This window comes from Gossypium hirsutum, chromosome A03 (genome assembly GCF_007990345.1).
Source record: "Gossypium hirsutum isolate 1008001.06 chromosome A03, Gossypium_hirsutum_v2.1, whole genome shotgun sequence".
In the NCBI taxonomy this organism is placed as follows: Eukaryota; Viridiplantae; Streptophyta; class Magnoliopsida; order Malvales; family Malvaceae; genus Gossypium; species Gossypium hirsutum.
Window position 1 is genome coordinate 16,457,937 of NC_053426.1, and position 72,089 is coordinate 16,530,025.

The 72,089-nt window shown below is 34.4% G+C and overlaps 3 protein-coding genes and 1 non-coding gene across 11 annotated transcripts; 2 read left to right on the top strand and 2 right to left on the bottom strand.

The window, feature by feature from the left end:
- Positions 1-23,424: 23,424 nt before the first annotated feature.
- LOC121225391 (small nucleolar RNA R71) lies at positions 23,425-23,532 on the bottom strand. Its single transcript, XR_005923249.1, has one exon. It is a non-coding gene; the product is annotated as a small nucleolar RNA R71 (small nucleolar RNA).
- Positions 23,533-34,751: 11,219 nt separating this feature from the next.
- Positions 34,752-41,502, top strand: LOC107886162 (uncharacterized). 3 transcript variants are annotated; one of them, XR_001680653.2, is made up of 5 exons: positions 34,773-34,998; positions 36,528-36,702; positions 40,807-40,932; positions 41,021-41,079; positions 41,201-41,502. XR_001680653.2 is itself a non-coding variant. In XM_016810011.1 (4 exons), the coding sequence occupies exons 2-4, from the start codon at positions 36,540-36,542 to the stop codon at positions 41,077-41,079; spliced, it is 348 nt and encodes a 115-aa protein (XP_016665500.1). In that variant the 5' UTR covers positions 34,784-34,998; positions 36,528-36,539; the 3' UTR covers positions 41,080-41,187. The 3 variants fall into 3 exon arrangements, 1 of the variants encoding a protein (XP_016665500.1); XR_001680654.2 differs by lacking the exon at positions 36,528-36,702 and having other exon boundaries at positions 34,752-34,998; XM_016810011.1 differs by lacking the exon at positions 41,201-41,502 and having other exon boundaries at positions 34,784-34,998; positions 41,021-41,187.
- A 997-nt stretch (positions 41,503-42,499) lies between these two features.
- On the top strand, positions 42,500-45,472 carry LOC107886160 (probable glucan 1,3-alpha-glucosidase). Of its 6 annotated transcripts, none has more exons than XM_016810007.2 (7): positions 42,519-42,878; positions 42,981-43,028; positions 43,681-43,759; positions 43,944-44,038; positions 44,141-44,218; positions 44,492-44,762; positions 45,095-45,472. In XM_016810007.2, exons 6-7 carry the CDS (start codon positions 44,492-44,494, stop codon positions 45,391-45,393), a joined length of 570 nt encoding a protein of 189 aa, XP_016665496.1. In that variant the 5' UTR covers positions 42,519-42,878; positions 42,981-43,028; positions 43,681-43,759; positions 43,944-44,038; positions 44,141-44,218; the 3' UTR covers positions 45,394-45,472. The 6 variants fall into 6 exon arrangements, with proteins under 6 accessions (XP_016665495.1, XP_040965072.1, XP_016665496.1 ...); XM_016810004.2 differs by having other exon boundaries at positions 43,699-43,759; XM_016810006.2 differs by lacking the exon at positions 44,141-44,218 and having other exon boundaries at positions 42,500-42,878; positions 43,699-43,759.
- Positions 45,473-48,078: 2,606 nt separating this feature from the next.
- LOC107886159 (MA3 DOMAIN-CONTAINING TRANSLATION REGULATORY FACTOR 1) lies at positions 48,079-54,923 on the bottom strand. The gene is made up of 5 exons (XM_016810003.2): positions 54,547-54,923; positions 53,078-53,293; positions 52,133-52,394; positions 50,388-50,482; positions 48,079-50,255 (listed from the first exon to the last, which is right to left on the bottom strand). Exons 3-5 carry the CDS (start codon positions 52,368-52,370, stop codon positions 48,441-48,443), a joined length of 2,148 nt encoding a protein of 715 aa, XP_016665492.1. The 5' UTR covers positions 52,371-52,394; positions 53,078-53,293; positions 54,547-54,923; the 3' UTR covers positions 48,079-48,440.
- Positions 54,924-72,089: the final 17,166 nt, after the last annotated feature.

Below are 72,089 nucleotides of genomic sequence, written 5' to 3' on the forward strand. Positions count from 1 at the left end.
GTTGGTCATCTATTTTGTTATAATTGAGTGACCTGAATCCTTATTAAAATAAAATACAGTGGTAAAATAAAATAAAAGTAAAATTCATATAGAACTACACTTTTTTTTTTTTTAGAATAAGGTTTTTCAACCTTATTTCACTTCATCTAGTTGATATTGATTAAAATAAGGTATTTTAACCTTACTACACTCCTTCTATTAGAATATGGTTGTACAAGCCTATAAATAGACATAGTCAATTATCTTCTCCTCTGCCTGTGGTGTTTTCCCGAAAGGGTTTTTCACGTAAAAATCTATGTGTTCTTTAATTTTCTTTCTCTTTTCTTTGTGATACATTGTCATTATTGATGTTCTATTTTTCAAAAGTTGGTATTAGAGCTTCCAGGTTGTTCATCTTAATCACGATAATGACATCTTTGAAGTATGAAATTTCGCTGTTGGACCGCAACACCAGATTCATGTTGTGGCAAATAAAGATGCAGATAGTTCTTGCACAGAAGGACTTAGAGGAGCCCCGGTAGGGATAGATAAGATGCATTCGACATTGACGGAGGAAGAGAAGAGGCGTAAAGATTGAAAGGTGTTAACACAGTTACATCTGCGTTTGTCTAATGAAATTTTGCAGGATGTGATGAAGGAAAAGACCACTGATGCATTATGAAAGAGGTTGGAACAAATATGTATGTCGAAAACTCTAATCAGTAAGCTGCATATGAAACAACATCTTTATGCTCATCGTTTGGAGGAAGATGTCATTTATGCACGAACACTTAACAGTGTTTAAAGAAATTCTCTCAGACTTAGAGGCTATAGAGGTTCAATATGATGAGGAAGATCTAGGGTTGATTCTACTTTGTTCATTGCCCCCGTCTTATTCAACCTTTAAAGACGCAATTTTATATAGCCTCGAGTTTCTCACAGTTGATGAGGTTTATGATTCTTTGCCCTCATATGATAAGATGAAGCATCTTGTGGTTAAACCCGACTATTAAGGAGAGGGACTCACTGGTCGTGAGAGATAAGATCAGAATGTTGATGATGATCGTGGAAGGACATAGGAACAGAATCCTCACGGTAAATTTAAGGGTAGATCGAAGTATTCAAATAGAGGTAAAACTTGTAACTTTTGCAAGAAGAAAGGGCATGTTAAATCTGAGTGCTATAACCTGCAAAACAATATCAAAAGGGAGCCTATGAATCAAAAAGGAAAACAATTAGAAAAATATGGTAAAGTTGATGTTGTAGAAGACTATAGTGATGGTGAACTTCTAGTCGCTTCTGTCAACAATTCTAAAGTGAGCGATGAGTGGATCCTTCATTCGGGCTGTACCTTCCACATGAGTCCCAATCGGGATTGGTTTACAACTTACGAAACAGTGTCTGAAGGTGTTCTTTTGATGGGAAATAATGCTTCGTGTAAAATCACAGGTGTTGGAATGATTAAAGTTAAGATGTTTGACGGGGTTTTTAGAATACTTAGTGATATACGACGTGTTCCAAAATTGAAGAGAAATTTGATTTCGTTGAGTACTTTTGATTCAAAAGGGTAAAAATATACAGCTGAAATTAGGGTTTTGAAGATTTCCAAAGGTTCCCTCATTATTATGAAAGGGCAGAGAAAGACTGCCAAGTTATATGTTTTGTAGGATTCTACGGTTACTGGTGATGTAGCTGTCGCTTCCTCTTCCTTATCAGATGATGATGTTACTAGACTTTGGCATATGAGTGAAAATGGCATGGTAGAATTGAGCAAAAGAGGACTTCTTGATGAACAAGGAATTTGTAAATTGGAATTTTGTGAGCACTGCGTTTTTAAGAAGCAAAAGGGAGTTTGATTCACTAGAGGAATCCATAACACGAAGGGAACATTGTAGTATATTCATTTTAATTTATAGGGGCTATCCAAAGTGCCTTCGAGAGGTGGAGCTAATTATATGCTAATACTTATTAATGATTTTTCTAGAAAAGTTAGGACATTTTTTCTGAAGTAGAAAAGCGATGTGTTTTCTACATTTAAGTCTTGGAAAACTATGGTTGAAAAACAAATGGGAAAACAAATAAAACACCTCCGCACAGAAAATGACTTAGAGTTCTGTTCTGGTGAGTTTAATGAATAGTGTAAGTCAGAAGGGATCGTGAGACACTTGACATTTCGTCATACTCCACAGAAAAACAACGTTGCAGAATGAATGAACTGAACAATCATAGAGAAGATTCGATGTATGTTGTCGAATGTCAACTTACCAAAGTCGTTTTGGGCCGAAACAGCCTCTACTGTTGATTATTCTGATTTAAAGATTTTTGGATGTCCTGCATATGCTCATGTTGATAATGGAAAATTGGAATTGAAATATATTAAATGTGTTTTTCTTGGTTATAAAGCTGGTGTAAAAGGGTATAAGTTATGGTGTCTTAAAAATAGAAAAGTTGTGATTAGTAGAGATGTTGTTTTTGATGAAACTGTTATACTGCCTATCTTTTAAAGACTTTTCCAATAAAGAATAGAAAAAGTAGACAGAGCATCAGATTAATCCATAATCTATAACAAAGTCGAATCCTCAAGCCAGTACTAAAATTCATAATAGAGTTGCTTTTTCACCACAATATTCTATCACCAAAAACAAAACTAGAAGAGAGAGTAAACTTCTAAAGAAGTATGTTGAGGCTAATCTAGTTATCTATGCTTTAAATGTGGCTAAAGATATAGATGCAAACCAAGAGACATCTAATTATTCTGAGGCGGTTAGCTGTGAAGACTTAGAAAAGTGGATGTTTGCTATACAAGAGGAGATGAAATCACTCTACAAAAATAGAACTTGAGATCTTGTGAAACTTCCTAAAGGCAAAAAGGTTGTTCGTTGTAAATGGGTGTTTAAAAAGAAAGAAGGGACTCCAAGAGTTAAAGAACCCATATATAAAGCAATGCTTGTTGCAAAAGGTTACAATCAAATTCCAAGTGTGGACTTCATAGATGTGGTTTCCCCAGTTGTGAAACATAGTTCGATTCAAGCTTTGCTTGGTATTGTGGCCACGCATGATTTGGAGCTTAAGTAATTAGATGTAAAAATTGCATTTTTGCATGGAGAACTTGAGGAGAATGTTTACATGCAACAACCAGAGGGTTTTACATTATCAGAAAAAAGAGGACTATGTTTGCTTGCTGAAAAAGTCCCTTTACGGTTTGAAACAGTCACCAAGATAGTGGTACAAAAGGTTTGATTCCTTTATGACTTCTAGTGATTTCAAAAGAAGTAGCTTTGACAGTTATGTTTACTTTAAGAAAAATAGTGATGGTTCTTTTATGTATCTACTCCTCTATGTTGATGACATGTTGATAGCAGCGAAAGATAAATGAGAGATAAGAAAGATCAAAGCCCAACTTAGTGAAGAATTTGAGATGAAAAATTTGGGACCAGCAAAGAAAATACTTGGTATGGAGATTTTCAAAGATAGAAAAATAAGTAAATTGTACCTGAGTCAGAAGAGGTACATTAAGAAAGTTCTTTGCAGGTTCAATATGCAGAGTGCTAATGTAGCACCCCTAACCCGTATCCATCGTTGGAACAGGGTTACGGAGCATTACCGTAATAACAAATTAAAAAATAGACATTTCAAATTATTTAACATCCATGTCATATATTATTCATAAAGTCTTTTATATGGCCTCTCGAGGTCCAAAACATACATTAGAAACAAGTCGGGACTAAACCAGATACTTAGAGAATTTTTTAGCGAAATATCAAAATTTTTCCTAGGTACAGAATATACATGCCCTTGTGGTTAGGTCGTGTGAGCAAGAGACACGCCCATGTCTCAGGCTGTGTGGGCATTCGAAATGGGGCACACAGCCGTGTCCCAGCCTGTGTCTGTATCCGTGTAACTTTCTGACTTGGGTCACACAGCCAAGTCACACGCTCGTGTGCTAGGTCCTATGTAGGTGTAGAGGTCACATGGCCAAGCCACACGTTCGTATGCCAGGCCGTGTGAAAAATCCTGAGCATTCTATTTAAAATTTTAAAGATGCAGGGGACACATATACCGTATGTCACATATAGCTGAGACACACACTTGTGTCTCTGCCAGCGTGGACGAAAATAAGCCATTTTCAAGGCCACTTTTCTCACTCAATTAGTCTTCCACCTACTTAAACACTTTAACACATACACAAGTCAATCCAAAATAATTAAACCAAGACAAAAATCAAGTCTTATGCATGACATATTACTTCATAAATCCATATATTCTACTTACCTATTTTACCAAAAGTACATTCAGACATACTTATGAAATTTACTATTAATTGTCCATACTTAACACTCATATCAAACATGACATTATCTCATATATATATACATCAAAACACATTCATCACAAGCCCATACCAATGGCTAATTACAACTAAAACATTTATATGCCAACATTGGCTATTTAAACCTATACATGCCATTATAACCAAAAATTAATTTACTATTTATACCGAAATGAGCCGATGGATAGTGCGATGTATCTCTAACCAACTTCCAACCTTAATGAGCTTTTGAGCTACTATAAAACAGAGGAAATAAAATAGAGTAAGCATTTAAACTTTAGTAAGTTCGTATAACATGAAATAAACTTACCATTCATTTACATTTAAAGTAAGCATACAAAATGCATCCAAGCAATTTGGCTAATAGCCTAAACACACAATTTCATCAACATGTTAGTCATGTATTTCATGTGAATATCAATAATCAGGGATGAGCTCATCAAATATCAAATTTCCATGTGATTTCAGGTGTATACAGGTAATATCTCATTCAAAATTTACCTTAACTTATATCAGAACTTTGTCCATTAAACAATTTGAAATATAGATGGATACACGGTAATACACAAGAAGTGTATAACTCTGTAATTTGTCAATTCATATTCGGGAGTGCTCATTAAAACACATAACCGGGAAGCCCTTTCTAGAGCCATATAACAGGAAGCTCATGTGAGCCATGTAACGGGAAGCTTATCCGAGCTATATAATGGAAAGCTCATAAGAGCCATAATCGAGAAGCTCATGCGAGCCAATAACAGGTAGCTCCGAAGAGCCATTAAACAAGAAGCTCCAGATAGCCATGTATTAAGAAGTTCAAGCGAGCCTTATCGGGAAGTTCTGAAGAGCCATTAATCAAGAAGCTCACAAAGATCCTTTAATTGGGAAGCTCACGAAGAGCCATATATCAGGACGCTCATAAGAGTTGTGGTGTGTCTACAACAGATGCAGAATTACAACCAATCAGGATGCTCCGAAGAGCTATTAACAGGAAGCTCGCAAGAACCATATAATGGGAAGCTCAAGAGGGCTAATAATTGGACACTCTTTTGAGCTGTGGTGTGTCCGCAATATATGCAGGACCACAACCAATTTGAGAATCTTGTATCTATCGAATTTTATTTATTCAAACGGGACTTAACATTTATCGAACTTTTTCAGATATGTAATCAATTTCATATACATGGAAATTACACAATTCATATATATATACACAACATTCAATTTCAAACATATAAATGTACATAATTTAATTACACAAACTTACCTTGAATGTTCATGAACTTGTATGCTACTAATCCATTACTTTTTTTTTACTTCGATCTAGCTCTATATTTGGTCTATACGGATCTATACGAGTAAATTTAGCTTAATTTCAATTCAATTCAATCCACATCTTAGGCAAAATTACTATTTTCCCATATACTTTTTTTTAATTCTGATTTCGTCCCTAAGCTCGGAAAATAAAATTCATACAATTTAATCATTATTCCAAGACTATTCGAATTTCATATGTCACAATAATAGCCCTTTTTTCATAAAATTTAGAATTTTTTTCATAAATTTTGCATCTTTACAATTTAGTCCCTAAATTACAATTTCATCCCTAAATTACAATTTCATCAAAATTCACTTTACAAAGTTGTTTATCTATCAACAACGTTTTATTTTCTACCATAAAACTTCATAATTCATACATAGTCCTCTATGGAAAAACCTTAGTATCCCCAATATAGTTAGATTAAGTTATTACGATCTAAAAAACATAAAAATTCCTAAAAACGGGATTTGAATACTCACCTAATTGAGCCAAATAAGCTTGCTACCTTCAAGCTCTTCTAACTAGGGTTTCTGTGTAAAAATATTTGGGAAAGATGATGAAAAAGATAATATTTCTTTATTTAATCATTTATCATCATTTATTATTTTTACTTTCCAATTTAGTCATTTTCTTTATTTAATTTTCCATGGATGACTAAGCATCCTTATCTATTAACTCCTCTTAATGGTATATTTTCCATATAAGGACCTCAAGTTTTGAATTCTATAGCTATTTGATACTTATAACTACTAGAACTCAACTTTTGCATTTCATGCAATTTGGTCCATTTATCAAATTAGACATGTAATCGGTAAAATTTTCTTAACAAAATTTTTATACGACATTTCTATCATAATGCAGACCATGCAATAATATTAAAATAATTTTCCTTATGGACTCAGATTTGTGGTCCCGAAACCACTGTTCCGATTTCATTGAAAACTGGCTGTTACAACTAAGCTTGGTAATACTCTTTTAGAAGCCCATTTCAGACTTTCACCGGCTTTGTTTCCATAATCAGATGATGAGATTGAGTACATGTTACATGTTCCATATTCTAGTGCAGTGGGATCTCTCATGTATGCTATGGTTTGTTCACGTCCAGATTTATCATATGCAGTCAGTGCAGTTAGCAGATACATGACGAATCCAGGTAAAGAACACTGGAAAGAAGTTCAGTGGATTTTAAGATACTTACGAGGTACTACTGATGTTTGCTTACTATTTGGAAGAACTAAAGATGAAGTCATTGGGTATGCTGATGTTGATCTTGTTGGAAAATCTTGATATAAGAAGATCTCTCACAGGTTATATTTTTGCAATCGGAAGTTGTGCAATTAGTTGGAAAGCCACTTGCAAACTACAGTCACCTTGTCTACCACTGAAGCTGAGTACATGGCGATTACTGAGACTTGTAAAGAAGTCATTTGGTTGAAATGACTCTTTAGTGAACTCAAAGACCTTCAAATCAGTATAATATTTTGTTACAGTCAAAGTGTCATCTTCCTTACAAAAGATCAAATGTTTTATGAGAGAACAAAGCACATTGATGTTCGGTATCATTTTGTTCGTGATATTATTGCTCGTGGTGATATTGTTGTGAGCAAAATTAGTACTTATGAAAATCTTGCATATATGATGACTAAGTCACTTCTCATAACCAAGTTTGAACATTGCTTAGACTTGGTTAGTGTTCTGATAAGGAATGAGATGGATGAATGCGGAAGTGGATCATAAAGTTTTTCAAATTCGCAGATTTATTCTAGATTTCTAGATGAACGTAAACTGAAACGAGAAACAACGAAAACAAATTAGTTGTCACAAAGGAGAGTCAAATAAAATTAAAACAAAAGAACGATGAATCGTCTGGTAAAGAGTTCAAAAGAGAATGAATTAGGGTTTCTTTGATTGAAAGAAACTATCATTGACCCTCAAGAAAATGTCCCAACTAGATCTAGAAAAACACAAACAGATTTGTTAGAAGTGATTTTAAAGACAAAAGCAAATTATGACAACTAAATTGTGCAAGAATGCTTGAAACAATAAGAAAAGATTAAAACTCCTAATTTTGATGTATTTCTTGATAGAACAAGATAAGAAAACATCTTTCTTGAAGCAACTTTAACCTAGAACAAAAATCAATAAAATCAGCAAGCCAAAACAGCAAGAACTAACTTAAATAAGCAAGAAAATATAAATTAAGGATAGAAAAGAGAAGATGACGTCCTAAGAAGCCTTGGAAACATTAAGAATCCACAACTTCTTTTAATGGCTCTAATTTCCTCTCTAAGAAAAAATCTTAGTAAGAAAAAGCTTGAAGATGATTCCTACAACCTGAAAGATTGTTAAAAAAGCTTCTGAAAAAAACTCAAGAGCAATTCTTGAAGAAAATCTCAAAGAGAATTATTATTAACTCAAAAAAACATAAATCCATTGTATGTGTAAAAGGGTGAACGTCTATGTTACTTATAGGCCCCCAAAATAAGTTTTCTAACCGTAATAGAATAATTAACATGACAACTTATCAAATAAAAAATAATAATTCTAAATGTGAACTTTTAATAGGAATTTAGCTAAATGAATTAAATAGACTCCTTAGGCTGAATTCTTACATGAAAATCCACCTATTAAAATAAAATTGGACCTATAGTTTAAATATTTTACAATTTGGGCCACTTTGATTATTTGGTCTGATATTCAATTAAATTACTTTCCAAACTTCAAGATGAGCTTGTAGACATCTTAATGGGTCATTTTTTCAAGAACTTGGTCTTGTGATCCGTTTACTTCCGAAATTGTCTCATTCAAGCTCGTACATGAAATCCAATGAGCCTTGGTTGCAAGATTCAGTTTTTTGGACCAAGATTTCTAACATTTGAAATCTTGATTTTCTTGATTCTTGAAATTGTCCGAAACAACAAAATTGGACCAAGATTCGGTTTCTTAATTTTCTTGAAAACAAGAAAGTGAATCTTGATTTTCTTTTTTGATAGTGTGTGCATCTAGGGTATTAGTAACGAAGTCTTGGATGGTCCCGTTCAATCTTGCTTGGATTTGTTTGGCCTTCAACCTTATTATTGGGCCTTGAGGAAATTTGAGCCTATCACGTTCATGAGCCTTATTTTGGGCCTTGAGACTCTCACCATATTCATTGTTGAAAAATACCCTTTAAGGGGTTTCATGGAAGAGGTGGAGAACTTGTTCGTTGAGAGTTTATGGTGAAGAAATTATTCATTAAGATTTTGTTTCAAGGTAGAGATTGTTAGAATTGAGTGATCCGAATCCTTATTAAAATAAAATCAATGGTAAAATAAAATAAAATAAAATAAAAGTAAAATCCATATAGCACTACAGTTCTTTCATTTTATTTTAGAATAAGGTGTTCAACCTTACTACACTCCTTCTATTAGAATATGGTTTTACAAGCTTATAAATAGATATATAATCATTCGAATTCGACATAGTAAATTATCTTCTTTTCTGCCCGTATTTTTTTTCCCGATTTTCACATAAAAAAATCTGTGTATTCTTTATTTTTTTTTCTATTTTTTTGCGATAAATTATTATTATTATTATTGACATTCTATTTTTCACACATTTGAACTTGAAGATGCTGCACCAGATATTTGTGTGAGAAGAACTTCTCACACCCTTTTACAGGACAAATGTTCCTTTTGTGCAAGATCAGCTCTTGTTTTGAGCTAAAACTCATGATGCAACCTTCCATGTCACACTGATACTCCGGTTCCTCATCTCTTACTTCTGCAGTGTCTTGAGCTGCTAGAGTTTTTGAGTTTGAAGCATTCTTCACTTTCTTCTTACCCGCTTGCTTCTTCTCTTTCAGTTTTGTTTCCGACTCTTTTGGACTCTTTCTGATTCTTTTCCTAAGGTGTGTGCTGGGTTCACCTATCTCATCTTCAACATATGAATCGCACTGTCTACAACGTTGCTTCATTTTGGCGTTACGATTCTCAAGAGTCCCTTGTTTCACTTGCTGAGAGACTACTTGTTTTGTTGTCCTACATTTCCCTTGTTTCACATTCTGAGAAATTTTGTGTTTTATTTGTTGCAGTGTCTTGGCTTTCTTTTTTCTGATTCTAAGGCACTTATTTAGTTGAAGATGATTCTCATCCAATGAATCATATGAAACAGCATCTCCCTTTCAATAAGTTTCCCTTGCCTGCTTCTTGGAGTCTTCAGAAGTTGCTGCAGAGAAGTATCATCCAAGGAATCATCAGAAACTCCGTCTTCCCTCTCAAGAGGTTCGGTTCACTTACTTCGCAGAACACTCCTAAGCTGCTAAAGAGATGGGAATCAGATAAAAATGCATCTTCCCTCCGAATAAATTTGGTTTGTTGATTTGTAGTAACCTCACTGTGGTTTGATGAGAATTACCATTCAATGAATCAAATGAAGAATCTTCTCTATCAGTAAATTTGGCAATTTTGCTTCTGGGAATCCTCCAACACTGTTGTTGATGATTATCTTCAAGTGAATCATCTGAAAACGAATCACTTCTTTCCATGCACTGAATTTGCTCGCGTCTAGGAAACCTAGTAAGCTGATGTCGAGAATCATTCTCTGATGCATCATCAGATACTCCAATATCTCTCTCAAAAAGTTTCCTTGATTGCCTTTAGGTATTCTTTCTACTGTTTAAGGCAATTATCAGCTCCTGAATCATCGGAGATTGCATGTTTCTCTCAAGTGGCTTAATTTGCCTGCCCCCACAAATCCTTCTACACAGCTGATGAGAAATTTCATCGTGTTCATCATCTGATACAGCATCTTGTCTCTCCCAAAATTTGGACTGCCAGGTCTATGAATTTTCCTATACTGGTTAAGAGAACATTCGTCAAGTGAATCACCCGAAACTATGTCATCTTCTTCAATATATTTGCCTTGCTTGCCTCTGAGATTCCTCCAATGCTGCTGATGGGTAAAATTTTCATCTGCATCATCTGATCCAGTTTCTTCTCTTTCAATAAATTTTCCCTGTTTTTTTTTCTAGAGAGATTCCTCTTGGCAGAAGAGAATCATCCTCAAGCGAGTCATATGAAAATGCCCTTTTTTCCTTGATCATTCCAGGTTGCTTGCTTCAAAAACCTGTGTCGCTGCCTAAGAGAACTGCCATCCCAAGAATCATCTGCAGCTGCACCCTCTGGCTCGACACATTTCACTTTCTTGCTCGGTGCAAGCTCTGCGTTCCTTTTTCTCTTTTTATCAAACTATTTAACCACCTTGGTTATTTCGGCTTTCTGAGCATTTTGGGTTCTCTCTTGAGATTTTCATCTGAAGGTGCCTGGGCATTGAAGCTTCGTTCTTGATCTTTTTCCTCATGATGCTCTCGTGCCAAAAGTGGATGAACCTGATTCGACATCCAAACTTTACCACACCACCTTCCTGCCACTATTTTTTAAAGTTTGCCAGACCTCTCATACGGCCAAAAGCACTGTATATAACACAATTGTATGCAATCTGTTTACTGTAAAGTGTAGAGTGGCTGAGATTAGCGCTATAAAATAGGTTGATACCGAGCTTTACCGCCCAGTCCCCATTCCCGGGTATAGCATCCTCACTATCAAGAGCTGAACGGATCCTCTCCTCGTCATCAACAGTAGCATCCCCAAATAAAATGTCATTACAGGGATGGTCAATTCCTAGTTCTTCAGCTACTGACTTCGCTTCTGCTTCTATCTAAGGATAGTCTGCATTGTTTTACAGCAAATAGTTTACAAGTACAAACAAAAAAAGAACCTAGAACAGTTATTTGGTAGAACTATTCACAAGCTTTCAGAAACATGCAAATAATAAAAACTGGAAACTGAAGACGTTTGCCAGGCAGAATAAGAGATTAATTTCTACCTAGATAAACCTTTAATTCATACCTAATACCCTTCACATATATTGATTTTTCAATGAAATAAGGGTTATTGGATACAAAACCAAAAGAAAAGGGCTTAATTGGGTACAACAGAAGTATAGGGGCTTACTTGCGCAAAGTGATATTAGTTTATGAGGGGGATTTTTTAGCCTTAGAAGAAACATGTCAAGGTACATGTTGACTTTGATCCTCTGACTTCACCATCGTTCGCTTTCTATATGCATAATAATCTGGACATGGAAAAGGCTAAACACAAGTAATCCTTCTGCATGCACAACCTTTTAACCCACATTGATTATCACCCAACAAGGTTGCATACGGTAAGGGAAACATAAGATGACGAACATTATTTCGAAGAAAAGAGTATCCCTGATTATTTTTTTATATATATTTTCGAAGGAAGGATGAGACAGCTAGTTTTATGCAAAATATTTATTTGTGCATGCGTATGCCAAGGTGTAACTGGATGACAAAGGAGAAATACATGGGCTCCTCCAATTTGTCAAAGTTGTTGCTCTACTTCTAGAGCATGCTGAAGACAGAAGACATGCATTCGAGAAGAATCTTCATCGGACCTTGGACCAAATGCAATATCAGCATTCACCATTGCTACAGTGACCTTGCCAAACCTCATTCTCTATGCCATGAGTGGCCGGGTAAACAATCTAATACCATTTAGTTATCATTATATGTTGATCTATGATTCTAGGCATAGTAGTAGTTCTAATAATTCGATAAAACTAGAAGACAATAAAAAATAATTTTATAATCTCTTATTTTGTAATTAGATTATTTCTTCATCTGATACTGGAATATTCTTTTCTTGATTGTGGTTGCTTCCACGTTACTTCTTTCTTCTTCTTCTTTTTTTTAACTTTTCTTGATTGTGATGTTTTGCATGTTGCTTTATAGGTTTTTTGTTGGAGTAGATCCCAAGCTCTGGAGATTAGATCTATTTCTTCTTGAATTTGATAATAAATAAAATTATTATAACACTTGTCAACATATGTTGTCAATTATTCTTCCACTTCCGTGGTTATAGTTAAGTTTCTTCCTATAATTATTTTGAAGATAGTCTAAATTTGATATGGCTGATAAAATTTTTCATGTTCAGCTATACCAATAATACTACATATTTCAAGATGAAAATAGCAAAAGAAGTCTTTATTTACCATATATAATAACATAAATTTAATAAAAGCTAAAATTTTTTTTAATAAATGGAAAGAAAAATTTTGAACGGTTATTTTTTTATTTTAACAAATATACCCTAGTCATTCTAGTGCAACAATCAATAAAAATAACAAACCACTGATTACCATATAAAGAAACATGTCGAGTTGGCTCTCAAACATCCAAATGAATAGATATAAAAGAAGTATTACTTCTATTATTTCTGAAAGGATAAGAATTTTAGTCTATCTAGCAAACTCACAAGCTTCACAAAACAATGAATCAAATCGAGTCTTTGAAAATAAATTAGGATATAACTTTTCCATAACAAAAAATTATGGGTGTCCTAATTGCCTATGCCATTGCATTATTTCTTGATTGATAATCTTATTACCTCCAAAAAAAAGCTTGAATAGAACCACTACTACCCTCCAACATATATAAGCTATCATGCAATTTTCCTCCCTGATTGAAGGTTCTGGAATACACAATGATCAAAGAAAAACTCAATTTTGCAATTTAAGGTATTTGTGATGGGGCAATTTAATAAAAATCCTTTTATATCATTATTTACCGAAATGGGCCTATTTTTTAAATGTTTGCCAAATAATGCCATTTCCCCCAAAAGCGCGTCCATGTCAGCACAAAATTAGGGGACATGTCAACAAAACGCGTTCTTGGGGGAGCGTTTGATCCACATCAGCACAGATCACGCCCTCGTGGATGCACTTTGCTAATGTGGCAAAAACGCTCCCCCAAGGACACATTTTAGCCCATGTTTAAAATTTCAAAATAGGTCATTTTTTTAAATATTATAAAAATAGACGATTTTTTTAAAAATTTTACAAGAATAAACCTTAAAAAAGGCTCAAAGTAATAACACCTTTTTAAATAAGGTGTCACCAATTAATATGGAAACAAAACTTACAAAGCAAATCTTTATATAGACTCAAAATTTCATTTCACTTGTTTTCTTAAGCAATGTAGGATATGAGATATGTGTATATATAGACTCATAAATAGGTTTGCAGCTTGTTCTTAAACAATATGGAATTCCTTCCTCTTTTAACTAACAACATGAGACTAAATGCTACACTATATTTTATAATTTTTTTACAAAAAAAATTCTATTTTTTTTATATTTTGTTAACATTTTCTCATATTATAAAATTATCTTTTGAGATATTTATTTCTTGTTGTATTTTAGAATTGTTAACATATACAAAAGAACTATTAAAAAAAGAGAATAAATTGCACATATGAAACTTGTACATGCAATAATCTTCTATTCAACTTTAAATGTTTGAAGTTAATATCAATGCAATTCTAATTTTTAAAATAATTTTCTATTATTTAAATTTAGAAGTTATACTTTTAATTTTTTAATTTTATTTTTTATTTTATATTATGAATGTTTGATTAATAAATAAATGGTGAGTATTTGGCACTTAAATAGTATTTTTTTTGTAATTTTAAAAAAATGATATATCTTTTTTAAATATTTACTTATTTTTAATATTTTACTATACTAATTATTTTTTTAATTCTAATTTTAATTTAATTTTCATCACCTAATAAATCCTGATAAATTTATTTCAGATGTATTTTGACTAGATAGATAATCTATTTAAACATAGAATATAATTATGTTAAATAAGTTTTTTTATAAAAATATATAATATACATAAAATATAATAATTATTTTTCATATTTTTATATCTAGATCAAATTACATTAGTAGTCGCTTAACTATGATTTTTTAGCTATCGAATTATAAAAACTTACAAAATAATCACTCAACTATTAGTAATTTTTTAAATATTTTTTTAATATTTTACCATACTCATTTTATATTTTATAATTTTTTCACTTATAGAGTTTAAAATTTTTATTTATAATGTAACAAATGTTAACTTTTCGTAAAAAAATTTAAACTCTAAGTAAAAAATATAAAATATAGTGTAGCTTTTAATCTCATGTTGTTAGTTAAAAGAGGAAGGTCCCACATTGTTTTGGAACAAGCTACAAATCTATTCATGAGTCTATATATACATATATCTCATATCTCACATTACTTAAGAAAATAAGGAAAATGAGACTTTGAGTCTATATAAAGATTTGTTTTTTAAGTTTTGTTTCTATATTAATTGGTGACATCTTAAAAAAGTGGTGTTATCACATTGAGTCTTTTTTAAGGTTTATTCTTGTAAAATTTTAAAAAATTTGGTTTATTTTTATAATATTTAAAAAATGACATTTTTTTAAAATTTAAACACGGGCTAAAATGAGTCCCTGGGGAAGCATTTTTGCCACATCAGCAAAGTGCGTCCACGAGGGTGTAATTTGTGCTGACTGGACCAAACGCTCTCCTAGGGATGCATTTTGCTGACACGTCCCCTGATTTTGCGCTGACGTAGATGCGCTTTCAGGAGAAATGACCTCATCCGGTAAATATTCAAAAAATAGGCCCATTTCAGTAAATAATGATATAAAATAGTTTTTTTTAATAAATTTCCCTTTGTGATGGCACTAACAGATAAAAAGTTAACCGAAAAAATAGGAATATGTAGTATAAAGGGTAGTTTAATATTGAGTGTAAAATTTACAAAACCTTATCCTATTACAAGAATAAAAGACCGATTAGCTATTCTAGCATTATCTTTTGTTTAACTTGGGGAGTATTTAAAAAAAAATGAGGAACCTGTCATATGTCTATTCACACCAGAATCAATCATCCATGAGTCAGTATTATTGTGAGCATTAAAGACAGTACCTAACTTAACAAAATTACTTTTTTGGGTCGCGCCTATCTGACAGGCGCAACCTATTTTTTTAATATTAATTTTTTTGTTTAAAAAATATTATTTTTATTTTTTAATATTTATATTAATATATGGGTAAAAATACGGGTAAAAAATACCTGAAACGGGTCGAGCCTGTCAGGTAGGCGCGATTGACAGGTAGGTGCAACACCCCTGCAGCTGCTGTTCCTGCTAGCCCATGCTGCTACTACTGCTGTCCCTGTTTCCACCATGCATGAGTCATATCATCATGGGAAAAAAATCTAATGGGGGAACTTATAAGCATGGTCCCCAAGTTGAAGCAAGCACCACCGAATGTGAAAAAGAAAGGAGAGAAAGGAGAAGGAGAAGAAGAAGGAAGAAGAAGAAGAAGAAGAAGAAGAAGAAGAAGAAGAAGAAGAAGAAGAAGAAAGGTAATGTATTATTTTAGTAATTTATTATAAATTTGTTGTGTTTTGTGAGTTTAGTAATGTAAATTTTTAAAAAAAAATAATTGTATAGTTATTTTGTTAGTAGTATGATTAGGTTATAAATTGTTAGTGTTTTGTATTTTGTTATAGTTATTTATTTGGTTAATAATTTATGAGATTAGGTTACAAATTGTTAGTGTTTAGTGGTTTAGGGTATTGCGATTTTTTAGTAATGTAATTTTTTTTAAAAATAATTTTATAGTTATTTTGTTAGTAATTTATGATTAAGTTATAAAAATTGTTAGTGTTTAGTGGTTTAGTGTATTAGTGTATTGTGATTTTTTTAGTAATATATTTAAAAAAAATTATAGCTATTTTATTAGTAATTTATGATTAGGTTACATAAAGTGCTAGTGTTTAGTGGTTTAGTGTATTATGATTTTTTAGTAATGTATTTTTAAAAAAAAATAAATTTATAGTTATTTTGTTAGTAATTTATGATTAGGTTACATAAATTGTTACTGTTTAGTGGTTCAGTGTATTAGTGTATTGTGATTTTTTAGTAATATATTTAAAAAAATAATTTTATAACTATTTTATTAGTAATTTATGATTAGGTTATATAAATTGTTAGTGTTTAGTGGTTTAGTGTATTATGATTTTTTAGTAATGTATTTAAAAAAAATAATTTTTTAGTTATTTTGTGTTAGTAATTTATGATTATAAATTGTTAGTGTTTATGGTTTAGTGTTTTGTGATTTTTTTAATGTAATTTTTATATAATGTAATTTTATATTATTATTTATTTATTTGATAATTTTTATTGATTTATTAAAATGTTGATTAAATTTGTTGTTATATAATTTTATAGGTTATTTGAAAGAAACTAATTAGGTATGTTTATATTTTTTTCTTTTTTTAATTCGTATGTTTTTTATATTTAGATAGTTTATATGTTTTTAATTATATTATTATTGTTATCTAACATAAATTTTTTTATTGTAGGTAAATAATGGGAAATTATGAGTGTAATACCCCTACCCGTATTCATTGCCGGAATAGGGTACGAGGCATTACCGGAGTTTACGAATTAAATTTTTTTTATATTCAATAAAGTCCCTTTATAAATATCTAACATTCCCTGCAATATTAAATCGAGACCAATCCACCTCAACCAAATCAATTCAACATATTTTCAAGATAAATTCAGCATATTTATAAGATAACGTCATCACATATCTAAAACCAGGTTTGTTAACCATACTAATGACTAACTTTACATTCATTTCACGTTAACATTTACTTTGTTAGCTTATACATGCCATTGATTTCCAAAATAAAGTTTCTTTATATACCGAAATCCTGAGGTTGATAGTGTGATATGTCTCCGACCAAATCTGACCTCCGAGCTCTTAACACTACAAAACAGGGAAAAAGGAAACGGGGTAAGCACTTCGTGCTTAGTAAGCTCATGTAACAAGAATTATACTTACCTAATATTTTCAATACAATACAATAAACATCCATATATCCATTCAATGCATTATTACCCTAATATGCACAAACTCAACATTCAAGTTAGTACAATAATTTCCATGTACCAATAATATATACCATGATTGATGAGCTCATCAATATCATAATTTCAATTTCCTTGTTATTTTTTTGTATTTATCCCGTTGAATTTATTGGAATTTCGATGGATTTTCAGAGGTACACTTTTAGTGTACAATTCCGGGTCCGTCAATTCATATTCATGTGCGCACATTTCCATTTCAGAGAGCACACTCCCGCGAACCTCAACCTTGCAGCGGGATTACCAGTCCAGGCTAAATCCCCTGCAATATAAACTCATAGAGTATTGTCGGGATTACCAGTCCAGGCTAAATCCCTTGCAACGACAATTACTCTAATGAGCTTGGATCTGAATTACCAGTCCAGGCTAAATTCAGACCCTAATTCGGATTACTCATCCGGGCTAAATCCATTTTACACATATTCTTCGGGAGGGCTATATCAAGATAGGATCACCCGTCTTGGCTAGATCCTTTTTACCGTCAATTCCTTTTCAGAGATCCATCGAATTTTCCTTTCATTCAACCGGGATTTCTTCCCATTTTATCAAATATATCAATGTTTCATTAATTTTCATACAATGAACACTCAAATCATATTCACATCAATAACATACAATCTCAAGCATTTAAGAATATAATTCAAGTTACACGAACTTACCTTGATACTTGTTTGTAAACAATAAAAATCTACTAATCCCGAACTTTTTCCTTTCCTCGATCTAGCTTCGTATTTGAATCTTTCGGATCTAAATAAATAAATTTAATTATCAATTTAATACATTTCATGTTCATATGCAACATTCTCTATAATTCAACTATTATTTATAGTTCATTCAAAGCTGTCTACTTGAGTCATAGTCACTAAATTATTTATAACTTGAGGTACGGAACTCCAAATTAAGATCTGTTAATTTTCCCTGAAACTAGACTCATATATATTTTTACCATAAAATTTTAAGAATTTTTTGTTTCTCCAATAAGTACAGTTTATTCTTTAAAGTCACCCCTGTTCTGCTGTCGACAGTTCTGACCCTTCTTCACTAAAAATTAATTATCTTTTCATACAGAATTCAAATAATGTTCTCGTTTGTTTTTCTTAAAAATATACTCATTAAGGATTCTATACATATAAATTTAAGCCCATAATTGTTTTTATTCAATTTTTTATGATTTTTCAAAGTCAGAACAGGGGAACCCGAATTCATTCTGACATTGTCTCACAAAATTCATTATATCTCAAAATTTATAAATCCATTGCTTACACTATTTCTTTTATGAGAAACTAGACTCAATAATATTTAATGCCATATTTTTTTCATATTTTAATTCGATTTATACAATTTATGGTGATTTTTCAAAGTTAGTCTACTGCTGCTGTCCAAACTGTTTTTGTGCAAGCTGTTTATTACCATTTTTCCCCTAAGGTTTTAATAAATGATAATTTCGTCCCTACTCAATTAGCCTCTCAATTGAGCTGATTTTTCTCAATTAACATTTTATTCTATCACCTTAAACTAGTTTACAACCTTTAGGAATCAGAATTTCAGCAATAGACTTTAATTCCAAGCATTTTCACAATTAGGTCCTAAAAATCAATTTCTATTGAAATTACCTAATAAAATCATATCATAAACAAATTAAAGCTTTAATTTCATTCTATTTCATCATAAAATTACAGCACTCAACCATGATGACTTTCAATTTCATCCATGAAATCAAAAACTAATGAATTTAATAGTAGGACCTAGTTGTAAAAGTCTTAGAAACACCAAAAATTACAAGAAAAAGGCAAGGATTAACTCACTTGGTGCAAAAATTATGAAATACAAGCTTAGAGAACCCTCCTATGGCGTTTTTAGCTGCTGGAATTGAAGAGAAATGAAGAGAAATCTAGATATTTCCTATTTAGTCCTAGTTTTATTTAGTTAATTTTGCAATATTCCAATTTTACCCTTAATTTATCAATTTTTCTGCTGATTTCATACCCTTGCCGTCCAGCCCAAATAACTCTTGGTTCAAATTTCCTTTTAAATCCTTTCTCATTAGACTTTTAAGCTATTTAATCATTCTAGCAACTTTTACACCTATTACAATTTAGTCCTTTTCATTTAATTGACTACCCAAACATTAAAATTTCCTAACGAAATTTTAATACCACATTAATAGCATTTCATAAATATTTATAAAATTATTTTTGACTCGATTTTACGAGATAGAGGTCTCGATACTTTGTTTTTACCCAATTTCTTCGATAATTTCTTTTTCTATCTAATCACTAAATCGGTAAAATTTTTCTATCAATATTTTCATACAATTTTCATATCATATCAATTTTCATGCAAAAATATTGAAATAAATTTCTCTTTAAATCGGATTTGTGGTTACGAAAATACTGTTCCGATAATTTTGAATTTAGGCCATTACAATGAGATATTTACCGTGTTTGTTTCTAAAATTTAAAATAATTTATTGTATTTTTTGAAATAAATTAAATGAATTCAATTTTTTTTAATTGCAGATTTGCAACAAATGGGTTCTTTGATTGATAATAAAAATCACATATCAAGTACCATTAATGAGATGGTAATAAAATTTTTATTTAATAGTCATGTTATTTGTTGAATTAAATTATATTGCATTAACTATTTCGCTAATATAATAATGTCAAGGCACGTACCGCGTATTGAGGAGCCGTGTTAATAGTGTAGGGTTTTAGCCAGATGAACGTCTAATACCGTTCTTGGAGTTAGCCGGGTTTAGATCAGCGGCATTGATCCGGACTTTTGATCTGTGATATGACTTGATTTCCGTTTTAGTCGAGCGATGGCGTCTGGAGACCCACACATTTCATTTGCCATGCGGGGAGTGCACCATCACTCCAGAGGATGTTGCACTACAGCTCGGGCTCCCCATCGACGGGAACGCGGTCACGGGCGTAAGTTCGATCTCCAGGTCGGCTACCATTTACTATGAATTACTTGGACACTCGCCAAGTGATGGGAAATTTGCTAGTTTGAGGTTTTAATGGCTAAAGGCCAATTTTGAGTATTTGCCGAGTACTGTCAATGAATGAAAGGTGATGCAGGTCGTTCGAGCTTACATTATGCACTTTATAGGGGGTGTACTTATGCCGGATTCAAACGGTAGTACGGTCCACTTGATGTACTTACCCTTATTATCTAATTTGCATAACACCCATTTATACAGTTGGGGGTCCGCAGTGTTAGCAACGTTGTATCGCGAACTTTGTTGGATGACAGATCCTTCTGCGATGGACATAGGCGGATACCTCATACTGTTGCAATCGTGGGCACTTTACCAGATGCCATTCTTGGCATCCATTAGTCACCAATCATATATATTTCCACTCGTTAATAGGTGATAGTTGGCTTTTTTTCAAATTATGTTGTTCTAACAATTTGTTTTCGTAGATGGAGCACAAATTCGGGTATCGGGAGGTCATACACCATTCCGATATACCGTCTGATGATCGAGAATCATTCTGGAGAAGGGGCAAGTTTTTCCAATATCAATTTTATTTTATTATTTTATTTCACTCAACCCGCGTTAATATAAAAATGTAATTAACTGTGCAGTTCATTTGGATGTCGTATTCTGTTTTAGAAATTATGGCGGTTATTCCCTTGTTTGCCCACGTCCACTCAAACTTATGGTGCATTAGCGCACCTGTTATCAATTTTCAGATAATGGAATGGTATCATGGCAATCGAGTTTTTCGGCAGTTCGGTTGCATAAAAATTATCCCGACACTGCCAGTACGATTAGGCAATATCCATGGGATGAATAGGAGGGGGAAGCATAGGCTTGATTAGGGAGATGTGCATGAAGAATATATTACGGTGTAGAACAACCGGTTTGGGAGGGTACCTTAGATGGATCGTGGTTTGGATATTCAACCCTCGTTAGATGATAAACCGTAATTTATACATATTTTTACCCCATGTTTAACGCATTTTATGGATGATTTTCCATTAGAATTGGTGAATTCGATGCTCCTAATGCTTTAATTTCATGTTTTACACTTAGGAGAGCATATGAGAGAGAAAGGAACGAGAAACGGGCCAAAAACGGAAAAAATGGGCCAAAGTACAAAATCACCTCACACGGGTAGACCACACGGTCGTGTCAATTTGGCAAGCACGAGCACGGCCTGAAGTAATTGCACATGGGCGTGTCACACGGGCATGTCCCTGCCGAGCCCAAGTTGAGTCCAATTCGAAAAAGACTAATTTTGAGGGCTTTTAGCCATCCCAAAGCCTATAAATACACCTTAGAGAAGGAAGAAAGGAGAGGAGAATAGGGGGTAAGGAATTACTCCAAGAAAGCCGATTGATTCATCTCAGAAGCCGAATTTATCATCAAGACTAAAGATCTTTCCTCAATTCCCTTTCAGGAGTTTTGGGTTTTCTTTATGTTTTGTATTCTTTATTATTCTGAGATGTTTTCTTATTTAGTTATGAACTAAATCCCCTAAATACCTAAGGGGAATGAAACCTAAGACGAATCTTGTTATTATTTTCTGAATTGTATGATAAATATTTGACTTGTTCTTAATTATGTGTTCTTAATTCTTCTTTTAATATCCCAGGATACCGATTCAAGATAAGCTCTTATTCAAAGGAGGAATAGACCCTGTTTAAGAGTACATTTGTCATAATTAAACGGAGTTGATTGCGCACCTAGACATAGGGTGACAAGATTTTGCCGGATTAGGGTGAAACTTAATAAGGGGATCCATAGATCGAGTTAATGCAACCCTAGAGTGTTAATTAGAGAAAAGTCTCAGTTATTCAATCTAAGGATTAGACGTTATTAGTCTTGAATAGGGATAGTAAAATAACTTAGGGATATCTACGGAACAAGTTAAATGAATAAATCGTCTGATTCGGAACCAGAATAATAAGTACAGTCTAGGTGGATTTTTCCTTAGGTATTGTCTTCATTCAATCAATTTTTCCAAAAGCAATTCCCCAATTTCATTCTCTGTGCGTTCTTAATTTAGATAATTAGTTAGTTAAAACAAAAACCTCTTTATTCTTAGGCTAGATAATAAAAAGATAGTCATTACTAGTACTTTTAGTTCCTTTGGGCTCGACAATCCGGTATTGCTAAAACTATACTACTGTTCGATAGGTACACTTGCCTACATTGCGATAATAGTTAGTTCAAGAACGAGTAATTATAAATATTTAAAACCTATCACGAAACCACGCGATCAAGTTTTTGGCGCCGTTGCCGGGGAACTGAAATATTAGGAACATTCAATTTTTATTACTTTAGCCATTTATTTTTGGTGCACTTTAATTTATTATTATTTATTAATTTACTTTTCTTTCTCTTGGCAGGTTTTTATAGTTTATGACTAGAAGAAATCAGTCAGGACCATTACTTTTTTACGAAGAAATCGATTGTACAGTTCGCAGAAATCAAAGAGAAATAAGGCGAAGCTTAAGATACACAGAGAACGAGCAAGAAGACGATACTCAACCCCCAACTGAAGAGATGGCTGAAAACTAAGGCAATCAGCTACCTCCTGTAATTGCGGTTAATCAAAATCCTGCTCCACGCACTATGTATGATTATGCTAAACCTTCTTTAATAGGAACTGAATTGAGCATAGTTAGACCTGCTGTAGCTGCAAATACTTTTGAATTAAAACCTAACACTATTCAAATAATACAACAATTTGTTCAGTTTGATCGTTTGCAGGATGAGGATCCCAACGCTTATTTAGCCAACTTCTTAGAACTATGCGATACATTTAAAATTAATGGTGTCTCTGATGATGCCATTCGTCTTCGGTTATTCCCTCTTTCATTGAGGAACAAAGCTAAACAGTGGTTGAACTCGTTACCACGAGGGTCAATTATTACTTGGGAACAAATGACCGAAAATTTTTTACTAAAATATTTTCTGCCGGCTAAAACTGCTAAATTACGTAATGATATCTCTTCTTTTGTGCAGATGGATTTAAAAACACTCTACGATGCATGTGAGAGATACAAGGACCTTTTTGAGAAGGTGCCCTCACCATGGGTTACCGCTTTGGCTACAGGTTCAAACGTTCCATAATGGCTTGAATCCTTCAACTCGACAAATGGTTGACGCAACTGCTGGCGGAACCATCAATAATAAAACACCTAAAGATGCCTATGAGTTTATAGAGGAGATGTCACTGAATAACTATCAGTGGCAAGTCATGAGGATAAAGCCAATGAAAACAACCGGCGTTTATAACGTCGATTCGGTCACCATGCTCTTTAATCAGGTAGAACTCTTAAATAAAAAGATTGATGGTTTTATTAGTTCTTCACAGGTTCAACCAGTAATGCAGTGCGAAGCAAGTGGAGGTGGAACAAGCCATTTGGAATACCAACCTTATGGCCACAACATGGATAACGAGCAATTAAACTATGGGTAATAATCCTCGACCTCAAAACAATTCATATAGTAACATCTACAATGCAGGTTGGAGGAACCACCCCAATTTCTCATGGAGCGGTCAAGGAAATCAAAGACCACAACCACCTCCAAGCTACCAACAACCACCCTACCAACAAGAAAAGAAGCCGAACCTTGAAGAGATACTCTCAAAGTTTATTTCGGTGTCAGAAACTCGTTTCCAGAACACCGAGACAGCATTTAAAAATCAACAAGCGTCGATCCAAGGGATCGAAACTCAGATAGGCCAGCTTTCCAAACTAATTTCCGAATGACCACAAGGTAGCTTGCCAAGTAATACTGAACCCAACCCAAGGGAACAGCTCAATGCAATTAATATTCAAGATGAAGAAGGAGTTGTTGAGCCTGAACTAGAACCAAGGCAAGAAACTGTGATAAGCAAAGATTAAGGTGATGTAGATAACAATAAAAACAAAACGGTGAATGTCGAATATAAACCTCGTGTGCCATACCCCAACGCGACAAGGAAAGACCGCTCAGATGAATAATTTGGTAAATTCCTTAAACTCTTAAAAAAATTACATATTAACTTACCCTTTATTGAAGCCCTATTGCAGATGCCAAACACAATGAAATTTTTGAAGGAACTTTTAGCAAATAAGCGGAAGTTGGATGAGGCGTCGCACGTGGAGCTAAACGCAGTTTGCTCAGCTATTCTCCAAAATAGACTACCAAACAAACTAAAAGATCCAAGGAGTTTTACAATTCCTTGCTTAATTGGTAGTTTAGATGTTAATAATGCATTAGTTAATTTAGGGGCTAGTATTAACGTCATGCCCTACAAAATGCCTAAACAATTAGGTCTCGGGAAACCCAAACAAACTAGGATGAGCATTCAATTAGCAGATAAAACTATAAGGTTTCCTAGGGGTATTATTGAAGATGTACTAGTTAAAATCGATAAATTTATATTTCCTGTTGACTTTATTGTTCTAGATATAGAGGAGGATAGCAACACTCCTTTAATTCTGGGAAAACCCTTTTTGGCAACTGCTAAAACGATTATTGATGTTGGCATAGGTCCCTTTTTAGCAACTGCCAAAACAATTATTGATGTTGGCACAGGTGAACTCAAACTCCATGTGGGAGATGAAATAGTCACCCTTCAAGCTCGCAATTTTGGCAACACATCGGGAATTGAAGGTGATCGTTTAACCTATTCTCCTAGAACTGACAATATGGTACAACCTACTTTACAGGAAATGAGTTTGAAGGAAGCACACGAGTCATTCTCAAGCAATAGTAAAGGACCTGTTCATGAAGATCGAAGATTACAAATCAAGGAACTCAATGAATGGTGGACGCATAAACCAAGAACACCCGACAAACCGAATCTACGACAGAACGACCTCAATACCTTTCCAAATCAACTTAAGATTAGAGATAGAGTCTTATTAGATGCCGCAAATCCCCACATTGTCACTACCACACCGAATGAAGAAATCCCTCTTACGGTACTTAGTATCTTTCCATTCGGTACGGTCGAGGTAAGGCACCCCAAGTTCGGCACTTTTAAGGTAAACAACACCTGGTTAAAATCTTATTTTAATGAGATTGATGACAGGAATGAGGAGTATAAACACCTCAAACCACCATGATTATTCAACAGATAGGTAAAGTCAAGCTTAGACTATAAATAAGCGCTTCTCAGGAGGCAACCTGAGCATTAACTGTATTAACTTCTTTAAAAATTTAGTCTTCAACATCTAACTTACTAACGGAGCTCTCGAATACAGGTTTTCCATAAAGACACGGCCAAGCACACCGGCGTGCTTATGGTCGTGTGAAAATAGGATAAGGATTTCCCCAAACACGGGCTACGATAAAATGCCATGGCCATACGGCATGACCGTGGTCGAGCTTGCCAAAACAACAAGGGCGTGTGACATGCTCGTGCAGAAGACCCGTGGTTGAAACTGAGAAACTATCTAACACCCGTGGACGAACCTGTTAGATTGACATGGGCGTGGGAGAAGTGAACAATGCTAGACACGACCGTGCGACACAGCCGTGTGCACCCACACGCCCAAGGAACACGGGCGTGTACTAAATGTCAGACGCGCCCAAATTTGAAATTCGCGAATCACACGAGCTGAAATTGGGGAACACGAGCGTGTGCCCTAGCCGTGTGGCCCAAAATCTATAAATACCCTGCACTATTCACTTTTTTCTCGTTCAAAAACCCTAACCGTAGCCGCTGCAACTCCACACTGCCTCCCTGCCATGCCCGTGCACCACTTTCCACTTTATTTTTGACGCTCAATCTCTTTCCCTTAGCGTTTGTTTACTCATTTCACTTCTATTTTACTTATCTCTAATACTTATTATCAACATAATCTTCATATCTTTTGAACTATTTTTCATTTTTCTATCATTTAATTTGCATTCTTAGGTTAGTTATCATACATTTCGTGTTAAATCAAGTTATTAGGAACAGCCCATACCTATGACATTACTATGCTTATTCTCATGTTATTACCATGCCAATGTCTATCATTTAATTTGCATTCCTAGGTTAGTTATCATACATTCTGTGTTAAATTGAGATTAGGAAAACCTCAAACCCATTACATTTTTATTCTTATTCTCATTGTTATTGTGGTTGAGTTTGCTTCATATTAGTAGTCTTGGCTGAAATAGTTAGTTCAAATTCATGCCTTTTACTTCTTTGAATTCATTTACCTATTATTCTTCTTCTTTATATTACAGGCTTTTAATGTCGTCTTCACGAGAGAAGAAAATCGTCGTACCTACCTTAAAGAAGAGGAAGAGAGTGTCATCTTTCGCGGGTCCAACCACGGAAATTTGTCACCCTCTCCTGCAGTTCCCTCGAGGGCCCTAATAAGAGCTTTTCCAAATACTTCGGGCCCGACCCTTAATTGTTGGCCGCTGTATTGACTGAGCTGTCGTAGAACAAGTTCAGATGGCTGATGTGATTCGAGCCCTCCTAACTATCGACCATTGGGAGTTGTTCTTTGGGATCATCGAACCAACATACCTCGAGCTCATGATAGAACTATGCTCAATGTTCCATCTTCAGACAGTAATGACAAATTACGATGATCCCGACACGGTCCAGTTGTGCCTAGGCGGGTTAGTCCGCCAGCTCAATGTCCCAGAATTCGGTACGGTATTGGGTTTATATACGGAGGAGTTCAAGGAAAAGAATGAATTAGATGCTCCACATACATTTATTTCCCTCAAAGTGCTGGCACACTTTGGTCCCTGTTGTAGCCTCCTACAATCTTAGCCGCTCCAAGGAATTAGTTCTCCCACCATCCCTGAGGTACCTACAAGCCATTTTGGCTCACACGATTACAGGGAGGCGAGAGAGCACTGGCGTCGTCAACACTCACGACGCCTACTTCTTATGGTGTATGTCGCACAGGCACGTCATCGACCTTGCCTATTTTATCACCCTCGCGATTCAGCACCAGACGGAGCGGCATAGGAAGGGGATCATCTCCATTGGCCCCTATGTGACGCGATTGGCTTGACACTTTGGGCTCCTCGACACCGCGACCCAAGAATCGTCCTTGACCCTCATTGGCTAGATGTTTCCACAAGGCATCTCGAGCATGCTTAGCATGAGGATGATTGGGAGGCGCCGAGGAACTTACCCTCCTCAATATCGTCTCGTCCAATCCACCGAGGAGGATGTCCCTTCATAGCACGAGGACCCACCGACTCAGCCACTACCACCCTCTCGTCCAGTTCATGCGGCGGCTTCATATGCTGACGTCTCTGAGCGCCTCACTTGATTCGAACAGCAGTATTTTTAACGATTTGACAACATTGATACTACTCTACAGCAGATTTGTCAACACCTCCACATCTCATCGCCAGTCCCACCTCGCGAACCATCCAGCGATGAAGATGTTTAAAAATATATATTTATTATTTTATGTTTTTAATTTTTATTAAAACTACTTTTTATTTTTATTAAATTTTAGAAATTTTATTTCTAATTATTAATTTCGGTTATTTATTTTTAAGTAACTATTCTTCCTAATATCCCCTAAAAAGTTTCTGATTTTATCACAGTTATATAGAGCTTTTAAGCTCATCATCACATAGGAACTAAAACTCCACCGGGAAAGGTTCTCCACGATTGCCATGTCCTTCTCGCCCACGACCATAGCTACCACTAGAGATAATATCTTTTTGGCGCAGGACTTATGGCCTAATGAACCTCTACGACCGCCGAAGTATCCTCTTCCACTCTCGAACCGATTACTCTCCAGAACTCCAGTTTGAAGAATTCATCATACAGGAAGTTTCACTTCTCTCCCTATCTTATTTTTATACTCTAATATCTATCTTTGTACATTAAGGGTAATGTACATCTTAAGTGTGGGAGAGTATTTATTTCATTATTAGAAAAATCCCTGAATGACTGCCTTGTTCTCTTGAAAAGCTCTCATATCATATTTAGGATAAATTTTGATTGATTTATGATTTTGATTGATATATCTTGAATTAAAACATAGGCATTTATGCATTGACTGTTTAAACTTTAAGACATTAGAGAATCAAGCATGATAAGTTGATTTTTAAGAATTTAAATCTTAGGTTGTTTCCCCAAAGTTTAGGTATTACTTTGAATTGGGATTCACAAGATTTAAACATCAAAAAGCCATAATTTTTGTGAGATTTTTGAGCCTTTTGAGCATCTATTAATTCTTTCATGCTCACTTTTATTATTGCTTTGAGTGCGTCAGTAGTGAATTGTTATTCTAAAACTTGCTTGATTATTCATGTTGAGACCATACCATTTGATTTGATATTTCAAAATGATTAAGGCACTTAGCATTAACCCACTCATGCCATGAAAATCCTACCTCCACAATTAACCCTAGTGAACCCCCTTGAGCCTAACAAGCCATTTCTTGTATTACCCTTAATATTAACCTTTAACCCATTATTTTTGAAATCCCCTAAATTAATTTAAGCCCCATTTTTGTCGAGATTTGAATTGAAATAGTTGTTTAGCTATGTTTTATTCTACTCTATAATTTAATGTGTTCTTAAAAAAAATATGTATACATATTAGTAGTGATCTTTTGTTTGTAAGCTTCAGAAGTTAAATTCCTCCTTAGTCTGAAAAGAAGCTCTGTTGTACGCAAGTGATGATTAACTCTTTTTTTAGTTAGATAATTTTTCAATTCAATCTCGATTTTAACCCTCTCTTTCAGCTTGTGACCACACCCCTAACCAAACCTCATTACAACCCTCTAAGGACCTTTTGATTGATGTATTATCTTAAATTATAGTGGTGGAGATTTGATTTTCATGCAAGCTTATGGTAATGACTTTTCATTATTGACTATTGAGTGCTTTATTTATTGTCTTTAAACACCTCGAGTGATTTGAGTGAATCTGTAATGAGGATATGAAACTCTGTGATATTCTACATCAAAGGTAATTACTTAAATGAGGAGAGACACCTATGTTTGCATGATTAAATACTCAACTTGGAATGTTTGAAACTTTTATGTTCTTTTAGTTGAATTCTCAATGTATGATTACCTCTGGATTATTCTGAGATATTATCGATAGAAATTATAAGTTGAGAAGAATTTATTTTGATTATGAGTTGAGAATTTTGCTTGAGGACAAACAAATGCTTAAGTGTGGGGGTATTTGATAAACTGTAATTTATACATATTTTTACCCCAGGTTTAACGCACTTTATGGATGATTTTCCATTAGAATTGGTGAATTCGATACTCCTAATGCTTTAATTTCATGTTTTACACTTAGGAGAGCATAGGAGAGCGAAAGGAACAAGAAACGAGCCAAAAACGGAGAAAATGGGCCAAAGTACGAAATCAACACGGCTTAGACCTCCTCATACAGGCAGACCACACGGCCGTGTCAATTTGCCAGGCTCGAGCATAACCTAAAGTAATCACACACGGGCGTGTCCCTGCCAAGCCCAAGTTGAGTCCAATCCGGAAAAGGCTAATTTTGAGGGCTTTTAGCCATTCCAAAGCCTATAAATACACCCTAGAGAAGGAAGAAAGGAGAGGAGAATAGGGGGTAAGGAATTAATCCAAGAAAGCCGATTGATTTATCTCAGAAGCCGAATTCATCATCAAAACTGAAGATCTCTCCTCAATTCCCCTTCAGGAGTTTTGGGTTTTCTTTATGTTTAGTTTTCTTTATTATTCTAAGATGTTTTCCTATTTAGTTATGAACTAAATCCCCTAAATACCTAAGGGGAATGAAATCTAAGACGAATCTTGTTATTATTTTCTGAATTGTATGATAAATATTTGACTTGTTCTTAATTATGTGTTCTTAATTCTTCTTTTGATATCCCAGGATACCGATTCAAGATAAGCTCTTATTCAAAGGAGGAATAGACCCTGTTTAAGAGTACATTTGTCATAATTAAACGGAGTTGATTGCGCACCTAGACATAGGGTGTCAAGATTTTGCCGGATTAGGGTGAAACTTAATAAGGGGATCCATAGATCGAGTTAATGCAACCCTAGAGTGTTAATTAGAGAAAAGTCTCAGTTATTCAATCTAAGGATTAGACGTTATTAGTCTTGAATAGGGATAGTAAAATAACTTAGGGATATCTACGGAACAAGTTAAATGAATAAATCGTCTGATTCGGAACCAGAATAATAAGTACAATCTAGGTGGATTTTTCCTTAGGTATTGTCTTCATTCAATCAATTTTTCCAAAAGCAATTCCCCAATTTCATTCTCTGTGCGTTCTTAATTTAGATAATTAGTTAGTTAAAACAAAAACCTCTTTATTCTTAGGCTAGATAATAAAAAGACAGTCATTACTAGTACTTTTAGTTCCTTTGGGCTCGACAATCCGGTATTGCTAAAACTATACTACTGTTCGATAGGTACACTTGCCTACATTGCGATAATAGTTAGTTCAAGAACGAGTAATTATAAATATTTAAAACCTATCACGAAATCACGCGATCATTAGAGTACCTACAGTGGTACTGTGAGATAGGGAAACCATTTTTGTTTGATGGGCGGTCGATGGTAGTCCCTTCGCATACGACACGAATTGGGCAACATCTTCCAGATCCGTATCATGCATCAGAACCGGTGCCAGAGCAGGAGCTAGAACCGGAACTACACTCTAGGGGTAATTCTTATCATCCAGATTTGGGGGGTGATGACTATTTCCCAGGCTCCTTAAGCCACAGATATCATTCAGAGTTTAATATCTTCAGGCCACTACCACCTCAGTACTCCAGTCATCCCGAATCATATCTACATCAGTACTCTGTCCCGTATCCACCACCGTGCTCCACTCTTGCAGAGCTGTATCTATCGCCGTACTCTACTCCTCCCGACCCGTATCTGCCGTCGTATTCTACTCCTTCGGCTCAAGTTCATCGATGGCGTTTGAGACATATAATTTTTCGTCTATGTTTTGCATACCCCCACATACAGATGAAGAGAACGCTAATCACTGCAGTTGCCCGCAACGTGAACGACGAGCTCCACAAAAATATACCCTAGGACCACACCATCAAACCATCAGTTTTAGGGGGTTTTGTAATATAAATAACTTCATTTTTATGTAATAATATTTTTGGCATTTTATTTATCAATTTAATTTATTTTTTTTGGAAAATTAAATAGTCAACGATGACTATTTATGTAATGAGTTTTTTGCCATTTTATTACAAAGGATAGTCATCATTCCCTCGGTTGAAGAACGTAATTATAATAATAAATGAAATACATAATAAATCCGGGTTAAGTATGTATGAACACGAATAGTCATGCTTCACCTGGAGTAAGTATGTAAATTGTACGTAAACATGTACTTTGAAAGCGAATTTTGGAATCGCTTGGGTTGAAGTACATAATAGAAAAAAAGAGAATGAGTATTAAAAACAATCAATTTTAAAATACTTAAAAATTAAATAGAATGACAGAAATGCAAACCAATCAATCAATCCATTTAATGAATAACATCTCAATTTCTATCTGACCGCGATGATTGTCCAATATGATAGTTTCGAAGCGGACATTTACTCCGATTATGACTGGCTAATCTGCATACTCTACACAGCTTCCTATCAGATTTCTCTCTAATGTCCATTTCGTTACGGATTTTGGATGACTGTGGATGACCTTTCGGGTTCTTACGCAACCCTTTGTCTAGGACAAGCTCGAAGGTCGTCGGAGGAGCCTCCCAAGTAGATAGGTCAGGAAGCATGGGAAACTCATTCTCCCATACACAGAACGTGCGTTCAAGGGTATACACTTCATCGATAAGTTGATCTACATTGAGCGAGACTTTAGCACAAGCTGCCACGACATGTGCACAAAGATAATCAAGTGTCTGGAACCTCCTGCAATCGCACTGTCTATTTCGGAGATCACCTCCGTAGGACCTAGGTGGTATACCGGGTTGACGATCAATGGTCTCTGTAACGTGAAACGTTTCATTACATTATGAATATACTTCTACATTCATCGACCTCACCATCCGACGGTTTGCAACCATTGCATCCTTGACATCTTCGACAAACATGTGTCTGCCTCCATCTGGTTGACTTGTTGCTGACCTATTCTTGGCATCAAGATAGTCAACCTGTAGAATGTAGCTGAAAAGACAGATGAAATCGGAAGATGTCGTCTTTTCAACAACATAACGTTGATGCCTTCCACCAAGTTTGTGGTCATTTGACCATAACGAAAGCTCTCGTCAAAACTTTAAGCCTATTGCCACGGCTCCATAGTACCCAACAATTGTCAGAAAGATGTGTTCGTCTAACCTTCCATGTCACTCTCAAGTCAAGTCATCCTTTGCCGAAAAATGTGTGGCTCAAGCTCGTACGCTGTGTATGTATTAAGAAAATATAAGTTACAATTTCGCCACAAAATATTAGGTTATATATTAAAAAGGTAAGGTTATTCTTTACCCATTTTCAAAAATTGTCTCTTCCAGTCTGCATTCTTATAATCTCAATGGAAGTTAGCCGCGATGTGCCGTATGTAGTAAATGGATCTCTATGGCACACCGGAACGCCTAATGGCGGCAATTAATCATTTCCCTCTATTGGAGATGATGCAAATATTATCATTACTAATAACATACCTCCGCAGGTTTGTAAGGAAGAATTCCCACAACTTCATGTTCTCTTTATCTATGATGGCAAACGCAATTGGGAACACGTTCTTATTCCCGTTCTGAGCAATTGCAAGAAGTAAGATCTGTGTATATTTACCCTATAGCCATGTCCCATCTACTTGCACAAACAGCTTGTAGTGGGGAAATGTACGCACACCTGGATCAAACGTCCAGAACATCCATTGGAAAATTCTTTTTCTCAGTTGTAGTTGCTCATCTAGGCCGTAATAAGGTCGTGTCTGCAACTCAATGATAGTCCCTGGTACGTACTCTCTCATAGTGGCAATCCATCCCTACAACTCATTGTATGATGCATCGAAATCTCCGTACAATTGCTCCATTGCCATCTGTTTAGCTATCCATGCCTTTCGGTATGATACTTGATACTAGAATTGCGCCTGCATCTCGGCAACCAGTACCGAAACTTTAATGGTCGGCATGTCTTCAACCATTGGCATGATGCATGTACAGATAGTTTCGGAATCAAGTTTCCGATGATCTTCTGTCATACGTGTTGAAGTACATGTGTGAGGCCCAACAAATTTTCGTATCTCTCACATCTGCGACTTCTAGATAAACGCAGCTCATATCCTCTAATTGCAGCCTTCCGTCGACTTCCAACACTCTCCAATATATAATTCGGTTTAAACACGACGACTTTGTAGCCTACTGATATATTCATACTATACTGCTTAATGGAAAATAAGCACTCTTCCTTACTTTCGAATCTCTGGCCCATGAACAACTCCTCAGAATAAGAATATATTACCATCCAGTGAGTAAGTAGTATTTCAGGGTACTCTGGGAACTCGGCTGGATGCGCCGCATCGGGGTCTATTCGAGACATGTGTGCCCCAGGATTATTGTGTATCACAATACGACGAATCTGGTTCCCGAATAAAGACATATTAACATTTCCATTCTTATTCACGCCTTTATCGTCAATATCATCCGGGACCTCATCCACGTCGGGATCATTATCACTATCGACTTCATGATCAGAAGGATCACTACTATGGTATACATCATCACCAACCACAACAGTCTCGGGTGTAGCATTAAGATCGATGTCAATCCCATGTATAGTTGATTGACTACCAATGTATGATACCGGAACCATCATACACGGTTCTTGAGCTCTAGCTTCTTCACCCAATGCAATGGGATCTTCAGTTGCCTCAATACCAGCTAATTCAGCAAATAACTGAATCGGTGCATTTTGGTTGCTCCAAGTCCCACAATAAAGAGCAACCATTATCTCCACGTCTTCATCGTTTACAAGTTCCATTTCAGTGAATTTTATGGGATCCGTCGAAACTGAAAACTTGTAGAAAAGTTTCGAGATCCTTCTCTCACAACGTCTATAAATTTTTTCATTAATTTTTTTCCTTCATATCATCAAACGAGATATTTCTATTGAATCTCATTGCTACTTGTTTGCGACCTTCAAATATACATCCCACGTAGAGGTGTGCATGGGCTGGGCCAGGCGGCCCTCCCGAAAAATGTGAGGGTCTGGGTAAAAATATAGGCCCGAAAAATGGGCTTGGGCAAAAAAAAAAGCCTGTTTAAAAAATAGGCCGGGCCTCGAGTATGATTTTTTTGGCCCGGGCCCTGCCCGGCCTGATTTTACTATTAAATTATTTTTATTTTTATTTTTTTTAATTTTTTAAGTAACTTTACTCTTTGATATTTTTGTTTAGTTGCTGTTGCTGCTCCTCTTATTTCCATTTCCATTTCCAAAACTCAAATCCCTAGCTCACCACCACTTCCACCGTCCAGTTGTCCGTCGGCCGATCCACCTCCTAGCCTCAAGCTCAGCTCAGCAGCTTCTTCATTTTTGCTTCTTCATTTGCAGTCTCGGTAGCCGATCCAGTTATCTTTCAGCTTCTTCATTTGCTGTCTTCTTCAAGGTAAGCTTCTTTTTCTTCTTCTTCACTGCTGCCGTGTTTCTTACTGTAATTTTCTTGATGAAAATACTGAAGGAAAATAGATAAAATGAAATAAATAATGAACAGAAAATGGGACTTATCTAATCTGGAAAAGTTGATTTCCACTACAAAATGTTGCAGTAAAGTAAGAACAGAATAATGGTAACTAAAAGCAAAAATATATATACACATGCTATTCAAGTCACTGGACACACACAAAGGTAGGCAAACATGGGATTTAGTTCCTTAAGCAGACTAATCTACTTATTAACTTATTAAGCTATTGCTTTGCTTGATATTGCATTTGTTCCTTAAGTAGACTAATCTACTTTTAGCACATAAAGTGCGCCTTAGTGCCCTTGATATTTCTACAATTTTTTGAACCCCAAGAGACCATTAAGTAATATTACGTTCAAAGCAAGAAAAACTATATCTCTGTAGCTTTAGCACATTCTCCACTTCTTTCATCTCTCACATTTTAATCTTATACTTATTTCTTAATTTATCATTTTCATTTTATTTTGTTTAAAAAATTATTCTTAAACTTAAATGGTAGCTTTTTAATTCAAAAATAATCTGGTCTTTTCTATAAATTAATAACAAAGTAAATAAATAAAAATTGATATAATTCAAAGTCTAATTGGAAGACAACTATTGCACTGGGTCCAGACCATAGGCTCATATTCAATATTAGAAGTCTCCAATTCTAATCCACCTACAAAAATTAGACACAAATCAAACAGATACATAGCTTTGTCACTATAATTAAAATCAGTACGAAGACCATATGCTCAATAAAACCTTCATTGAAAGGCCTAAAAGCCATCCTAACATAAATACCAAAGAACATATAGGCTAAACCAAATGCCTATGATAAAAACACCATAGGACGTTCATATGGTTTTCATGATCCTTAAAACTCATATCATAACTAAAGGTTACAGGAAATAATTGAATAGCTCAACGGAACTTTTTTCACTCCAAAATGCTTCAAACTTATTGAATCTAAGCAAAATTTTTAGATAACTCATTCTTTGTTCTTTGACCATGAATTTTGATTTCTCGTTATTAAACTATCGAAAACAAGTTCAATAACAACAATTTTTTTTCACTTAAACTACATTAAAGCTGAAAGAGACGAAAACCTTATAACAAATTTAGTCAAAAACCAAGGAAAATTCAAAATATTATATCTAATTAAGAATATTTATATTTTTCAGAGAATATAAAATATTCGTGTTTCATACTATAATAATTTTGATTTAGTTGATTTTATGCTCTCTTTTTTTGTGTTTTATAATTTCTTGATCTGTTTTTTGGTTGAACTGAACTAATTGGTTGGGGTTTCAATGACTGTTTAATTATTACCAAACTATAGTTGATTTTGTTAGGCTTGTGGTAGATATTTAAATAAGATGAAACCATTTTGTCTCAATTATAAATTGTATCATAATTATTAGATATTTTTTAGTATGGAAATTAATAATCTTTTGGTTTATTTGGATTTCGAGACTTGAGTTTTTATGACTATGGCTAGTTCGAACAATCTTATACATATGGATGATGGCTTTAATGAGTATGAAAGTGCTGCCAAACGTCAAAAGTCTACCACTTCAAAGGTGTGGGATGAAATGACAAAGCTTGAATGCGAGAACAAAAATGAATTGAAGGCACAATGTAATCATTGTAAGACTATCTTCTCTGCTAAATCTTCTAGTGGAACCTCTCATTTAAGACGTCATCTAAATATCTGTTTGAAAAAAGTTAATAAGGACATCAGTCAATACACCATAGCCATTCAACCATCGTTAGGAGGTGTTCCATTCATAAAAAACTACAAGTTTGATGCTGATGAGTGTCGTAAAGCTATTTCTACTTTTCTTGTATGTGGTAAACATTCATTTAGGGCAGTTGAAGAACCGAGATTTAGATACATGATGAGTATTACTAGTCCTAATTTTAAGAACATAAGTAGATATACAGCTGCTAGGGATGTCCTAATGTATTATGCAAAAGAGAGAGATCATGTTAAAGAAGTGTTAGGATCGTCCCGATTAAGCAACGAACAAGTAAAAATAGTAGAAGAAATTGAGAAGATGAACACACAAATTTAACGTGGAAAAACCCCTCAAAAGAGGATAAAAAACCACGGGCAAAGATAATTTTACTATAATGGCAAAAGAATGAAGAGTACAAAAGATGGAGATAAAAACTAAACCCCGAAAACCCGAAAAACAAAGAACCCTCAAACGTAAACACAAAATTCTCTGAATGTGTTATGAGTTCTAATCTAATGGGTGTCTCTTAATTCTAAGATTGTAAAGGAGCTTATTTATAGGCTAAATTAGTAAGTCAAATAAACTATACTAATAAATGCTAAATATATTATACTAATAAATACTAAATCTTCTAGAAAGAAAATATATTTTTGTTTAACTTGACTTGCAAGCAATCTCTTAGAATTTGGGTCACACAATTCTAACAATCTCCACCTTGACACGAATTCTTTCAATGCCATCTTTGCCAAAACCCGCCACGGGCCTATCTTGAACTATGCAGGGAATTAACTGAGTCGAATCTATGCTTAGAAGCTGGAAGACTTCTAGCCTTCGACTTGTGCACTGCCAAATCAAAACTAACCCGGGTCTGATTTTTACGAATACAGTGCCCTAACTTTTCAAAACCTGCATCCGAAAGAGAACCTCTTTTCAACGAAACGGTCATACCTTTTTCCCTCCTATGACCAAGTTGCCTCCGCTTCAAATGAGTTGACTTTGACTCCGTAACGGACGAGGGACGTCCGATTTCACCGGTCACTGTAGAACCTTCCAGAATATAAAGACTGCCGGTTCTTTTACCTTTTAACAAAACGAGAGCTCCACGAGATACTTTAATGTCGCTCGACTCGATGTTGATTCTGCATCCTTTCAAGTCTAAAATACTCAAGGAGATGAGATTCTTTCGTAAATCAGGTACATACCTGACATTTGAGAGTGTCCTAATCGTCCCATCGTGTATCCTAATTTTAACAGTACCAATACCGATTATTTTACTAGATGAATCGTTTCCCATGTGCACAACTCCACCTTCAACTGAACTGTATGTGGAGAACCATTCTCTATTAGGACACATGTGGAAAGAACATCCTGAATCTAGGATCCATTCAGACGTAAGCTTGGAGTTATCGCTCGTTGACACTAACAAGAAATCATCACCGCCTTCATCGACCAAATTAGCACCAGCTACATCTTCCTCGTTACTCTCAGCAGCTCTTTTATTTCGCAGTTTATAACAATCTGCTTTGACGTGACCTAACTTTTTGCAATAGCGACACCTTTTGTCTCGTTTCTTTGATGCTACCAAAACGGAAGCTTGTCTATCTGCTTTGCTATTCAAATCAAACTCATTGTCGAGTTTGTCTCTACTCAACAAATGACCCTTCACATCTTTGAACGAGAGTTTGTCTCTGCCATAAATCAGGGTCTCCCTGAAAGACTTGTATGAAGAGGGTAAAGAGCACAATAATAGCATAGCTTGATCTTCATCGTCAATATGAACCTCAACGTTCTTTAAATCATTTAAAAGAGTAATGAATTGACTGATGTGATCTTTAAGAAGCTCACCTTCGTTCATGCGAAACGTAAATAGACTTTGTTTCAACACTAAACGGTTAGCCAGAGACTTAGTCGCATAAAGAGTTTCTAACCTTTTCCACAAGGTGAATGAGGTCTTCTCCATCAATACCTCCTGCAATACTGTATTCGCGAGGCACAACTGGATTGCAGACAAGGCCTTTTCATCAAGCTCTTCCCATTCTGTTTGATTTAGATTCTCAGGCTTTTTCCCTGTAACAACCTTTTTCAAGCCATTTTGAACTAGAATTGCCATCATTTGAACTTGCCACAGATTGAAATTTGTCTCACCATCGAACTTCTCAATTTCAAACCTTGTTGCTGCCATCTCTGACCGGGCTGATCTATGAAAGTTAAACTAGCTCTGATACCACTTGTTAGGATCGTCCCGATTAAGCAATGAACAAGTAAAAATAGTAAAAGAAATTGAGAAGATGAACACACAAATTTAACGTGGAAAACCCCCTCAAAAGAGGATAAAAAACCACGGGCAAAGATAATTTTACTATAATGGCAAAAGAATGAAGAGTACAAAAGATGGAGATAAAAACTAAACCCCGAAAACCCGAAAAACAAAGAACCCTCAAACGTAAACACAAAATTCTCTGAATGTGTTATGAGTTCTAATCTAATGGGTGTCTCTTAATTCTAAAATTGTAAAGGAGCCTATTTATAGGCTAAATTAGTAAGTCAAATAAACTATACTAATAAATGCTAAATATATTATACTAATAAATACTAAATCTTCTAGAAAGAAAATATATTTTTGTTTAACTTGACTTGCAAGCAATCTCTTAGAATTTGGGTCACACAATTCTAACAAGAAGAGTTGGCTAAAGCACCTGGTTTAATTTGTCTAACCTCTGATAATTGGAACTCGGAGCATACTAATGATGAATATATTTGCATTACTGCTCATTGGGTTGACGAAAATTGGAAGCTAAAAAAGAGAATCATAAGGTTTAGAGCTTTATTTTCTCCGTATGATTGTTTGAACATAGCGAATGAACTTGTTTTATGTTTATCTCAATGGGGTATAGACAAGAAAATTTTTAGCTTCACTTTGGATAATGCTTCTTATAATGATGTTATGGTTTCTTGTCTTAAAAATCGTTTTCGTGAAAACCGAGCTATTTTGTGTGATGGTGCTTTTTTTCAAGTTAGATGTTGTGCACATATATTGAATCTTATAGTTAAAACTGGTTTGGAACTTGCTGATGATGTTGTTGGTAAGATTTGAAATGGAATTAAGTACATAAAAAAGTTGGGAACTCGTAGGAAAATATTTTATGATGTGGCCGACAAAAGTTTTCATTTGAATGTGACCAAAAATTTGCGTCAAGATGTCTGTGTGAGATGGAATTCTACTTATTTGATGCTTGAATCTTCTCTTTACTATAAAGATGTGCTAGATTATTGGGGCCAACGGGATAAAGATTATCAAATATTTGCACTTTCTAACGAAGAGTGGAGAAATGTTGCTATCCTTTGCAAATTTTTGAAAGTCTTTTATGATGTGACTTGTGTTTTTTCTGGTTCTAATTATCTAACAACTAATCTTTATTTTAGAGGGGTTTGGAAGGTTCACAAGGTCCTACTTGATACAGTTAAAGGTCCTTATTCGTTTTTAACTCTAATGGTTAAGCAAATGCAAGAGAAATTTAATAAATATTGGGCTGAGTATTCGTTGATATTGTCATGTGCTGCAATTTTAGATCCTCGTTACAAGTTGAATTATGTGCAGTATTATTTTACTACAATCTATAGTATTCATGCTTCAGATTTTGTTGAAATCATTCTTAGCCATCTTAGACTCTTGTTTGACGAGTATGTTAAGAAATCCAAATCCACGTCTTCCTCTTTGGCTGAGAGTTCTAATGTTTCGAATAAAAATCATGTTGATTCTAGTTTGGATGAACACAATGTTAATAGTGTTGATTTTGGGGGAGATTTTGATGAGAGTGATGATTATAAACGGTATTTAAATGAATCTAGCACTAGAAGTGAAAAGTCACAGTTGGAGATTTATTTGGAAGAACCGAGCTTGAGTTGAATAGTCAAATAGATGTTTTGGATTATTGGTGTAAAAGTTTAGTTCGATATAATGAGCTTTCATTATTGGCTCGTGATCTTTTGGCTATTCCAATATCAACTGTAGCTTCCGAATCGGCTTTTAGCATGGGTAAGAAAGTTATCACACCTTTGAGGAGTTCACTTAAGCCAAAAACGGTTCAAGCCGTTGTTTGCTTGGATGATTGGATGCGAGCTAAGGGATTTTCAACAGGTAATTATTATTCTCGTTTTATTGTTGTAATTTTATAAATTTTTTTATCAATTTGATTATCTAATTATTTATTCTTATTTCATGTTAGAAATTGGTTCCAAAAATGATGAGGACGCTGAGGACGATGTTTCTTCGATTGCTTTTTAGGTTACCTTCCTTTGTAATTGTTGACAATTTAATTTAGCTTACAATTTATATTTTGTTATAAAATTAAATATGTTGATTGGTTAATGTAGAGATATTTTGGTTGGTTGATTATATTTTGTAGGTTTTTGGTGTTGTTGGTGATGTTGTTTTTTGTGCTGTTTTGTTGCTGTTTGGTGCTGTTTTGGTGCTGTTTTGCTGCTGTTTTAGTGCTGGTTTGTTGCTGCTTTTTGTCATGTTTTATTGTTCTTTTGCGGCTATTTATTATGTTATTTGTTATCGTTTTTAATATTATTTTGATATTGTAAAACTTTTGTTTTGTTATTAATTTGGTTATTATTTTAGTTCTAATTTGTTTCAATTTTAATATAACTACTTTTTATTATATTTTCAATTTATGTGTTATTTTAAGAATTGTTTGTGTCTTATTTTTTATTTGTTTTTTTTTTAATATTTGTTTTTATGTTTTTAAATGTATTTGATTTATTGTATTTTAAAAGTTTTTATTTAATAAAAAAATCCAAAAAAATATGACTGGGCCGGGCCAGGCTCGGGCCTACCATTTTTTTCTGGGCCGGGCTTGGACAATATTCTAGGCCCATATTTTGGGCCGGGCCGGGCCCGGGCCTGGAAAATAGGCCTAAAATTTTCTGTGGGCCGGGCCGGGTTCATGCACACCTCTAATCCCACGCTTGTCAAAATTTTTCCATCGAAATAAACTCATACGAAAAACTGATTCTCCATATTCAATACTAGACCTGTTAAAAAAATTTCAAAATTCTCAAAATAGTTTCGAATAGCAAAAAAGTTACATAAAATTTTTAATGCAAAATTTTTCATTCAGAAGCTAACAAAATTAATAATCTAACCAAATAACTTTTAAATAATAAAATTTTTAACAAAATTCTATATTCTATTTAAAAATAAATAAACTAAAATACTTTATCCTTCTTCTTTTTTTTCCTTTCTTTCATTTTTCTCCCTCTCTTCTTACTTCTATTCTGTTAAATTTTGTGTCTATTGCTCTGCTAAATTTTCTCTATGTTGCTCATCTGATTTTCAGGAGAATATATAAGGGAAAAATAAAGCTTGTGGGCCCCACTAGTTGCTCCTGTCAGATAGGCTCAACTAGTTGAGGCTGTCATGTAGGCGCAACCTGTATGTATATTATTCTCGAACATATACATAGGTTTTATACTGATCCGAAAAAAAATTTTAAACAAAAAAAATTTAATATTAAAAAAAATGAGTTGGGCCTGTCAGGTAGGCGCGATCCAAAAAAGTATACCATTTTCGTAATTAATCTAGCTGATAATCCATTTTTATATATATATACATATTAATACATTGGGGTAAAAAACCCTAATGGGTCGACCATGTAATTTTTAGCACTTATCTCTAGTATGTGGCTTCCCACAATAATCACAGTGCAGATTATCTTTATCAAGGTTTTCATCTTTCTTTAGCTCTTGAGAGCCACTAGGAATTTTTTCGAGAACTTGAACCCAAATTTAATGATACTTAAAGCATGTTTGATTGAGAGGCTTAAGAATAGATTCCAGCCAAATTCCGCAGGTCCACCACCAAACATTAATTTAGTTGGCTGTAATATTATTAATGCCCGAATCTATTCAAGGTATATTACGAAAAAGGGCTAAATAGTGATTCCCTTCTCTTACCATTGAATAGCTACTCATTCCCGTGCAAAGTAAAAAAAAAATTCCCTTTTTCAATTTTTGCCCTTACCTCTCCCTATAGAATGAAGAAGCACTAGAACGATCATCTTCTCCCTCGGTTCACTGGTAATTTGTTTTTTCTTCTCATCTTTATGTTTCCCTTTTTCCTTTTGATTGCAGAAAAGACCTAGGTCAATCTATTCTTTGTTTTTTCTTTTTTTTCTTCAGTCAAAAAAACTTGCAAAATTTGTCATCGGCCAACAAAAGGCAAAGAAGGTAAACCCTTCCTTCTACTTCCGATGCCTGTTTTTAATTGAATTCATTGACTTTTCTGGTTAAGTATGTTCTGAATTTTGAACAAATAAATCTTAACTTTGCTTCAACGCAAGAGAGATTACACAATGAATGCGGGTAAGGAAGCCTTTTTGTCTTAGAAAGGTTTTTCAAGGCTTCCTTCTCTGTATTTGTTAGAATGGAAGGGAGGACAATGGAGGGAAGGAAAGAAAGGGGATTTTTGTTTTTAGCTACACATGTTTTGTACAAGATATGGATAATTGAATGAAAGAAAAAGTTAATCTTAAAATCCTGAATAAAATAACTATTCTTTTGTTGAATGTTTGATTCGCATCCACTTTCCTCATATTGCCGGAAAGATTGATTTCCCAAGGAGATGGAAGCAGTACATCCAAACACTTTTGATTTCTACACTAACAATGAAAAAGATAGCACCTTTTTCTTTCCCCTCCTGCCATCCCCCTCCTTCTAAGTTGAAATCCTTTATGCACTAATTTATTAAACTTTTATGGCCTGTAATTGTTATTATAACATTTTTTATGAGAACTTTTAGAATTTTTGGAAAAAAAATGCCCTAGCATTGTTCAAATTTTCAACAGCAGTTTTCATTCATAGTTTCATTGTTTTGTTGAAGTTCTACTTATCTTAACAGGTGTTAGCTGTGGCAGTTTACAACCACTATAAAGGATATACCATTCCTTCAAGAAAAACGAGTTAGTGCTTTCTGGTCTTTTTTTTTAATCAGTTCAGTAACCAATGAGTCCTCAATTAGTGGTTTATATAATTTCTTTCAGTTTCATGTCTGATTTATGTTAACTTAATTATGAATGCTTTATAACAGATTGCTTGTCTATTTGGTTTACCTTCCTAGACTGAATACTTGCATCTCATTGCCAGGGCATCTGAATTGGGTGACAATGATAAACATGTTGCCAATGATTTTGTTGAGCTGGAAAAGAGCAATGTACTGTTAATAGGTCCCACTAGTTCAGGTACAGTCTTATATGCTGAATAACTTCTTGCTGCTTCTATTGATTATTCTCTTGTTTTTTTTTTGTTTTGTTTAAATTTTTAAACCTTAATTATGAGGACAGGAAAAACATTACTTGTAGACACTAGCACGCATTGTGAATGTACCATTTGTCATTGCTGATGCAACAAGTTTAACACAGGCAAGTTGACCCCTAGATAAAGGCACTAGCTCAAATTGTGATTTATGCATTTCACTTGCAAAACTGCATTTCCATGAAGATGGAGGTGAAGTTATTTCTGAGTATTGTTTATCTACGGTGGCTGCACTGCGAAAACCATGGAAATTCGATAGTATTTTTTTTGCAAAAAAGCAATCATACCTTGTTCTTATATGTGGATGTGTATGTGAACTTGTAAAAATTGCATATTAGCAGGCAAAATAGCACAAATGACTAAACTTTTGTTGTGGTTAGATGACAATGCCCAGAGATGCTTTACATCTTGGTGGAGTGGAACATCGGGAGTTATATAATGCCTATGGATATTACTTCCACATGGCAACAGCTGAAGGCCTTCTAAAGCATAGGGATGGTAAGGTCGGACCTTTTGTCTGGTCCAGAGCATTCTTTGCTGGAAGTCAAAGGTATGGAGCAGTTTGGACTAGTGATAATTCGGCGGATTGGGATCAGCTCAGGGTTTCAGTCCCAATGGTTTTGACGCTTGGTTCTGGAATGACATTCTCTGGTATGCATGCCATTTAAATGAAAAAAGTTAAAAACTTTTGCACCTTCTCCCTGTTGATGTTAGATAAACTTTCACAGGGGCTGATGTTGGTGGATTTTTTGGCAATCCTAAGCCTGAGTTATTAGTGCGTTGGTATCAACTTGGTGCTTATTAGCCTGAGTTATTGAATGAATATAGCATTTAGGTTTCTTTTAGTAGATGCAAAATGTAGATGCAAATTTGTTGTTGCTAAATACTTTGATGGGTGCTTCTTTCTCCAACTTAAGGATTCACCTTCTGTTTAATGTGTTTCTTCTCATTGCTTTACTTTATTCAATGTCTATTGGTGTTAGTAAATTGGTCAACTCATGAGAATGTTGTTGCTGCACTTTCTTCTGAATTTCCTTGCCAAGAAGCTGAAGACTGCAATCATCAAGACAATAAAAAGGGCTTAGAATGTCTTCTTCAGGCATGGTTTCTTGCTCAACTTGATGCTATAGCTTCAAATGCAGAGACGGAAGTTAACACGTTGATTTTGGGGAGTGAAAGTCTACTTCACTTTCAGGTGACCATATATGATTTTGGAACTTATAGACTTGTCTCATCTAATGGTTTTTCAGAGAAGAGAAATAAGACAGGATTTGTCAATTAAAATTTCATACATATTGACCATCTCAGAGGAAACACTCTAAAGTGGACAAGTCAATGCATATGAACTTTCATTTTGTTAATTTTTTGTGTTCGTAATATTTAGATGGTATAATGACATGATAGAATGTCATTACAATGTTATAATTTTTTAATGTTGTAAAATTTTATAACATATGGATTATGACATATAAACTAATGAAATCATGTAACTTTTTGCTAATATATGAATATTATGTTTGGATGTGAAATATAATTCTCAAGTTATATATTACTTTTAATATTTTATTTTTTATTCTAGAATAATTAAATTATTTGTTTTACTAATGATATTTTAGCACACTAAATATGTATTACATTTTAAAAATAATAAAATAGATTATTTTTACAGTATCATATATTATGATCTTTTTAATTCATATAATAATTATATTAAGAATTTTATTAAATTATGTTTTATTTTATTAAATTATATTTAATAAAAATTATGTTAAAATATAATTAAATTATTTATTATTTTTATTAAATTATTTTTAATAATAATTTTATTAAAATTTAATAACAATAACAATAATTATCTATCTAAAAAAAATTTTAATAAGAGTATTTTGATCATTTTAATTTTTTTCCTTATGCTATTACAACATCATTTTATTCAATCAAACACAAGAATACTATTACAGTTTTATTCTATTCTATTCAACCAAATAATTAAATTACTGATTACAATTCTATTTCATTACAATTCTATTTCATTACAGTCTTATTGTATTATAGTGAACCAGACTCTATTACAGTGAACTAGACGTACCCTATTTAACCTGGCCAAAAAGTTGTAAACCCTCTTTTTTCTACAAGCTTCTAAAACTTTACTACTGCATCTCCAGTACAGTTGGCTTGGAAATCTTGGTAATAGCTCCTGCCATAAACTGTTCAATCCAGAAAAATACCGAGAAATTGACATCTCACCTTGCTTAGTGTTGTAAACTTTATTGCTGATTTGAAAATTTTGAGCATCATTCCCAACTTGTGAGTAGGTGAGAGTAGTTGCATGCCATATTTCTTTTGCAGAGTTAAGTAATACGTATGTTCTGAAAATTTGGGGGTTGCATAGAGTTGATAAGCCAAGACATAACAAGAGAGTTATGAGACGAATCATTCACATCGGGTTTTTCCGAATCACCAATAATATACCCCTACAATCCTCTAGCTTTGGTAAACAATAAGCACGATCGTGACCATGCGAGATAATTGTGCCCATGAAGTTTTACTGGACTGACTTGTAACGAGGGGTTATCATAAATAACTTTTTTGCGTCGGTTATTTTTTTTCTCTTCAAAAAAAAAGAAACCACTAGAGCCAATAACAGCAAAGGATACCGAAGAAACACCAACAAAACCAACAGTGGTGGCCGGAGAATCAAATTCAATGGAGGTGGGCTGCATACGCCGGCACGTGGGCAAGGATGCTGAAGGCATGGGTGGCGTGAGGGCCACACGCAGGGAGTTTGGGCACTGGGTTTTGAGGCTTCGCCAGAGATTGGATTGTGACTTAATTGAAAGGGGCGGTGAAAAAAAAATAGCCAGAAAAAAGAGGTACAAAATTGGATTTTCTAGGGTTTGGAAACTTCAGAAAAAAATTAGGCTCTTAAATCTGATTTCTCAACTTCAGAAAAAAATTAGGCGGTACCGGCGGTATGATTTTGCAAATTCCACACTGGGAAGCCTCTTTTTCGATCTTGAAAATGTAAGCAATTGGATCTTGAAACTCATACAGAGTAGGCCTGTACTCTGGTGCTAAAGGCAGAGATTTCAGCCATGAAAACACTTCATGACTAGGCTCAGGTGAAAGACTGGAAGCAGCAACCATAAAAAGAACAATAAATTTTGTTGGGTAATCATTGAGAATTCATTTTATGAAGGGGGAAAAAACCCATAGAAAATAAAGTACATAGATTCTTCTAAGCTTCCATTTGCTTTGTTGCTATGTTCTGACAAGTGGGCTTTTTTGCTCTGTTTTCTTGAACAAATGGTGAAATATTATTGAAGGCAGAGAAAGGGGCAGACGGCCATGGCTGGGCTAGCAAAGCTATGGGAGAACCAATGGGAAGAATGAAAGCCTTGATAGTCAGTGAATATTGTAATGACCCACCATGTGACCACTAGCGTGGATTTTCTCCTGGTTTTGGAGTGAACCTATGAAAATCACTTTCACTTTCTTATCATTACAAGCTCACATCACCATATTATTAAAATAAAATAAACTAAAAAATTCCTCCCCAACCCGAATAGTGGAGTGATAAATGTTACTCAAATCAAATCCGAAATTGTATAGTAATAGGAATAGCAGTTGGAAGAAATTTTCAGAGGCCTCCTCGGAGTACGATGCCTAATGGTTTTGGTTCAACAGGGGCTTTCCCTTTGCTTCCCTTACTGAATTGGAATAAGCTCATTTGTTTATTCGCTTTCATAAGTGGTACTGACAACCTCATTAGATGAGAAGGTAGTGAACTGGCATACACCTGAACCTATGTTTATCCAGATGCCCCTAGCATGCATATCTGGATTTAATGCGAATAATAAACGAATTTTAAAGTAAATCCAAAATCAGATAATACAAAAATTACAAAATATCTGACCTCTCATCAAACTACAACATAACTATGTAAAAATAAAAAATCAAACTGGAATTGCTACAACAAAAGAGCATAAATATTTGAGCCTTTGGAAGTAAACAGCGTCATTCTAACCATCATATATTGCAAGTACCAGCAGGCAATACCTAATATGCCGCTGGTTGTGACATGAGCTTGAAGCTATTTCAATATAGAAGAAAATATAACCAACTTTACACAATGGCAAGCTTAGCTTGGACTGGGATCATAAGAATCTCCATCAGATGACACCATTAAAAACAAGACAACATCAGGAATCCGAACATCCCACATCTAATCCTATCAATCTGATCTGCCATGGATGACTGCTAAGAACACAGGTACTGGAACGTCAACATCATACATGAGAAACTAGAGACATGAATATGTTTTCCTTTTCAAGAGGCTGCTGCAGTGGGCAGAGCTTCTGTTGCAGATGAACCAAAGGATGGCAGAAGCCAACCCTTCTTCTGGGCATACTCCGTATAGAAACTGAACTTATCCTTTGCATTTGGAAAGTCGAGAGCTAGGTCGTCGAGTCCATCTTTGACCCTGGTGAAGCCTTTGGTCATCTGGTTGATAGTGATTAGACCTTCGTTGAAACACACCTGCAGCAGGTCTAGCATCCTATCGTTTTTCTTCTCCATGGCCATCACCAGCGCTTTCTTCACAACCTCATGGTTGAAGAATGGCATTCCGAGGTCACGGATACATTGACAAGCTTCAGCCACAACACCCCCACTTTCGTACTCCTCCAGAAGCTTCATTATCTTGTCCTTTGCATCCTCCACAGCCCAGCCAGTTCCACCTCCCCAGCACCTGAGGAGCCTCTCACCAGCATGGCGTGCAGTTATAAGTGATCGAGCCATTCGCACAGTCTCACTTCCACTGCAATTCGGTGGCAACTTGCTGGTTATCTCTTCAAGATTCAAAGGAACTATCACATCATCAATGACAGCTCTAGCCAAGAAAAGGGCAAGCTCATTGGAGGCATCCAGAATATCCAAAGCAGTATCTTCTGCAGATTCCAGAAGCATGACAAAGCCATTCACGATATCTTCAGTAGAAAAGATCTCGATATGAAGAGCAGAGAGCAAAACAGATGCCATTTCTTTCTCCCTGTTCTTCCTGTCCATGGCAAGAGTGATAAGTTTCTTTAGGAAAACTGGATTATATTCAGGCAACCCTAGATCTTCAAGACTTCGAATGAGTTCAGGAATATCATCCGATAGAAAATACTCGTGAATTATAGTTACAATCTCCTTCTTGTACTGGTTTAACTTTTTGTCTTCATTTTGAGCCTCTCCATCAGTACATGAGGATTTCATGAATGATGCGTCAAGCCACCCTTGCAAAATAGCTTTGGGGACAATCAATTGAAACAAGGTTTTTGCAGATGGAATGTCTAGGGCAAGATCATCGAGACTCTCTGCTAACCGAGCAAACCCTTTCACCATTTGACTCGAACTTATCAACCCTTCCTCAGCTGCTTCCTTCAAGAGTTTCAGCATAAGTGGTTCAGCTGTTTGAATTTCCATAGCAAGAACCAAAGCCCTCTTAACAACCTCATGATGAAAGAATGAAACGCCTAACTCCCTAATACACCTACAGGCCTCAAATGTATCACCACTCTCCACATACTCCCTCAAAAGATCAGCAATCTTTTTCTTCATTTCCTCAACTGTAACATGGGTGCTACCTCCCCACCTCCTCTCCAAGAGTTCAGCATGGTGGGGAGCTGAGAGATAGCTCTTCTCGGCAGTTTGGAGAACCTGATATCCCTTGGAAGATTCAGGAAGTGTTTTCTTTGCCCTTGTGATGAAAGCTGGAGGCAGTATCTCATCAACCACAGCACGAGATACAAACAGAGTGAGGATATCAACTGCATCTAGTATATCCACAGCAAGGTCATCAGCAGACTCAAGAAGCATCACAAAACCATCCCGAATCTGGGGTGGGCTGATGACATCAGCATAGAGTGAAGAAAGCAGAACTGATGCCATTTCCTTCTCTTTATCATGCCTGTCCATGGCCATGGAGACAAGCCTTTTAATAAAATAAGGATGATATTCACTTGAGCCAAGATCTTTGAGGTCTGATGCAGCCACTTCCACATCACTAGTGCTAAAATATTCTTCTATAATCGAAACAACAGCTTTTTTATACTCATCTAGTGGATCAGAAATAGTTGACCCAACAAGTTGATATGGTTCCTAGCAAAAGCAAGGGAAAAGAAATTAAGCATGAATAAATTTATTATAAGCCAAGTATGCCATAAGCATAAGTGGCATTCAGAAACCCTATAAACAAGAATGGTTTTCCAGGAAAAAAAAGGTTGCAAGTACCTCTCCACTGTCATAGTTAGGATCATTTCGATCTATATGTGATTCCCCGTCAGTATCAAGAAGTTTTCCCCATGTACCCTTACCACCAGCACCATCTGTTTACAATTAATAAATAAGAAAATAACTAATTAGCAAGAAAAAGGCAGATAACAGCTCTGTAATGCCCTCCATATTTAAAGACAAGCTTTTTGACAAAAAAGGATGCAAACAAGCATAGCATCATCAGCTAATTTAAAGCCCAAAACCAGAAGCAGTAAAAATAAATGATAATATGATCGCTTTTATTTTTTAATTATTCATTGAATAGGTTTACGTACAACCTATTGCCACAGATTAATAACAAGAGATCAGAAAATAGGTCCAGCCAATTCAACTGGTTCTGCCAGGAATCAGCAGGTCTGATGGTTTAACATCCTATATATACCGAGAAATTTGTTGAGCTGGAAAAAACCAGAAAGAATCAGCAAGGAACTGAAAATCAGAATCCAAAAAACCAGCAAGAACCCAAGAAATATATCAGGCTTCATCTTCATCTTCTCTTCAGTTTCTTGTGCTGTCTAAAGGCCATACTATCACAAATCACAAAATTTCAAATTTAAAAAATTTCCAATCTAGGGGGAAAGTGAAACCAAATAAAAAATATAACTATATGTTATCACATAAAAAAAAGGAGAAAAAAGGAGATAACTCTTAGATAAGGTAGTCAGAGTGAAGAGCAAAGACTGAGCAGGGCAGATGCCATGGCTTCTTACAATGGCAATCTTGGACATGTTTCATTGGCCTGATGCACCAGCAGAGGCAATGGAAGAGGAAGAAAATAAAATTTGATTTCTCAGATGGCAACAGAGATGAAGGGACAAATTTTGGAAATATAAGAAGTGGGTCATATCATGTCAAAAGCCCTTCTCTTCAGCCTCAAAACAGATGTAAATGGGTTACAATTGTATATTTTAAAATATAAAATTATTTTTAATTAAAACCGAACATATATTCATATAGTTGAACCGGAGGCAGGATCGGTTCAATCTTCGGTTCTTTAACATTATTAATAACATTATACATATACTCCAATCTGATGAACCAGGAACTAGAGAATGACCGGCTTAATCCCTGGTCCAGTTCTTTTCACATTCTTAATAACATTATACATGTACCCTGTGACTTACAAAGCAAGTACTTCAGAAACATGACTGCGGCAATTATGTTATTACAATCAATTAAATAATGCATAAAGAATTAGAATATAATGCTGTTGACCAATCTAAAACAAAAGACCAACTATAAAAGATCTCAAACCCAAAATCAATCGACCTACCACTGATCTTATATCAGTTAGAAGTTAACAGGGTTATAGTTTACAGCAAGCATTTCAGTATTATGATCCCATCATCTTATCTAAATGAAAAATAGATTATAAGTACATTAAAATTAAGAACCTGACAATTTGATTGTGCTAAGCCTCAGAAAATTACAAAGCAAAAGAAATCAGTAGAGCAAGGAGGTGATATTGGTTAAAGATAATATAATTATAATAGTAATATATGATCGAATAAAAATCGCTTTCCTTTTTAAGAACCTTTGATGTCTGGCTGACCATTTTTATTCACAGGTGGCCCAAGATGAGCAAGCCAGTTATAAAGCAAATAGAATTTGCAAGGCTAGCAAGTTACAAACCAAATATCCAAAGAGGTGAGAAGAAGAAAAATTGCATTGATTTGAACAATTCATAGAATAACAAGGCTCACCCTTCTTTACACGAATGGATTTCCCTGAGTGAGACCGACGGACATGTCTCACTGCAATACCACCAGTTGGCGCCTTGCCACCAACAGGAACCTTTAATTGTTGATCAGAAAGTAAAGAAGTCGGGGACTTTGGGGATGAGGACAATCTTGGGGATGGTAAAGCAGTCTCCACATTCTGACTTGCTATTTTAAGCATTTCCCTTTGTTCATCTGTAAGAAATCCCTCCCCTGACGCCATTTACTCTTCACCAATTCTAGATCCCTTGTAATAAGAAAAACTAAAAAGTTAACAGTAAAAAAGAAAGAAATCACTTTATCTTAAGCTACGCTGTTTTTTCACCAAAAAAAGAACTACACTGTTTTAGCCAGAACAACATTCGATTCCAAGAAACAAATAATGAAAGAAAGATCGATGAACAGTGAAAGGGTATTAAAAGCAACAAAGAAATAACAGTTAAATTCAATTAAATTTCATAGACTATAAATAAGGAAAAAAACAGAGTGTTCAATTACAACCATAACTGATACATTCATTAAGCACTCCGTTTTCCTCTCTCTTGGTTAGGCTGATTTATGGCATTGAAGCATTTGAAAGCTCACTAGCAAAACTATAAGCTATTATCTTCCTTCAAAGCATAAAGACCTAATGTCATGTTAAATTTTGATTGCTTATGAATTACCGTATCAGCATTCTAGATATACATATATTGAACCAAGAGTTTTATAATATAAAACTGGGGTCTTTTATCCAGGACTTTATCAAACTATAAAACCGGGGTTCAGCGTGTTCATTCAAACCCATTACGGACACGACGCGAGCCAACAGAAACAAAAAGAGTTGAAAAGGCTCAACACATCATAAACTCGATTGAAAAAAAATAGAGCTGAAACATCAAAAGCAATAAGAAAAAAAGAGAGAGAAAGAGAAGAGTTGAACAACATTACCTACGATTCAAGAGGGGGGCTAAGAAAACCAAGATTCAAGAGCCCTTTCCTTTGTTGATTATAGAAAGGGAAGTTCTGGTTCCGGTGAGTATTGAGTAAAAAGGGACGACCGGTGATCTGGTTCTGGTTTGGAGAAGAAGGCCGCTGGTGTAGTGGTGAGGACTCAGGAATCTGAGCTGAGGTGCTGCCGCTTCCGCCGCTGCTGGTGGTGAAAGACTGATATAAAAGAGGGGGAAATAGGGAGAATCAAAAACTTGGAAATAGAGAAAATGTTAGGGATTTAGCCATTTAGGGTTGCTGATCTTTTAGATTTTTCAATCCTTTAAAACGGTGTGTATTGACCACTGGGTAAAATTTTACATATTTTAAACTTTTGGATAAACTACGACTAAGTTCACTAACTTTTATTAAAATTACATTACAATCACTTAATTTCAAAAAATTATAAAATAATCACCAAAGTAAATTAAATCAACCTAGAGACATCATTAGAGACATCATTTCACATGAATTCTTCATTGAATATCGCGCCACTAATCCTAGTGATACTAACTTTGTTAGAAAAATACATAAAAACTAAATTATATAATAAATAATTTATTTCTTATTCACCCTCATCCCTTATTTCACTCTTCTAAAATATTTCTAAAAATCTACGGGTATAATTACTTTTATTTTTCCTGTATTTCCTTTTTTATTCTAATTATATGTACAAATTAATTAATTATATATTAGTTTTGCCCAACTCAATCAAAAAGATTACATGAAATAAAATTTATAAGGAAAAAAAAGTGAGATAATTCCATCAAATATCCCAAAATTATGACATTTATTTTAAATTCATCCCTAAATTTCAAAATGTTATAATTATATCCTAAATTATCAATGTTATATTAATTAAGTCTTTCCATTATTGAAATTGTTAATTTAACCATTAAATGGCATGTAAAATTTTATATGACCTAATTTAAAATCAAAATTTTAAATAAAAGTAGAATGTTGCTGCATAACTTTTAAAATTAAAAATTAAAAATAAAGTAAAACTAAAAAAAGAAAGAGTGAGCAATAATTTTTGCAAAAGCTTTGAAAACATCAAAATCAATATTTTTACAATATTCATTTTTCTTTAAATTATGTCACATAAAATCTAACTCTCATTTAATAGTTAAATTAACAATTTTAATAACAAAAAGACTTTAATATAACATCGTTAGTTTAAAGATGTAATTAAAATATTTTAAAGTTTAAAATAAAAGTAATAATTTAAGATATTTAGTTGAATTAACTCAATAAAAGTATTTGAAGCTTTTAAATTTTAACAATTGGCTACGATTATAAATAATCATTCTATTAAAAAATCACTTCATTATTTTATAAATTCCAACTTAATTATATAATTGTTTTTATAAAGGTATAATTTTTCATTCGTATATGAAGCAAAAATCACACTAGGGGAAAATGAGTGAAACCTTGTCTGTGGCAGAGTTTGTGGTCAGGGCCAGTCCCGCGTCTTCAAATTTTGGTATTGGTCGTGCTACTAAAAAGGGGAGAAGTTAGCCAGATTTACCACCGGATTCAGATGGCCCAACAGTTGACAGAAATGGTAGGAAAATACCAGAGCCCATTGTGTCCAAAAAGGCTCCCAATCTGCTATTGCTTCATCTGCGAATGAGAGGATTTTGAACTGCATGAAGGAGATGTGATGACGAAACTGGTGGATGGGATCTCGTCGATCACTTTCTTAAAAAGAGTCCATAAGTTCATCGAGAGGAAAATGGCACATACTATAGTTGTTAAACTTTTAGGGTAATGGATTGCTTTCAACGCCTTGTTAAACAAAGTCACAACTCTATGGAATTGTAATCATTATTTTCAACTTATGGATTTGGAGAATGACTTTTTACCTAATGTGATTCAATGATGAAGAGGATGACAACAAAGTGCTAACTAGTGGTCCATGGGTGATTCTTGGATAATATCTAATTGTTCACCTATGGTCATTGACCTTCTCGACGATTCAGACTGAAGTGGACACTCAAGTTGTTTGAGTCTAATTTCCTGGCATATCGGAAGGCTATTATTTTGAATTTCTTCTGAATGCAATTGGCCAAATAATTGGACCGGTCTTGAAGATTGACGAAACACCGATAATGCCAAGAAGGGTCGTTTCGCTCGATTGCCTATCTGTTTAGATCTCTGGAAGCTATATATACCAAAGATTAATGGGAAAGTGCAAAGGATTGAGTATGAATCATTACCCAATGTTTGTTTTGGGTGTGGACTTTATGGGCATAGCAATGATTCATGTCCCAATTTGTAGAATGCACAACCACTGGATAAGTGATCTCGTAATTCGTTACCATCGAAAGCCTATGAAATTCAATGGAAGGTTGAAGAGGAAAACTATGGGCCGTGAATATTGGTTAAACATCAGCAGCGATGAAGAGGACAAAGCACAGGTAATGAGGGAAATAATAATCAAGGCAATAATGGTGGCGATTCCAATTTCAATGTCCTTATCAATAATCAATGAGGGAATGATTTGAGGGATAATACTCAGATTGGAAAGAAATCAAGGACCGATCATTTCCAGGAGAGAAATACGGAGAAAAAGAATGAGAATCTTGCCAAGAATTCCAACTTTGGTACTTATGCAAAAAAGAACGGTGTTAAGAATAAAAGGAAAGTCATTTTAGTCTCTAGTGGGCTTAGACCAAATATAAATGCTTTAAAGCTTATAAATGGTTCTACTGGGCCATCATCTATGTATGGGCAACAACCTTCTGACGATGGTTCAAAAATGGGCCAACAAGTTTTGACTAATAACAACAGGCCCTTCAATTTTCAATAGTGTAAATTAAAAGCCCTTTGAATCGTTGAAAAAATAAAGCTATAAGGATTTTTGAAAATAGAATGTCTAAATCAGGATATGGGAAGGAAAATAAAGAGATGAATGACGGGGGGACGAGCATGAGATTGGAACCTCTGGCTAAGGTTATTAGGGCAGGTGAAATTTTGATTTCAAGACCCATAGAAAAGACATGCCCACCAAAGCCCCTAGATGATAAAAATTTAAGACCAGAATAACCTTTAGTGGATATGTCACCAATGATGGAGGGGATTTTGCATGGAATTGATCAAGATTTAGTCATTTTACATAGGGACGGTGAGGAATTCCATGCTAGTGCTCTGACCTTGTGGGAAGTCTTGATGCTGATGGGTAGTAACAATCGGGTATGGCTATACTGTTTATTTTTAATTTATTTCTGTATAGACATAGAATAATTCTTTTGGAATTGTCAAGAGACTGGTCATCCTCGTTTTCACAACTTTGTAAAGGAGTATAAAAGAGATTTCTCCCCTAATTTAATGGGTTTGTTAGAGACTCATATTAGTAACTCAAAAGCTGATGCTATTATCGAGAAATTAGGTTTTCATCATTCTTTCAGAATTGAAGCTATGGGCTTTATTAAGGTAATTTGGATTCTATGGAATGGCAATATTGAAGATGATATTTTAGATTTACATCCTTTATTGATTCATATAAGGATCTATAGTAAACAAGGACATTCAAGTTTCTTATGTTCAACTATTTATAACAATCCGCAACCAAACAAAAGACACTCCATTTGGAGTTTTCTAGAGTCACTTGCAAGTTTATTTTTGAACCTTGGATTCTAGAGGGTGATTTCAATTTAATTCTAGATAATTCGGAAAGGACTGGTGGATCTAGTAATACTAAAACCGAGTGTAAACTCTTCAGATCATTCATATTAAAAAATAAGATGTAAGATATGGGTTTCTTGGGTCCTCGATTTACCTAGAATAGAGGGTTCAAAATACTCAATAAGGTAATCTGTAATTCATACTAGGATAACTTTGCTCCTAACAATTGTGTCCGTCACCTGTACATATTGAAATCTGATCACAGGCCACTTCTGGTGTCTTTGAGGCTTAATATTCAAAACTCCCCCAACAATGCATATTGGCCTTTTTGTTTCTTAGTAAGCCAGTTATGATAAACTGTAATTTATACATATTTTTACCCCATGCTTAACGCATTTTATGGATGATTTTTCCTTAGAATTGGTGAATTCAATGCTCCTAATGCCTTAATTTCATGTTTTATACTTAGGTGAGTATAGGAGAGCGAAAGGAACGAGAAACGAGCCAAAAACAGAGAAAATGGGCTAAAGTACAAAATCAACACGGCCTGGACTTCCTCACACGGGCAGACCACACGGCCGTGTCAATTTGGCAGAATCGAAGCACGATTCACACGAGTAGACCACACACCTGTGCCTATTTAATAGGCTTGGCCATGGCCTGAAGTAATCGCACACGGGCGAGTCCCTACCGAGCCCAAGTTGAGTCCAATTCGAAAAAGGCTAATTTTGAGGGTTTTTAGGCATTCTAAAGCCTATAAATACGCCCTAAAAGAAGAGGAGAAAAGAGACAGAGAGAAGGAGGCAGGGAACTGCTCAAGGGAAGCTGATTGATCCATCTCAGAAGCCGGAGTTACCATCAAGACTAAAGATCTCCCCTCAATTTCCCTTCAAGAGTTTTAGGTTTTCTTTATGTTTTGTATTCATTATTCTTCTGAGATGTTTTCCTTTTTAGTTATGAACTAAATCCCCTAAATACTTAAGGGGAATGAAACCTAAGATGAATCTTGTTATTATTTTTTGAATTGTATGATAAATATTTAACTTGTTCTTAATTATGTGTTCTTAATTCTTATTTTGATATCACAGGATACTAATTCAAGATAAGCTCTTATTTAGAGAAGGAATAGACCCTGTCTAAGAGTACATTTGTCATAATTAAGCGGAGTTGATTGCGCGCCTAGACATAGGGTGACAAGATTTTGCCGGATTAAGGTGAAACCTAATAAGGGGATCCATAGATTGAGTTAATACAACCCTAGGGTGTTAATTAGAGAAAAGTCTCAATTATTCAATCTAGGGATTAGACGTTATTAGTCCTGAATAGGGATAATAACATAACTTAGGGATCTCTACGGGACAAGTTAAATGAATAAATCTTCTGATTCGGAGCTAGAATAACAAGTAAAGTCTAGGTGGATTTTTCCTCAGGTATTGTCTTAATTCAATCGTTTTCCAAAAGTAATCCCCCAATTCTACTTTCTGTGAATTCTTAGTTTAGATAATTAGTTAGTTAAAACAAAACCTCTTATTCTTAGGCTAGATAATAAAAAGACAGTCATTACTTGTACTTTTAGTTCCTTTGGGTTCGACAATCCGGTCTTGCTAAAACTATACTACTGTTCGATAGGTACACTTGCCTACATCGTGATAATAGTTAGTTTCAAGAACGATTCTTTATAAATATTTAAAACTTGTCACACGAAAATCGCGGTCAAGTTACTACACCCATAATTTGGAGAATTAATTTGTAACCACTAGAGTCAAGGCATTAATATTGTTTTGAATCTAGAGGAACTTTAGTCAGTAGTTCAAGATTGGAATAAGACAGTTTATGGTAACATTTTTGCTCGAAAGAAAGAGTTAATTGAGGAATTCAAACCTGTTCAAATAATCTTGGAACTTCGATCATTCTCAAGGCTTTAAACTCGTGAATTGGAGTTACACCAGGAAATAGATAATGCTTTGAAACATGAGGAAATGCTTTGGTTTCAGAAGTCACAGACAATTTGGCTTGCAAACGGAGATATAAACACTAAATATTTCCATTGTTGCACTTTAATAAGGTGACAAAGGAATAAAATTCAAGGCTTTAAAATTGGTAATTCAAGATGGTGTTATGATCAGGGTATATTGCAAAAATATGTTGTTGATTTCTTCCAGAATATTTATACTATGGACAGTTATGTTCCTTGTCGCAATAGATTTCCAAACTTATCAACTCATGATTGTGACATGATAGTAAGCTCAGCTACAAATGAAGAAATTTACAAAGTAATTTTTAGTATGGCACATTTCAAACCACTAGGAATTGATGAATTCCATGCAAAGTTCTATTAGTCTCAGTGGAGAATTGTTGGTAGCTTAGTTTGTTCTTTGGTTTGAAAGGTGATGGAAAGGTATGGACTAGATCCTAATATTAACAAACCTTTATTGGTGTTAATTCCAAATATTCAAAGAGTAGAGACTATCTTTCACTTCTGCCCTGTCGGCTTATGTACTATCTTGTATAAAACCATCACGAAGGTAATTGTTAACTGACTGAAACCACTAATGATGAATCTTGTAAAGCAGAATCAATCAACCTTCATCATTGAGAGGAACATCTCAGATAACAGTATCATTACACAAGCGACAATACATACCATGAGGATGGTTATAGGGCAAAAATGTTGAATGACGCTAAATATAGATTTGGAAAAGGCATATGATAGGATAAGATGAAATTTCTTGGAAGATGCTTTGTTTGATGCTGGATTCCCATCCTAATGGTTAATGTTATTATGAACTATGTGTCTTCATCTTCATTATAGATCTTATGGAATAGAGTTACCACTGACTCATTTTGTCCTACATGAGGTCTATGGCAAGGTGATCCATTTTCACCGTATTTGTTCGTTTTATGCATGGAAAGACTTGGTCATCTTATTGACATGGATGTTAAGTAGAAAGACCAGGAAACTCTATTGAAGTTAAGGCATGGACCAACAATTTCACATTTCTTCTTCACAGATGACCTAATTTTGTTTTGCAAGGCAGACAGGGACCAATGACCTAATTTTGTTTTGTAAGGCAGACAGGGACCAAGTCATACTTATTAATAGATTTTAAACACTTTCTGTAGGTTTTCTAGTAAGAAAATCAACAAAAACAAAACTCAGGCTTTTTTCTCTCACAACATTCTAGAGGAGTTAGCCAATGAAATTTATGGTATTCTTGGAGTTTCAAGAGTGGAGGACCTTCAGAAATACCTCGGTATGCCCATCTTTCACAAAAAGTCACATCGGAGACTGTTGGTTTTGTCATGGACAAGGTACGTAGCAAGCTTAATGGATGGGAAACAATGAATTTTTCAATGGCAAGAAGGATTACGTTGGTCAAATAAATTCTTCTAACTATTCCAATCTACTATGCAGCTATGACACATATTCCCTAATCAACTTGTAATGAAATTGAAAAGCTTGCTCAGAGCTTTATTTGAGGATCAAAAAGCGATTCAATGAAACTTGTTCTTCCGAGTTGGTCAGACTGTTGTAGACGAATAGATAATAGGAGTCTTGGAATCAAAAAACTCGCTGATCAAAATAAGGTTTTTTTTCTAAAATTGGGCTACAATATCATTACACATCCAGAAGCACTGTAGGTACAAGTTCTGAAGGGGAAATATAATGTTCAGAGGCTACTTCTAATATTTATTTCAAGGAGTAATTATTCCTTTATTTGGCGGTCTATTATAAAATTCTGGCCAAAGGTACTCAATAATGTTTATCGGTCTGTTGGTGATGGTCGGTTAGTTAATTTCTAAAATGATGTATGGATCAGACAGGTTGGCCCTCTTAAATTATTCTATGCAGGTGCTAGCCATCTAGATGAGACTTTCAGAGTTTGTGATATGATGGATGAATATGGCAATGGGGATTGGAGTCGACTACAGTAAATCTTTCAAAATCAAATACTTCTTCATGTTGCTACAACTCTTTCTCCTATTCCTAGTGTAGGGCCTGATAGAATATCTTAGAAATGGTTGAGTAGTGATTCATTTTCTGCTTTTAAAACCTATAGAAGTTTTTACTCACCTGTTAATTTGGTTTCCACTATGAATTAGAACCTAGTTTGGAAGTTGAAAGCTCCACAGCGTGTTAAGACATTCTTGTGGTTGTTTTGGCAGAACCGTTTATTGACTAGCGATAAAAAACATGTCAGCATATGGCTGATGAAATTCATTATCCTTGTTGCGGCCATATATTCGAGTTAGGTATGCGTGTTATTTGAGATTTTACTTTGGTTAAAGCTATCTGGCATATTGTTGTTCTAGTTAACTTTCATAGCATCTTTTTCTTAAAGGATATCAATGAATGGTTAGTGCTAAACTTGTCTAATAAGAGGGGGATTAGTATCATAAGGGAAGATTGACCAACTTTTTTTCTATCCTATGTTGGCTTATATGGAAAAGCGAAATAACTATGTTTTTAAGGGGAGTCATAGTTGCATTGAGGATATTATTTACACATGTGTTGCTTGGATTAGGAGTATGACAAATCCAAGAACTGAGGAACTTTTACAACACCCAAAAGTTACCCTCAAGAATTGGTCGCCACTAAAAACAATATGGGTAAAGCTAAATACAGATGGTGCTATCCCAAATTCTACTAGTAATGCATCGGTTGGGGGAGTGTTTAAAGACCACAAGTTGTAAGGTTTTGCAACGAGGCTTGGTAAGGATATGATATCAAAAATAGAAGCATAAGTTGTCTTAGAAGGTCTCCAAATAGTATGGAAAGTTGGTTTTGTACAATTAGAATTAGAATGTGATAATGTTATGCTGGGTGAATTGATCTTAGTTAGAAATGTAGCTAATAGCAGTATGTTAGAATTGAGATTAATCCTCGGCTGTTGTGTCGCAAGTGGAAAATGTGAGTTCAATATGCTCAAGGGACCTGACCTCCACCAGACGTATGAACGTCTAGACTGGAAATACTGTAACAAAAAAATATAAGATTAAGCAGCGATATTTGCAAGCATATTGGTCAAATTGTAATATAGATTAGTGTTACAACGAAACACTTCAGGAAGCATGTTGAGGATCGTACCCAAGGAGGTTGAATTAAACCTAACTTAATTCTTTACAATAATAAGTCTAAATGGTACCGATTTAAAATTATATTACAAATAATCAAATTAACATTAATTAATCAAATTAACCCAAAAATTATTTACACTAAAAATCGAACAATTTAACAATTGAAAATAATCCAATAAAATAGGCAGGAGACCAACTGACTTCAGTGATCCTAATTAACTTCAGAACTCGGGTTTTATCGATTTAGCTATTAATTAGCTGGCTATTAGCTCTTGGCTTCACTTTTTTAACCGGGATAAATTATGAAGTACTCGGTAAACTTATCTCTTGATCTCGTTTGTCCTAAATTACTTTATAGGGGCGTCACTTCCTAGTAGAGGTGTCTAAGGGCCGGGCCTAAAAATGGGCTTGAAATTTTGCCTAAGCCTGACTCGGATAAAAATATTAAAACTCAAGCCTAGCCCGACCCGTCCGTATTAATTTTTTATATAATTTTTAAAATATATATAATACATCAAAAATATTAAAAACATTAAAATAAATATTTCCCAACAAATTGAAAATACATTAAAAAAATATGTATACTTAAATAACACTAAGATAAATGTAACTTAACAAGCAAATGTGAAAAATAGTAACAAAATTAAAAAATAAAACAAGAGTTATATAATATTCAAATAATAACAACAAAATAGTAGCAACATAATTGTGAAATGGTAGCAAAATAGTTAAAAAACAATAAGAAAATAGCAAGAAAATAATAAAAAATAGCAGTTTTTTTCTGTTTTCATATTCGGGCCGAGCCGGGCTCGGCCTAAAAAAACCTTACCTAAGGCCCCAACTCGTTTTCTAAACGGGTCTTTTTTTTTCCAAGCCCATTTTTTGAGCCTATATTTTTACCAAAATCCTCCCACTTTTCAGACGAGCCTTCGGGACATGTCTACTTCCTAGGTTAATCACACATAATTTAAACTAACTATAATAGCCTGTTTTTTAGTGGCGTTGGAAATAGTGGTTTCAGGACCACAATTTTGATGAGTGAGTACAAAAATATTATTATTTAATAATTTTATTTAAGTGGATAATTAGTTAGGTACAAGTAGGTTATCCTTAAAGTCAAGTGGTTTTAGAAAATGAGGTATCGGGATCTTGTTTCTATGAATCAAGTTCGTAAATATTTAATATAAATATTAAAAAAAGTTTCTATGGAAATACATACATTAATAAATTAACATGAATGAATATAAAATATGCATAAAAATCATGTAATTAAGCATAATTTCACATACTTTCTAAATTCATGTCTAAAATTACTAATTAAGTAAAATTCACTTATTTTAATAATAATTTGTAACACCCTTAACCCCATCCCTTTATCGAAACAGGATTATAGAGTATTACCATTCATTACAGTACATTTGCACATAAACAAGTATAAATGCAATATATCCATTTAAATATAATTTTAATGGGCCCACAGTACTTTACAAGTGTAATTAAAACAAACTAGGATTCGATCCTAAAGCTTAGTAAATTTTTCGTGAAATTTTAAATTTTTCGTCCTTTAAACAGTACCACAAGCCTGTGTGGCTATTTTAACATGCCCGTACGGTATGGGACACGCCCGTGTCCTCAACCCGTGTGCAACACTGACTATTAAACACGACCATGACACACGTCCGCGTGGCCTGCCCGTGTACTAAACTGACTTTATGACACGGCCGTGGCAACCAAGGCACACGCCCATTTAACACACTATGTGAACTCAAAATGAACCTTGTATTTTAAAAATTTACCAATCCTGTAAATTTCAATCCATAACTAATACAAATACCAATATTAAACCAATCTAAACGCATTTTATATATTATCTAATACTTAACTTTAAACACTTATCATGTATCATTATCAATTATCAATTTACTTATTTCACTATTATAATCACAATCCAATATAACACACTTAAGACATCCTAGGTACATGCCATTACCGATAATTAACATGCTTTACCTTTTTGAGTTCGAGATCGGCTTATGATGCTGATTCGACGATCTATCTTTAACCTAACCTGCGCATGGAAACAAACCGTACGCTGAGTATGAACTCAATGGTATTTCTATAAACCGATACTTATGTCAATAATAAATCACATATGAATGAACTTTGAGAATTAAATCTATTACTCCTAATAGTTCAATCATTTGTTTTTGATATACAATGCTAAGATCTTGTTGATCACTTTCGATTAAATGTATATAGTTTCAATGTTTATTCATTATCCGTCGATTTTTCATATTTATTCAGTAATAACCTGTGTTCTTGTTCAGTATTATTCAGACATTCAGTAATAGTCCATTATTTAGTAACAATTAGTTTTTCAGTGCTTTTATTTACAATTCATTTGAGTAATAAAATTATTCACCTTTCATTCAATATTCTGTACTATCTCATTTCCATAACAGTCAATATTCTTTGGTAACAACCAATTGATCTTTATCGTTCAGTACCAGTTAGTCAATAGTAATAATCGGTTAATCAGTAATATTCATTTATTCAGTATCAGTCATTTATTCTGTAACAGTCAAATATTCAGTAGCAGACAGTCTTTAATACTTTTCATTACCCCTATTAACATGACTTGGACATGGACAGATACACGGATCCAACCCACACACCGGGGATAGTATACAGTGTTTCATCGGCCGAAGCCAAAATACACCGTAACGGTAACAGTAACAGTAGCAGTAACAGTAGCGGTACACAAAGTACCTTATCGGAACAAATTCGGAACAGTAACAGTCAGGTACGGAGTACCTCTTCAGAACGAATCCGGAATAGTCACAGTAGTCGACACATATAGTGTCTCATCGACACACAGTCGGAATATCCCTGAACATTTCCAATCCTATGGCATGCCAATTATATCCGACTAGCCCGACACTGTTAATAGGGTATTCAGTAAACTTTCAAATTTTCAATTTCATTCGTAATTTAATTTCAATTCAATTTAATACATTTTTCCATATCAATCTACATACAATTCAGTTGTAATACAATGTACATTTTCATTCATTTCAATAATCATAAAACACAATAATGCTTAAATTAATTACTTACCATAACATTCAATCAAAATATAATAATTAACAATTAAATTTCACTTTTTAATGCATCAGCCTATACATTAAATAATAAATTCAACAATTAAATATTAAGTTCGGATTATAGAAACACAAACTATAGTTTCCAAGCTAACTCCCATTGTCTTTGTCTTGTCTTTGCTTAGCCGAGATTTCCCGAGACAACATTAGCTACGAAAATTAAAATAATTATACCATTAACTTTCAACACTCATTATAACAATTAATTGAATTTCTATTCAATTTACACCTTATTTCCAATTAGGTCCTAACTAATTCATTCACTTTACTAACTTAATTCATTCTCCATTTCTATTCAAATTCCATTCAAACTCAAATTTAACTATTAAAATTTCAGCTTACTTCATTAATTTCGAAATTTCCTCAAATTAACCCCTACAACATAAAACTTATGAATTACTTTACAATTCAATCCTTATTTCATTTCTAAATTGAATTTCTATCAATTTAGCTCTTAATTCATCATTTTATTTAACATAAACAATATCTAGAAATCTAATAACTTTTAAAATCTTAACTTAATTTCATCAAAACCTTGTTCCAAGGCTTTTAAAACATCAAAATTAAGTAAAAATTGCTTGATTGACTTACCTATTAAAGTTTAAAGCTTCAAAACCTTGATTTTCCCTTTTCTCCCTTTCTTTCTTTCTTTCCTTTGTTTCTCTCCTATTCTTCTCTGTTTCGTTTGCTTTGTTTCTCTTTTTCATTTCTTTTATTTCATTTATTTCTTTGTTTTTTTATTAAACTATTATAATATTTATTATTTATACATGTGTATATTATTAATACACATGTATTCATTTATCACCTTACACTTGTCATAACTTTTATTTATTTATTTATTTAATATAAAATAATATTAATATAATAAACTTTAATTATTATTACTTTACTTATATAATAAGTAAATACACATGTATAATACATGTGTATCATTTATATTTGAACACATTTAACTTATTTTAACCATACATTTATCACCCATTTTTGGCTTATTTGCCTATTTAGTCCTTTCACTTTTCTTTATTCTATAATTAAACTGTTATTCTTTATTCAATTTAATCCTTATACTTAATTATTCTTAATTAAGCTAAATTCTCTTAATTAAGCTTTAATTAACTATTCACTTAACTTCGTACATATTTTTAAATAAATATTTACGAATCCACTTTTCAGAAATAAAGACCCGAAAATTTACTTTTTCAATAACTGAAAAATTCAGGTCATTTCATAATTACTCGAGATAAACACATTTATTAAGTAAAAATGTGGTAAAAATATATAGAAAAACCATATATAATTTCAAGTTTACAACGGTCCCTCCATTTTATCCCTAATTTCAAATAGGTCCCTAATAAACTCCTTCTAGTTGCTAAGGCTAAAATCTTACTCTAATTAAAACATCCTAACCTAATTAAAGTCAAAAATAAAATCAAAATTCAAATGTACAAAATTTTACAATAATTTTCAAAGTTTCATTATGAATTAAGTATGGCTACCAGACCCATTCGGTAGCTCTAGCATTCCATGCATCACCATTTTGCTCGTTTGGCAATTATCTTAGTTTGTCCAATAATCAAATTTATGTTCGGGGTCTTTCCACTTGTCGCAGTCCCTCGATCTTTTGTTATCTACACACATCAAACTAGAAATGTACCTTTGACCAATGTCGTTAGGGGTCTTTCCACATTTGGTGTGTAACAGCCCGATTTAGACCTTAATCGGAACGGTGGTTTCGGGACCATGAATCCGAGTTAGAAAAATATTTAAAAATTATTTTTTGTGTTTATTTTGTGTGAATTTATATCTGTGAAATTTTCGTGATTTAATTTTGGCGTTTAGGTAGCTGATTAAATAAAAGGTCTTAATCGCGTAAAAGGGAAATTTGTGGTTATTTCTAAAAGGGACCTAAGTGCTAATGGCTTTCTAAATTGGAGTCTTTAAGTTTTAAATTTCCCATTTGTATATTATTTGGAAGGTAATAGGTTTATGTTATAAAGATTTTATAATAATTCATTAAGGTTATAATTGTAAATTAAACTTTAAGTTATAATAAACTATAATATATATCATAAAACATAAAATAAAGCCAAAATATGTGTTTACTTCTATGTTTTGTCAAAACAAAAGAAAAGAGAAACAAGCTAGGGATTCAGCATTTATTCAAGCTCAATCAAGGTTTGTTTTTGTTAGGTTTTTGATAATTTTTACGTTTTTGAGATCGTTGCTTCGAGTACTATCCGACCCATGCTTAAATTTTTGATTTTGATGAATATTTTGAGTTATGCCATTGATGAGAGCTTGTGATTTTTGTTATTCAATGATGAAATATGAAAGATATGTTTTAGATTAACATGTTTTGTATTAGAGTTTTTGATGATTTTGAGTAATTAGGACTAAATTACAAAAATAATAAATTAAGGGACAAAATTTGAAATAAATGAAATATATGGACTAGTATGAGTATAAGGAAGATTGAGATTTTGTGTATTTTGTGTTTTATGCAATAGGGACTAAATTGTGAAAAATGTGAAATATCAAGGTAAAAGTGTAATTTGCCCATTTGTGTGTTTTTTGATTTAATAGGTTTAATTTATATTAATTTAGATCAAGAAAAGATAAAATCGGATTTGGATCGGGGGAAGACCAAAATAGTCGAATAATCGATTAATACTGTTCGTCGATATCCGAGGTAAGTCTTTAAGCTATTAAACATCATTAATTTTGAATGTAACTTAGTTTAATATGCTGATTTACAATTCATAAATTTATAGTAAAGTTAGTCGAATATGATTAAGCTTGGAAATAATGTATTTTGGAACTATGGCATGTATAGGCTGGAATGCGTTTTGGAATGTTGTATTTTGGTTTATGTATAAAGGCCATGCGAAAATTGCTCGAGTATGTTTTGGTTAAATAATGGTTTGAGTCTATTTTAGTTATTATGCCTTATGCCTTGGATGATTAGAACTTGTGATGTGTGTGTGCATATTGAGATTGGTTGATAAATGAAATGGTCATAATACATGTATAAATATGTTTGCACAACTTGGACGTGGTTTATATTAGAAAAATTTATATATGAAATTTAGGTTATTATGTTAGGTTAATGTGCTATAAATGAGTTGGTAATAAAGGATATATTGTAATGACCAAATATGATGGGAGATATATTATATGTTTCTTTTAAATATGGTTCATGGAATTTGTGTCTTGAATATACATATGTATCCATAATCGGTGATTAAATTATCTTTGAAAAGTATATTTTATATCATGTTTTGGTATTAAAATGTATTCGACTATATTCTCATATGACTGGAACTCATTTTGGTATATGTGTATTATTTAATATGCTTGTTTTTGGAGAATGATATACAAATTTTGGTTAGCATTGAAGTGAAATGATTATGAAATGAATTGTATCAGGTTATAGGTTAAGCATTAGATCTCTATATAACTATTTTTGAATTGAGTAATTGTATCGAACTGTGTTATGTCCGGTAATACCTTACAACCCCAATTCAGCGACTGATACGGGTTAGGGGTGTTACATTTTATTGGTATCAAAGCTACGGTTTAGTCAATTCTAGGACTAACGTAGCGCGTGTGAGTCTAGCTATACATGCCATAATATATACTGTGATAGTGTGATGACTTTTGACAATTGAAAATGTGTTTTCATATAGTAAATGGATCCCAACAGAGCTGTAGCTGATGATTTCGATAGTGTAGCGCCCACTCCCGTGTAAGGGACAACGCCGGTTGATTCTCGATCGACTTCGAGTAATCAAGAAAGTGAGGCTAAACAAGCCTTCTATCAAATGATGAATGATTGGTTTACTCAATATATCTGGACTAACCCGGCTGTCCAACAACCTCTACCCCCAACTAATCCATCTTCAATACATGATGTACCTCAAGTAAGTGATCCACTGAGATTATATAAGCCACCTGTTAATAAAATCAAAAAACACGGGGCTGAAGAGTTTAAAGCTACTGATGATGATGATGCTGAGCGGGCTGAGTTCTCGTTTGATAATACTATCCGTGCATTTGATGAGTTGTCCTGTACTCCAGATGAATGTTTGAAGTGTGCCATATCTTTGCTTCGAGACACAGCATATCACTAGTGGAATACCCTAGTAACAGTGGTTCCGAGAGAGCGGGTGACCTGGGAATTCTTTCAGACTGAGTTCTGTAAGAAATATATCAGCCAGAGAGTTATTGATCAGAAGTGAAAAGAATTTCTCGCATTAAAACAGGGTCGTATGACTGTGACAGAATATGAGCAGAAATTTGTGAGACTCAGTCGATATGTCTGTGAGTGTGTTTCAACCGAAGCTATCATGTGTAAAAGATTTGAAGATGGTTTGAACGAAGACATTAAATTACTGGTTGGCATACTTGAAATCAAAGAGTTCGTGGTACTTGTTGAGTGAGCTTGCAAAGCCGAAGAGCTCAGGAAAAAGAAAAAAAAGCTGATTTTGAAGCCAGAGATTCCCATAAAAGATCATCGAGTAAGACTTTTCACTCAGCATCGAAGAAGTTCAGAGATGACTCTAGTTGGTTTAAGGATATTACGGGCTTTTCTAGACGAGATCGAGATAAACCCTCTGTGAGTTCACGAGCCACTTCAATAGTGTTGGCAATGTTCAACAAAATAGAGTCGAGTGCAAGCATTGTGGTAAATGGCATTCTAGAGATTGCAGATTGCATGATCGGCCTTGTTTTAAATGTGGATCGATGGATCATTTTATCCAAGATTGTCCGATGTTAGTCGAGCAAAACACTGTTCAGAACGCGAGACCGAGTAATATGTCAGTACGAGGCAAACCACCCAAGCATTCGGGTAATGTGAGTGGAAGCCAGAAAGGGATGAAAGATACAGCAATTCAATCTGAGGCTCGTGCACCTGCCAGAGCCTATGCTATTCGCGCACGCGAGAAGGCTTCATCCCCAGATGTTATTACTGGTACATTCACTCTCTATGATACTAGTGTAATTGAATTGATTGATCCTGGTTCGACTCATTCTTATGTGTGTGAGGCTTTAGTATTCAGTAAGACTTTGCCTGTTGAGTCTACTGAGTTTGTGATTAAAGTGTCGAACCCCTTGGGCCGGTGTGTTATGGTTGACAAAGTGTGTAAGAATTGCCCCTTGATGATTTGAGATTCGTACTTTCCAGCTGATTTGATGTTGTTGCCATTTGATGAGTTTGACATAATTTTGGGTAGGGATTGGTTGACTTTGCATAATGCTATTATAAGCTGCAAGAGAAAGACTATTAATTTACGGTGCCAAAATGATGAGATTATTCGGATTGAATCTAATGATCTAAATGGTTTACCGGCAGTGATTTCCTTGATGTTAGCTCAAAAATATGTAAGAAAAGGTTGTGAAGCTTACTTTGCATATGTGCTTGATAGTAAAGTATCCGAAAGAAAGATTGAATCAGTACCTATTGTGTGTGAGTATCCAGATGTGTTTCCTAAAGAATTACCGAGTTTATCACCTATTCGAGAGGTTGAGTTTGGCATTGAATTAGTACCGGGGACTACTCCGATATCGATAGCTTCGTACAGAATGGCACCTACTGAATTGAAAGAATTGAAAGCTCAGTTCAAGTGTTGATAGATAGAGGTTTCGCACGACTGAGTTTCTCCCTCTGGGGAGCGGCTGTGTTATTTGTGAAAAAGAAAGATAGAACTATGAGAATGTGCATCGATTATAGACAGCTCAATAAGGTGACCATAAAGAATAACTATCCGTTGCCACGGATTTATGATTTGTTTGATTAGCTGAAAGGGGCTACAGTGTTTTCGAAGATAGATTTGAGATCTGGCTACTATCAATTGCGAGTTAAAGACTCAGATGTGCCGAAAACTGCCTTCCGAATGAGGTACAGACATTATGAATTTTAGGTTATGCCTTTTGGACTTACTAATGCACCTGCTATTTTTATGGATTTGATGAATCGGATCTTCAAACAGTATTTGGATCTGTTTGTGGTTGTATTTATTGATGATATATTGATCTATTCTCGTGATGAAATCGAACATGCCGAGCATTTGAGACTTGTGTTACAGATTTTACGAGAAAAACAGTTGTATGCGAAGTATAGTAAATGTGAATTCTAGTTACATGAAGTTAGCTTTCTGGGACATGTTGTTTCAGCATCAGGTATTCGGGTTGATCCAAGCAAAATTTCAGCTATACTTGATTGGAAATCTCCTAAGAATGTTTTTGAATTCCGAAGCTTTCTGGGACTTGCTGGTTATTATAGACAATTCGTGAAAGGGTTTTTGATGATTGCAGCCCCGATGACCAAGCTACTACAAAAAGATGTTAATTTCAAGTGGTCAGAAATATGCCAGAAAAGTTTTGATCACTTGAAAGCCCTTTTAACCAAAGCTCCAATACTAGTTCAACCAGAATCGGGTAAAGAATTTGTTATTTATAGTGATGCATCTTTAAATGTTTTGGACTGTGTTCTGATACAGGAAGACAGAGTTATAGCTTATGCCTCGAGACAGTTGAAGCCACATGAAAGAAACTATCCGACACACGACTTAGAATTGGTAGCTATTGTGTTTGCATTAAAGATATAGCGCCACTATCTATCGGTGAGAAATATCATGTCTATTCTGATCACAAAAGTCTGAAATACTTGATGACTCAGAAATATCTAAATTTGAGACAACACCGATGGTTAAAATTGTTGAAAGACTATGAGCTTGTGATTGACTACCACCTAGGAAAGGCTAATGTTGTTGCTAATGCTTTAAGCCGAAAATCATTGTTTGCTTTGCGTGCAATGAATGCGCATATGGCTATGTCTGATGATGGTTAGATAATAGCTGAATTGAAAGCAAGACTATTATTTTTTCAACAAATTTGTGATGCCCAGAAGGTTGATAATGAGTTGATAGCAAAACGAGCTCAATGTGATTTAAATGTTGATTTAGAGTTTCGAGTTGATGCTGATGATTGTTTGAGATTTTGAAACCGAATATGTGTCTTGAGGAATTCAGAGTTGATTCAGATGATTTTGAACGAAGCTCACAGTAGTCGGTTATCTGTTCACCCAGTAGTACAAAAATGTA

What these genes read in the sequence shown, in the direction of transcription:
- LOC107886162 (XM_016810011.1), top strand. Translation starts at nt 36,540, where the DNA reads ATGACTATGGCTAGTTCGAACAATCTTATACATATGGATGATGGCTTT. An exon ending in GAAGGCACAATGTAATCATT is followed by an intron (nt 36,703 to 40,806) that starts GTAAGACTATCT and finishes TATCAACTGTAG; the next exon opens with CTTCCGAATCGGCTTTTAGC. An exon ending in AGCTAAGGGATTTTCAACAG is followed by an intron (nt 40,933 to 41,020) that starts GTAATTATTATT and finishes ATTTCATGTTAG; the next exon opens with AAATTGGTTCCAAAAATGAT.
- LOC107886160 (XM_016810006.2), top strand. Translation starts at nt 44,492, where the DNA reads ATGACAATGCCCAGAGATGCTTTACATCTTGGTGGAGTGGAACATCGG. An exon ending in TTCTGGAATGACATTCTCTG is followed by an intron (nt 44,763 to 45,094) that starts GTATGCATGCCA and finishes TATTGGTGTTAG; the next exon opens with TAAATTGGTCAACTCATGAG.
- LOC107886159 (XM_016810003.2), bottom strand. Translation starts at nt 52,370, where the DNA reads ATGGCGTCAGGGGAGGGATTTCTTACAGATGAACAAAGGGAAATGCTT. An exon ending in ATCCATTCGTGTAAAGAAGG is followed by an intron (nt 50,483 to 52,132) that starts GTGAGCCTTGTT and finishes AATTGTAAACAG; the next exon opens with ATGGTGCTGGTGGTAAGGGT. An exon ending in CTAACTATGACAGTGGAGAG is followed by an intron (nt 50,256 to 50,387) that starts GTACTTGCAACC and finishes TGCTTTTGCTAG; the next exon opens with GAACCATATCAACTTGTTGG.